The following is a 60,625-nucleotide window of genomic DNA, read 5'->3' as shown; positions in this document are numbered from 1 at the left end:
ATGTTTCCAAGCAGAATTAAGCAATCCTTCTGATTATTAATTAATGTAAATCGACATAAGATCTGGGTACGTTACACCCATAGTAATATGTAGATTTACTTGCCCGGGCGTTATCTGATATACGTCCTGGTTGTGCGAGGTTACCCGCATACGTACAGTTGTTTATATTATATAGAGAGTGGGGTAGGGTAATGTGGGTCATGTTTATAAATCTTGATATTTAAATACCAGCAGTTCACCTGGGATGCATCGTCTGCTAGGTATGTGTATTGGGTAATAAGACAACAGGGATTTTCCTACAAGTTTTCATCTGGGTCTACAGGGTCCATTGAATTGGGAATTTCCACGCGACAAAATGTGACATTGGAAAAAACTAAATTAAGTGAAATCTATACAAATTTATTTTCTTCTTTCAAGAATATTGCCTTTATATTATTTTTGATTTCATTTTGTTATCTGTAGCTGTTTTTTATTTTTCAAAATTGCCTTAATATATAGGTCTTTGTATATATACATATCTAATCAGTCAAAAGTGTCTTCAGATTTGGGATTTTTTTCTGTGGCAAATTAGAAATGTTCATAAGATTTGTTTAGTGGAATGAGTCCTTTTAAAGGACCATGTTTTTATTGCACGAAAACCCTTGCAGATATACCTGTACTCTGCCATTATCCATTATTCAAGGTTATGATTCTTCATTGACATATAACACTTGATGGTAATCTGAATACATACCTGCATATGTTTCATGAAGTAGTTGCTGATATAATCCTCCGTCAAAGGGTAATAACGGTCGATTGAGTTAGTTAGTTAAAATGCTTTACGGCCCATCAACACTATAAAGGTCATTAGGGCCAAAATAAGTTATTAAAGATACGAGAAAAAACGGCAAGAGACATAAATCAACGAAATATTTAAAAATGTATATATATATATTGGTACACCCACGATAGATTTAAAATTAAAAAAAGTGGCTATGGTTAGTCTAATCTTGTGATAAAGACCAATAACTTTCAGATAGTTCAAAATTTTGTATATGCTAACAGACTCGGACAGAGTCTTCAGACTTGCCATGCTGTTGTAAAAACTCCCTCTTGCAAGTTGTAGATCAATGCCATCCAATAGAAAGTGTTTGACGGTAAATGGTTCATTGCACACGATGCACCTCACGCTTCAATAAGTAGGAATGCGTTATATATGAAAAACCTCGTCTCGTCGATTGTCTCTGTAGCGAGAAGACCATTCGCCGATATTTCCTTTGATTGTGTATAGGTTATTGTCTACATATTGGTTCCATTCATTTTGCCACTGTGATAATAAAAATTAAGTAACTAACGGCTTAAAATCGGTAAAATGAAGTTTAAAATCAGTTCGTGGAAGTGATAATGCCGCTTTTGCGGCGCGATCTGCTTTTTCATTGCCAGGTATTCTGGTATGTCCAGAAACCCAGCAAAATATTATATGACAATTTAAGGTGAGACTATGCAGTAGAATCAGTATTTTTCGAATGGACATGTCATCTAGATTTCTGTTACTTAGACTCTGTAAGACAGATAGAGAGTCAGAATAGATAATTGCTCTCGTAAATTGTAAGTTTAAGGTGTTAAGGCAGATAGCATGGGCCTCTGCAGAGAATATCGAAGCGTCATTAGGAAGTCGACATCCCAAGGCTGCATTTGTAGTAACCATGGCTGCCGCTACCTTATGATCGTTCTTAGAACCATTAGTGATTGGAAGCCACTGTATCTTGACTGTTGGTCTAAGAATGACGAACGAAAGACATGAGGGTTAGTATCAGATTTAATTGTGTCATGAAGGGAGAGGTCAATTTTTGGTAATTTTAAAGTCCATGGAAGGATTTCGATTGTTCCGCAGGATGCGATTGAGTCGACATTAATTTGGGCAGTTTCTAAAAGACAGGACATCCGTATTCCAAACGGTCAATTGAAAACAAGACTTGGCCGTCATATTATTATTATAAAATAATAAAAGCTGCTTACTTCACACTATCGTCAATCTCAGAAAATTCTTCCAAATTATCTTTTAAATATAATGTGGATAGAATTTGCGTTACTGGAGACCCATATATAAGTTTGTGTTAATACGTGTTGTTAAACTGCATGAAATTAGTTTTTGTCCGTGGTCAAATAAATAAATTACAACTCAATTAAATATTTCTTTTTGTTTATTTAAGCTTTTCCTCTGTTAATCTTCTTTATATGACCAGGTTTGAACAATTGTTTGCCGATAAAGTATGCATATCAGAAGATAAAAATCTTTGGTGAGTTTTACTACGCATCTTAAGTTGCGATTTTGTATCGTAACCTTATATAAAGTTATATCTCCATCCTACTTAACTGCGTATCTTAAAGTTTAACTACTGATGGCGTTTGCGTGGCGTCGTTACCAAGAAGAATCTTACCCCAAGCACACAAGATTTCCGAAATCGAAACTTACGAATCTTCCTAAGTTAAGTTTACGACGAAAACTTACAAACGCTTTAGTAAAACAAGTTTGTACTTAAGAAAATCGTTGGATTTTTTGCGTTACTGAAGATGCTTAGTAAAACTCAGCCCGTATTACCATTTTATTCACTTATATCTCTGAGATTATACAAAGAATTGTGTATTAATGCATATTGTGCATTGTACTATTTCGTTAGTTTGTAAACTAGAGATTTACTTGTGTTATTAAAAGTGTGCAAAAATATGAGTTATCTACAAACAGTATATATATAGTGCGTACTCGGTAATATAAATAACTGCAGAGGTACGGCACTCGATCAAAATAATGATAAATACAAAAATGTAAATAAATGCACATACAACATATACATAAATAAACATAAAATGTATACGTTTATGTCCAAGGTATACTGTTGTACATGTAACTTAAGCTGAGAGAGTAAAGCGTTACACGTATGTAGTAAATTTGTTGGTCTCTGTGGAAGGGTCGAGCAGTATTTGTATACATACAGGTACCGTATGTGGTACGACCTTGAAGTCTAGATACATGTACCACTGTCATATACAGGTAATGATAACGTGTATGTGTTATACAACGTAACACAATCAACAAAAACCAGAAGTGTAAATATATGGAAGTCTATGAGAAAAACCAAATAAGACATTGATAGAATATTAACACAGATGTCACATTGACAGACATGTATTAAAATACTGTTTGTGATAAGAAATTACAAATCCAATAATGTAGTACCAATCAAATAACATTCGCACACATTTTTGTCTATTAAATATGTACTGAAGATAACATGACCTATATAGGTGCATGTACCATTCACTACAGGACCATGTCCATCGCAAACTGAGAGATACAAATTTAATCAAGAAAGCCTATTAAGATTTAATTCAGTGATAAAAGTGGTTGAACAGTTTTATATATTTCTGGCGAGGTAATTGGTGCCGTTCATTATTTTAGAGTTCTAGACCTAGACAAGGCACGATTAAAAAAAATTTCGGCAGTTTCATAAAAAAAAACCTGTATAATTAATAATGTTCCTGGGGAATTAGATTTTTCAACATTTGCATTATTTAAGATAAATAGATAACCAGGTAAATAATCTCTGTGATTATATATTAAATGTATAACATCAATTCAGATATTTACACATGTTTACAGGAAATTTTTGAAGAGATGTTGCTTAAAATCTAATCCAGCTAACTCGGGTCGTCACCAGAAAAAAAGACCTTGAAATATAAAATCTGTGAAACTAAACATCACTACATCATATAACAACACACAGGACACACCAGTAAAGATATGTACAGGACAGACCAGTAAATATATGTACAGGACACATCAGTAAATATATGTACAGGACAGACCAGTAAATATATGTACAGGACACATCAGTAAATATATGTACAGGGCACATCAGTAAATATATGTACAGGACACACCAGTAAATATATGTACAGGGCACATCAGTAAAGATATGTACAGGACACACCAGTAAGTATATGTACAGGACACACCAGTAAATATATGTACAGGACACACCAGTAAATATATCTACAGGACACATCAGTAAATATCTGTACAGGACACACCAGTAAATATATCTACAGGACACATCAGTAAATATATGTACAGGACAGACCAGTAAATATATGTACAGGACACATCAGTTAATATATGTACAGGACACATCAGTAAATATATGTACAGGACAGACCAGTAAATATATGTACAGGACACATCAGTAAATATATGTACAGGACACATCAGTAAATATATGTACAGGACAGACCAGTAAATATATGTACAGGACACATCAGTAAATATATGTACAGGACACACCAGTAAATATATGTACAGGACAGGCCAGTAAATATATGTACAGGACACGTCAGTAAATATATGTACAGGACAGACCAGTAAATATATGTACAGGACACACCAGTAAATATATGTACAGGACAGACCAGTAAATATCTGTACAGGACACATCAGTAAAGATATGTACAGGACACATCAGTAAAGATATGTACAGGACACATCAGTAAATATATGTACATGACACATCAGTAAATATATGTACAGGACACATCAGTAAATATATGTACAGGACACACCAGTAAAGATATGTACAGGACACATCAGTAAAGATATGTACAGGACACATCAGTAAAGATATGTACAGGACAGACCAGTAAAGATATGTACAGGACACGTCAGTAAATATATGTACAGGACACACCAGTAAATATATGTACAGGACACATCAGTAAATATATGTACAGGACACGTCAGTAAATATATGTACAGGACACACCAGTAAATATATGTACAGGACACATCAGTAAATATATGTACAGGACAGACCAGTAAATATATGTACAGGACACATCAGTAAAGATATGTACAGGACACATCAGTAAATATATGTACAGGGCACATCAGTAAATATATGTACAGGACACACCAGTAAATATATGTACAGGGCACATCAGTAAAGATATGTACAGGACACACCAGTAAATATATGTACAGGACACACCAGTAAATATATGTACAGGACACACCAGTAAATATATGTACAGGACACATCAGTAAATATCTGTACAGGACACACCAGTAAATATATCTACAGGACACATCAGTAAATATATGTACAGGACAGACCAGTAAATATATGTACAGGACACATCAGTAAATATATGTACAGGACACATCAGTAAATATATGTACAGGACAGACCAGTAGATATATGTACAGGACACACCAGTAAATATATGTACAGGACACATCAGTAAATATATGTACAGGACACACCAGTAAATATATGTACAGGACACACCAGTAAATATATCTACAGGACACATCAGTAAATATCTGTACAGGACACACCAGTAAATATATCTACAGGACACATCAGTAAATATGTCTACAGGACAGACCAGTAAATATATGTACAGGACACATCAGTAAAGATATGTACAGGACACACCAGTAAATATATGTACAGGACACATCAGTAAAGATATGTACAGGACACATCAGTAAAGATATGTACAGGACACATCAGTAAAGATATGTACAGGACACATCAGTAAAGATATGTACAGGACACATCAGTAAATATATGTACAGGACAGACAAGTAAAGATATGTACAGGACAGACCAGTAACTATATGTACAGGACACATCAGTAAATATATGTACAGGACACACCAGTAAATATATGTACAGGACACACCAGTAAATATATGTACAGGACACACCAGTAAATATATGTACAGGACACATCAGTAAATATATGTACAGGACACACCAGTAAATATATGTACAGGACACACCAGTAAATATATGTACAGGACAGACCAGTAAATATATGTACAGGACACACCAGTAAATATATGTACAGGACACATCAGTAAAGATATGTACAGGACACATCAGTAAATATATGTACAGGACACATCAGTAAATATATGTACAGGACAGATCAGTAAATATATAAATGTACAGGGCACACCAGTAAATATATGTACAGTAAGGGCAAACACGGATATGAAGGATTCCGTACATTAGGTATCTGTTCTTGTCAACCGATACAGAAATATATTAAATAAAAATGATTAAAACTGAAAATAAGAACTGGTTATGTTAAAGAAATTTTAGTATAAGGATAGCTAACTCACTGTTGTACTGTAGTAGTTTTATCAAAGCTATCACATACTGCTGAACTGTAGTAGTTTATAGCTATCACATACTGCTGTACCGTAGTAGTTAATAGCTATCACATACTGCTGTACTGTAGTAGTTTATAGCTATCACATACTGCTGTACCGTAGTAGTTAATAGCTATCACATACTGCTGTACTGTAGTAGTTTATAGCTATCACATACTGCTGTACTGTAGTAGTTTATAGCTATCACATACTGCTGTACTGTAGTAGTTTATAGCTATCACATACTGCTGTACTGTAGTAGTTTATAGCTATCACATACTACTGGACTATAGTAGTTTAGCTATCACATACTGCTGTACTGTAGTAGTAGGTTTATCATTACTATCGCATTTTGCTGTAACGTAGTAGTTTTACATTATCTGCAGATGAGTCTCCAAACACTGCCCACAGGACATCCTCCCTGTCCACACCTACAGCCAACATCCCGAGTGTGTCTCTGTGTAAGATCTTAAAAGACCCGCTCACTCCACTGAGGAGTAGGACCCTATGGTTGTTAAAGTCCCCTATAATAAGGTTTCCCAAACTATCATACACCACACCTGAGGGATTAAATGATTCATCCATGCTTCCCATGATAAGGTTCCTCACACCATCATATAATAGTTCACCAGTATTAGGAATGTCACCTATACATATAAAGATTTTCTGGAAATCCTTATTCATGATAACAACATGCTTGTCTCCATCACCACCAACCATTTCACTGAAACAAATTACTGCGACATTGTGAGTGACAGGACACGCTGTGATCCTGTATGGTGAACACACGAATGGTGTCTCAGACCCTGTATCCTTTGTTGTGATCAACAACTTACCATGTATAGTAAATTTGGAGATGTGTTTCGGCATGCCCACAATAACATCGTTACTAGCTGTAACACATAAACACCTAGGTACCTCCTCGGTACTGAATCTGCGGATGAATTGGTAACCTGATACCTGCTCATGGATGTTGTTTTCTCTGTCACATATCCACAGTGTGTTTGTTTTGGAAGACACACTGATGTTGTTGATTGTTGTTCTGTGTGTGGCCTTCCGTTTTACAGTTCCCTTCCTGTCCAGGAGAGTTAACGTATTACTGTAGTAATCACTGGTCCACACCCCGTCATCAGTATGACATATAGAACCAATGACACAAGGAGACTTCCACTCCTCCACCACCTTGGTCTCTGACAGTAGTTTATACCTAATTACTGCTTTATCCCCTTTATCTCCTGACTGTTGTTGTTGCTGTGTAGAGGATTGTAGTTGGCTATTGTTATCCGATGTCGAGACTGACGGATCCTTCTCAGTAGATGTATCACCTTGAACTGAAGTGATTACATTCCCTAAGGCAAGTTTTAGGTTACCGTCAGGAGTTTTGTTTGGGGTGAAGCTGGCAGTACCAAGGACAGGTTTTACTGGGAAATGTATTTCGTATCCTGTGTCATAGATTTCTATGTCAGAGCCACGCTGAAGTGCTGTCTTACATTCTTGTATTTGTTGTTTGAGTTGCTTGTCGTACATCTCCAAGTCCTGTTTGTATTTCTCTATCAGCTTGGTATTGTCCTCTTTCATTTTCTGATAAAGAGAGAGTGTCGTAGCAGTAAGTTTGTCGAGGCCCTCTTTTATTTTGTCTGTTTGCATCTTCAGCTGATGTGACAGTTTCTCAAATTTGCTGTCATTGTCTTTGAGGAGTGTTTGAGTAGAATCGATATATTTCCCGACTTGTACTAGGTCATGTTGTGATGCCCTGTCAATGAAGTTTTTAATGTCTTGTTTCTTCTTAGGTGTGATGTCACTGAGCTCACACACAATATGGCCTTTATGGCCAGAGAAAAGGCATTTAAGACAAACCAAATCCTGACATGTTTCACAATACAATTCCAGTTGTTTCCCCTTATGATGGACACAGGCTGTCTGACCTTTTGTACGGATAGGTATATTGACTGCCGCCATTTTGCTGAATTAAAGGGTAAAATGTTGTTATGACAACACTGTATTATTTTGTCCCGTTGTGTATGATGATATCAAATCAAGTAGATAAAAGTTTCGTTGCTGCAACACTATTGTAATCAGATTGACAAGACTTTTATCGGAGAATACAATCTCTGTAGTCTTCTCCTTAACAGTTGTATAAGTTCATAATAAACAGTTTGTAATGTAAAAACACTAGAAAATAACTACCTTTTGATGTCACAGGGTTACTTTGGTGATCCAAATTGTTCGTCCCCAGAATTGTAATTTACATTGTCCTTATTTCTCAACCTTCAGATATCAGAGCCACACTGATGAACTTCCTTCTTGTCATGTTGATACATCTGTTACTCTCAGACTGACAATATCCTGATTTTATCTGACAATGTTTTGATCAGAATTTAAACTCAGTCATATCTGTTAAATGCTGTTGCAGGTTTCCTTCTAGAATGAAATAATCCTTCTCATCCTTAATTGGTGTAAACAAAAGTTGGATCCGGATACAACAACAGTAATACTTCCCTGTCCAGAAGTTTTCTATTATATCCGCCTTGGTTGTGTGAGGCAACCGTCAGACATGCAGTTGTATAGAAATATATATATAGAAAGTATAGATGCCAATGTGGGTCATGTTCACAAACCGTGATATTAAAACGCAAACAGTTGACCTGGGAAGTATCTTTTATTCAGTATGTGTAACTGATAGAAAGGCATACCTGTACTGTGGGTACGTACACCTGTGTAATGGGTAATAAAACATACCAGTCCTGTGGGTAGATATACATGTGTATTGGGTAATAAAACATACCAGTCCTGTGGGTAGATACACATGTGTATTTTTATATAAGTCATACCAGTACTGTTAGTAGGTACACCTGTGTATTGAGAAATACATGTACTATGCGTATATATACCTGTGACTTGGGTAATAAGTCATACCTGTACTGTGAGTATAAACACCCGTGTATTGGGTAAAAAGACATACCTGTACTCTGAGTATATACACCTGTGTATAGGGTAATAAGTCATACCTGTGCTGTGAGTATAAACACCTGTGTATTGGGTAATAAGACATACCTGTACCCTGAGTATATACACCTGTGTATTGGGTAATAAGACATACCTGTACTCTGAGTATATACACCTGTGTATAGGGTAATAAGTCATACCTGTGCTGTGAGTATAAACACCTTTGTATTGGGTAATAAGACATACCTGTACTCTGAGTATATACACCTGTGTATTGGGTAATAAGTCATACCTGTACTGTTGGTAGATACATCTGTGTATTGGGTTACAATTTCGGTTGCTGAGTTTATTACCCTGTGAACATGCATAGCATTTTGAAGCAGAATCGCCTTGTTGTAGTTGCTGACTACCGCACTGAACAACAGAGTATAGTAATTAAGCTTAGATGTCTTTTCTATGTACACAACCATGAAAGTACAAACTGCCACGGGGATCGATATATGCAAACAATTATCTATAATAGCAAATTGCAAGAAATGATAGATTTTACATGATGATAGCACGGCTTATTCGTAACTAGATTGAAATAATTGAAATGTTGTAATTATAGACTGAATTTGAAATTGTTTATTTTAATAAAATGGAATTGAACGAATCCATGCTAGGAAAAGTAATATTTTGATGAACTCAAGCGATGTCAACTTTAATAGGAAATTTGATAATGATTTTTCCTATAAAGCAATATTTAAAATGTTAAAATATATCATAAACTTAACCTGCTTAAATGGCTTATTATGAAAGTTGTTGTTGTGTTAGTGAAGTTTTTCTTCTTTTACGACATGCCATTTGTCGGCGCAATCTAAACATTGCGGTGTTGTCAAATTTTGTTGATTGATCTTCACATGAACGATTTCTTCTACGGCAATCTATCATGTATCATACTAGATTTTATATGAATGCTTTGTTATTGATAGATCATAAAGCAGAGAAAAGAGCATTTATAGAACAAATAAAGGTAAGCTAATGGTTGGTACCAAGATCTTTCTTCATTCATATATTTTGGTATTGCCTCCCTTTGATTAACTCTGTTGATGGCGAAATGCATGCGTGTGGTGAGTACGTATGTGTGTTTTGGGAGGCTGCGGTATGTTCGTGTTAAGTCTCCTTTCGATAGGCCAGAACTTTTGCCGAGCAGCACACCGCACCCGGTCACATTATACTGACAACGGGCGAACCAGTCGCCCGACTCCTGATATGCTTAGCGCTAGGCAGGATCAGCAACTACCATTTTTACCACATTTAGTCGCCCCTTACGTTCATGCAAGGGGGGCAGCAGGTATAATTCTTACGCCCTACCTGCAGGACAGATAGTTATTAGACTTATTTCTGTGTTCACATTTGAGTTGCTATACATAGAAACGCATATGTGACAAACGTTTTCCGGCTTTGCCTTTACAAACAGTAAAAGTTAATTTATCGTTGAGACTGGATATCCGTGTAGTAGTTAGTGACTACTTCACTGAAGAACATACGGAAAGCTCGTCGCATCGCTTCAAGGGCAAATAGGGTAAAGTGAAGTGACATCAGCTGACGCTTTGTTTTATGTATTTAAATACATATCGTTATGTATATATCGCTCAACAGAAAACAAGCTTTAAACTGCTTGCTGTAAACTCTGCTGCAAGAACCACAGGGGCACGACACGTTCTCTAAGAATGAAAAAAGAAACAGGGTCCGACCCCTAGATCAATTGCAGTTTAAAAATGTAATATTCACAACGTTCAGACTAGTCTGCTATAACTGATGAAAATGACCAAACTTTGACAGAGGTCAGTTTCAAAATGCTAAGTTGGTCACTTTCTGTTTTGTACATATAGGGACCACGGAACCAAGTGATTCCCCATAGACGATAGTGTTAACATTTACCACTGTCCTGCTTAAATGGAGTGTTCAACTCTGGAAATTTATCTCACCTGGATATCCAATCAGTAGGCTCCGACACATTCATTGATTTGGTTCTGTGGTCCCTATATACATATAAGGGAAATGAACAAAACCTCTGGAGGGTTCATTTTCAAGACGTAAAACGCTATAGGTACAATCCGATAAAGAAGGCTAGACTTCATTGGGTTTTTTTTTTAAATATTTTTATTCAAAATCAGCATATTAATAGTTAACACTGCTTGCCCTCACACAGGAGTGGACTCATTCACAATTTTGTTCCACAACTTTACATAATTTGGTCATAAAATTTGGTATAGCATGCATTTTTCTCAAACTTTAATTATCTTAACCATGTGTTCACATCATATCCGCATCATCCCATCTTACATTTATATATACTTTCTCATTCGCACACTACAGTGTAATATTTCAAACACACTATTTTATGAAATACCACATTACAACATGTATATACATATTTTCGTAATGATTATTTGTCAAAAATGTTCGTCAATGAATCCCAGACATAAGAAAACTTATTTGAGTGCTTTAGTATTGAAATATTAATTTTTAAAGACTGTATGATACTATTTAATATCTGTTGCTTGCTTTCAGCTTTGTTTTCAAATTTTATTTTATTTCCAGATGTCCAAATATGCCATTTTGTAGATGGATTATTAGATTAATAACTAAATAAGAGTTGCAATTTAAATGATGACATCCAAGCATAACGTCCCTTTCAGAAATCTTATACATTTGGTGTTGTTGGGAAATACCATTTATTGCTTTATTAATTACTGGTTCTATATAATTCCATATTTCTTTGGAGAGAATGCATCTATAAAATAAATGTTGTTGAGTTTCTAAATGCATGTTACAGAGGTTACGTTTTCCATCCGAGAGTCCCATTTTCATTAATTTATAGTTTGTTGATACTATATTATGTAGACATTTCCAATGAAATTCTTTGCTTTTTCTATCTGCAATAGATGTTTGCATTATTTTCCATATTCTTTTGCAATTTAAGAGTTCATTTTCGTATATTGATTCCCATTTTTGTTGTGCTTTAGGTTGATCGTCATCATCTAATATGATATCTGTCAATAGCTTATTTTTTTTAGATATGTTGGTTCTATAACTTTATTGATATATTTTAGAGCTAAGTTATCTGTTCTTGTAAAATTATTGTCATCAGTCGAAGAAGGGTCATCTGTCTTTAGTTCTGTTACCCAGTTCTTAGGTATGGGATGTTTTATTCTAGAGAACTCCGATATCCAGTCATATAATAAAGTCAATGTTTGATTCATCCCATATATCCTCAATTCTAATTATACATGATTTAGTCCAATTTTTAAAAAAATATGGGATTCCTTTTGAAAACTATTTTATCATTTCCAAGGAGCATTTGTTTTTTTAATATTTTCTTTCATCAAAGTCTTTGGTAAGGTTTTCAGTAAATACTGCCACTCCAGTATCTGTGATCTATAGAGTTCTGGTATGTTACTCATGTCTAAAGATTTTGTACTACTGCATTTGCATATGAAAAATTTAATACCAAATTTGTTATCGTATTTTTGAAGCCAATATTTGCCCAAGGCATTCCAGGTTTGTAGCTCTGAATTTACAATTATATATATATTTTTTATACTTCTTTGTCTACAGATCATATCAACGTCTGTCATATTAAGCCCATCCCTTGATTTATCTCTGTAGCAAGTTTCTTTGGATATCTTATTTACCTTGCTTTTCCAAAGGAAGGAGTAGATGAGTTTATTACTGTCTGTTTGTACTTACTCGGTATTAGTGTCTGAGCTACCTCATATGTAATTGTCGACAATAGGAGTGATTTAATTATTATCATTTTTCCTTGCACAGTAAGAGTTCGTTTTTCCCATCTACCAATCAATGTTTTAATTTTTTGTATTTTTGCTTCCCAAAGTATTTCTTTGTCAATGTAATACCAATGAGTTATTCCAAAGGCTTTAATATTTTGAACCCATTTTATTTGAGTATATCTTGGTGGTCTTTGTTTCCAAATACCTATGTACATTCCTTTTGTTTTCTGATAATTAACCTTTGCTCCAGAAGCTTTTTCATATTTGTTAAGTGATTTAAAACTTTCTGTTATGCTATTTTCTAATCCTACAAACAATTGGGAGTAATCTGCAAACATACTTATTTTTGCTTCAATGTTTACATTGTTTAAACTTGGAATAGATATACCTGTTATATTTTTGTTTTTACGTATAGTACAAGCTAAGGGCTCAGCCTGTATAATGTAGATTAGAGCCGCGAACGGGCAACCTTGTTTTACAGAACGACTAATTGTGAAGAATTTAGAGAGAAAACTATTTGTTAATATTTGACTGTAAGAGTTAATGTATGTCATTTGAATCCATCGAGAAAGTTTATCACCAAAGCCAAATTTATTAAGCATTTTTGAATCCATCTCCATTCTACTCGATCGAAAGCCTTTTCCTGATTTAGAAAAATAATCCCACCCTCAACATTTTCTATGTTCGTGTACTCAACTACACCCTGAATTAAGCGTATATTTTATTCAATATTTCTGCCTTTCACAATTCCTTTTTGGTCTGGGTGTACTATGAATGATAGAAACGTTTTTATTCTTTCTGCTAATATTTTTGTAATAATTTTAAAGGCAAGGGTTTCTTGAAGATGAATAATGGGCTTGTTAACGATTTCCAATGTGTTAATAAAGTTAAACAAATTATACAAGATCTTAAAGTGAAATATAAGTTGCTTATATATAACCCAGAGAAAGTGGAAGATCTGTCCAATAATGAAATTCAATTCTGTATAGATTATCAGCTTTATTAACAAGTTATGCTAGAAATTCGTGCTATGGCCATTTCTTACTCTGCTAAAATCAAAACAGATACAATATCAAGGGACAATTCATTGCAAAATTCATGTGACTCACCTAGCTCTTCGTTTATACTAGAGTTACCAGATGAGGAGAGGAAAGAGCTAGAGTATCTGCCTTGAGGAAAACTTAAAGGTGGATATATTCGTTCTTAAGCATAATCGATAGAAGGTGAGAAGACAACAAAAAATATTTTCCTTGTCTAGAGAAAGAGAAACTATGTCAACTAAACAGTCTCTCATGTAAAACTGAATACAGGGGAATTAGTAGACAAACATAAAGATATCTTGAAACAAACAATTGTTTTACTAAAATCTGTATAGTAGTAAACATCAAAGCAGTAAAGCAATTGAAGAATAATATATCCGCAGGTTCTGTTGTTTCCTGGCGAATTTTATATCAAAAAGACTAGTTAAATATATGTTTTTTTTTTTTACTAAGATCTTTGAACATTTTATGCTCTATCGATCACTCAAAATGTCGGAATAATCATAATGTTCCCAAAGGGAAATACACCCAGGGAATTCCTTAATAATTGTAGACTAATTTCTCACTTGAATATTTCTTTCAAAGTACTGTCGACTTGTCTTGCAAATAGAATGGGAAAAATCTTGATAACTTAAACTCAAGGAAATCAGAATGGATTCCTTTCTAGTAGAAATATAGGTGACAATACTCGATTATTGTATGACAGTATGAACTATACAGAGCAACAAATATACCAAGAATATTAATTTTAATATATTTCAGAAAGGCATTAAATTCTATGTCCTCACATTTTATATACAAACATTTAACTTTTTTTTTTCAAATTTGTCCCGAATTTATCAATTGGATAAAAAAATTATATGACGATGCAAACCTATGTATTCTGGAAAATGATATGTTTTCCATGTTCCTCAATATACAAAGATGTAGGAAGAGGTTGCCGACAAGGCGATCCTATCCCACCGTATATTTGTGTCTAGTGTGCAGAAATTACGGGTATCCTAATTCGATTTATTAGAGATGTGAAAGGCATCGAGATAGTTAATAGGATAGTACAAATTATTTCAATATGCTGATGACACAAAAAAATAAATGGTAGTGAAAAGGCACTTAAGAAAACGTTGGGTCTTCTTGAATAATTCTCTAAATACTCTGGTTAAAATTCTAACTTTGATAATATTAAGGCAGTTTGGATAGGATCAACAAAAAACTCTTTAAATACATTCTGTGAGGAATGGAATCATGATTAGACAAACCAGCCTTTCCCTGTACTAGGAATTATTTTAAGTATCAACCTAGCGGAAATGCCTCAGCTAACTACAGAGTCAAACTTAATGAAATTAACCATTCTCTTAAAAATTGGCATTAAAGAAGAATAAGTATATTAAGTAAATCACTGTGATTAGTCACTTATCATTCCCAAACGAACATTTTATTTACTAGCATTCCAAAACCTGAAGATAATGCTTTAAACTAATTGAGAAAGATTTGTTTTAAATTAATATGGAACTCTAGAGATAGAGTTGCCAGGAGTCAAATCATACAGAACTACAAAGATGGGATATTTAAAATGACGCATATTTCTCTATTTATAAATTCCTTAAAAAACCTGGATGAGTAGAACTATTAACTTTTTATGCCAGTTGTAAAACATTGCTGTTAGATGTATGTGGCACAGATATCAAAAGGTTGTTAGTGTTAGGATACAAATATTATATAAACCTCTCACGGAAATATGAAATTCCATTTTGGAAAGAATTATGTTTAACCTATTTGGAGTATATTGGAAACATTAAGATTAAGTCATATGACCAATTGAAAATGCTAATCTGGTATAACACTAATATAAAAGTGAATAACACACCAGGTTTTATCAAAACTGGTTTGATAAAGGTGTTAAAAAGGACAACTGTATTCCTATGAAGATTTTTGCAGAATATATGATTTTTTTCAACCTCATACACTTTTTACTGGTTGAAACGAGCTATTAGAAACATGATTTCTGAGTTTCGTCAAAACCACACCATCGTCGACTCTGTACATCCTTTTATTCCGAATTATTTGGAAGCTATTAAAAAAATAAGAAAGGCTGTAGAGATATGTACGATATTTTTATTTCTAGACTAAGGTTTAATACAAAGTATATTAAAAAAGGGTTCCAATATATTAGAAACCAGTGTTTAAAGTAACTAATGATGTCTCGTCAATACGACTCCGTAGGCTTATACATAGAATATAGACAACACATTAGTATCTTACTAAATGAATATATTTGATGATCCTACTTGTACCTTTTGTAAAGAAGAAACAACAGTTTTATCACAATGAACACGTTTAGAGGCTGTGGATATTACTTAAAAAATGGATATTAAAAACCTGTATATATTTAAATCTGTCAAAAAACCAAATACTGTTTGGAAAATCGGTAAACAATATGATATCCACAACTTTATTATACTCATTGTTACACAATATATCTATCAACAACGTCTTTAAGGAGAACAGCTCATGTTTGAAAGTAAAAAGATACAATTTGTGGTCTATTACAATATCAGAAAATATAAACAAATAGTAAGTACACTCTATTTAATCATAAATGGAGGCTTTTTCAAAATCTTTTGATCAATAGACAGAAAAGAATTGTTTCATGCATTTTTGTCATCAGTTCTGAAATATAAGTTTATACTAATAATGCTGCCTTCCTATGTTCACCTACTTAGTATAGCTAAGCTTCCTATTTTGTATTCGAGATTTTACGTTTTTACGTGTGTGTGAAACATGTCTTTGTTTCTTTCTTTATCATGCATACTTTATGTGGAAAATCTGAATAAAAATGTCGAAAGAGAAAAACGGTAAGCTCAATAGATATCATAATGGTTATCCAAACAAAATTTAGCAACCCTTCTGATCGGCAACTCATGCAAACAAATAACAGATATGGGTACCTATACTCGCAGGAATGTGAAGATCGACCCTGTAAATGGTTATCTTGTATAAATCCCGATTTGGGACGTAATAGTCCGACCAGATTGACATGTCATGTTGAACTTTGATTAGTATATCGATTGTAGACAAGTCGATATCTATGGGGGAAAAGGTTTCATTTCAAATGTATCTCTGGAGGACCCCAACAGAAAGGGGGAAATAATCACGTAATGTATTCCTCAAATTGAGAACTAGTTATCTCCCGCTCAAATAACTTTTACAAAAGGTACTGTTCTGACAGCACAATTTGCTGATAAACAAGATCGAATTCTTACGGAAATCCAAAAATAGTACACCAGTTAGCTTTCTTTTATCTATTACGTCAAACCAAGAATTTGTAATGTTGTTTAGTGGAAACTGATTTGAATATTTAGGTCTACAAAAAAACTGGTTATCTGTAATCAAATTGATTACAATCAAAAATTTATCATAAAAATGAACATACATGTATTTTTCTAAACACTTGGATAAATAGAAAAAAAAATCAAAATTGGTGTCTTTAATTAGACAGCAATTACATGTTTTAACCTGCTTTAAAAAAGTATGTTTTTGTTTTATTTGTTTAACGTCCTATTAAAAGCTAAGGTCATTTAAGGACGGCCTCCCGTGCGTGCGATATGCATGCATATGTTGAGTGCGTATGTGTATTTTGGGGAACTGCAGTAATGATTGTGCTAAGTCTTCTTGTGATAGACCGGAACTTTTGCCGATTTATAGTACTACCTCACTTAAGCATACTATTGCGTATTTCCAATTTTCAGAGAAACAACTTATATCAATACACACATTAAGGACATTTGTAGTTCAAAGACGACTAGAGCGATAGCCTTAGCAAAGTATTTCAGAATTTTTTCGCTGATCTTCAGGCAATGCGGCTTAGTTGACGTCAAAGCTTAATAAGGAATTTCAACTTTTTGGATGTCAAACACTTAACCTTCCAATTAGCTTGCTGTGAATATTTTAAGCTTTATTAACAAATATGAAGAATTTTCATCATAAGGTTCTCTTACATCTTGGACTGACATATTGGTAAAATACTTGAAACATTTTTTGTATAAGTACTGTAATACAATTGTCATCAAGGTCTTCTATAAAACAGTAGAAGACTTATTTGGGAATAAATTGTTATTATTCAAATAGATTTTGGAATATTTGCACTGGCCTAAACTGGAAGTTCAGATTTTATCATGGCTATCACCTTATTTCTCCTCTTCCGATAATGATAAAGATAACCCTCACATTTATGTTTGTTCCGAATTTGAATATATAAAGTATTATCATCCGATAACGTCCTATTTTTCTTTAAAAGATGCATGTTTATCTACAACTTCTTTTAAAAAAAACGATTGGAACATTTGTAGCATGCCAATGACATCATCAAAATCATCTAAACATGACCATGGTACATTTTGAACATTAGAGATAAAACATCAGTATTGATTTTGTGGTGTTTTTCCACTTTTTCTATATTACATCTTACATCACAAAATGGGAAATGGTCATCTTCTGATATTGGTGGATGCAATATTCTCTCTGTATATATGTATGATTTTCAATATCACTAAGAACGTTTGTATGAACTGTTATCATATTCTTCATGTTGAAGATTTTACACACAAGATGGTGTACGTGATTACTGTAAGCACTTTCTTATGGAGTATACATGTGAAAATCTCCAATAAGCAAACTTTACAGAAAATATTACTGTCAAGCACTGATTCGAAAGTCTCCGTCCGACTGCTGTCAGTGTTCGGGGGTTTGTACATATTTCACTAATGGTCTCAAATGCGGGAGATCTACTCATTCCTTAAACCTTCAGTATTTTCAGTGTACAAGTTTTCTCTTCTGACGAGGTGACAATCATGTTTAGCATAAAAATCTACGCCACCTGCAACTTTTGACTTCTTGTCAAGGCAAAGAAGATTTGAAAGTCTTTGTGAATCTCATGGAACCAAATTTCAGTTAAACCAACAATATCCACGTCTGAGTTTATTATTATTGATTTGATTTCATCAAATTTGTTGTTTAAACACATGTATCACATGCTGCTGTACCTAAGTAGTTTTACTTTACCTTCAGACACTGACCACATCTCATCTTTCCTGTCAACGCCTACAGCATGTATCCTGCTTTGTGTCTGTGTGTATGATTCTGAGAAACTCACCACTTCCACTCAAGAGTAGAACCAAAGCGTTAACCCCGTCCCCTATGATGAGGTTTCCAACGCTGTCATACAGCACACTCCAAGGGTTAAATGGTTTTAACCTTGTTTGTAGTGTTTGTTTATATGTACTTCGGATTGTACTTCTGTACACAAACAGTCGCTGGAAGTCAGTATCCATGACAGCAACATGTCTGATACCATCCCCACCATCACGTTCATCACACAAATCAATCACTGCTACATTGTGAGTGACAGGACACTCTGTGATCCTGTCCGGTGTACAAACGAATAGTTTCCCAGTCCCTGCATCCATTATAGTAAGCACCACCTTACCTTGTGTGGTAAATTTGGAAATGTGCTTGGACATGTCCACAATGACATGGTTACTTGCTGTAACGCATATACATCTGGGTTGCTCCTTAATTGTGAATCTGTGTGTTAGTTGTCCTGATACCAATTCCAGGATGTTGTTTTCTCTGTCACAGATCCACAGTCTGTTTGTTGTCGGTGACAGGCCGATGTCATTGATAACATCATTGTGTGTGACCTCCTGCATTACTGTACCCTTCCTATCCAAAAGTGTTAATGTGTTTCGATAGTAATCACTGGTCCAGGCCTGGTCATCAATTGGTGGGACATATCGAATCAATGTAATATGAAGACCTCCACTCTTCCACCACCTTGGTCTCTGACAGTAGTTTATACCTTGTCACTGCTTTCTTCCCGTTATCACATGACTGTTGTTGCTGTGTATAGGATTGTCCCTGGTCAACAGGGGTTGAGACTGGCCGATCCTGGTCAGTTGAGGTATGCCCTTGACCTGAGGTGATCACCTTTCCTAATGCTAGTTCCAGGTTACCTTGAGGATTTTCATTTGGAATAAAGCTGGCAGTAGCCAGGACAGGATTTACAGGCAAATGTATTTGGTAATCTATTTCACATTCTGTGTCGAAGATTTCTATGTGAGAGCCACGCTCGAGTACACACCTACATTCCTGTATCTGTTGTTTGAGTTGCATATCATACATCTCCAGGTCCTGCTTGTATTTTTGTATGCGCTTGGTATTTTCCTCTTTCATTTCCCGATAAAGGTTGAGTGTCTTTTCTGTGAGCATGTCAAGGTTTTGCTTTAATTTGTCTGTTTGCATCTTCAACTGATTAGACAGTTTTTCAAATGTACTGTCGTTATCGTTGAGGTGTATTACAGTAGAGGTGATGTATTTCCGGATTTGTACCATTTCTCCTTGCTCTGTTCTGTCGATGAAGTTTTTAATGTCCTGTTTCTTCTGAGGAGTGATTTCACTGAGCTCACACATAATATGGCCTCTATGAACAGACGAAAGGCATTTTGGACAAACCATTTCTTGACATTTTTCACAAAAGAATTTCAGTTGTCTCCTCTTGTGATAAACACAGTTTGTCTCACCTTTTGTTCGAACAGGTATTTTGGCTGTTGCCATTTTGATGTTTAGGATTTCTGACGTTGTCTGTTGTTTAAGTAACACTGTATTGTTAAACATCAATTATATTAGGGGTTTGTTTAATGTCAGATAATGAATTATTGTCTAATTTATCATCCAGTTTGAACAAAACAATAATGTAACAATGCAGGAAAATAGCTACCTGATGATATCATAGAGTAACTGTGATGATCCAGGTTGTCCATCCCCTGCATCAGAATGTTAATTTCCCTTGTCCATATATATCTACTTTCAGAATTCACAGTCACTAATTGACTTCCTTCTTGACACATTTAATGATAACTCTGTTGTCTTGCTGACACAATCCAGTTTTGTTTACCTGACGGAATTAAGTGTCTTGAAACTCAGTAAACCCTTCGTTATAGATGTCCAAACAGAATAAATAAACCCTTCTGATCAGTAACTAATATAAACAAACATCGTATCTAGGGACATATGCCTACAGGAATGTGTAGATATATCTGGTCAGGCATTACCTAATTCACTTCCTGTTTTTTTGACCTAGATTACCGACAATTGAACAGGTGTATTGAAAATATAGTATTGTCTGTTTTACGACGTCTTATATAACCAACGTACCTGCAATTAAAGACTACTCAGAGACCGAAATTCAGTGCAATTTGTGTATGATGGTGTTATCTGGAACATTGACAGTATCAATTAATTTTGTATGGGCAGGGCTACAACCGCTAGCTCCCTAAGGTATAGTTTACGCTGTTGGGGAAACACACAAGAGTGCCTGTGGTCTATAGTGTAGTATAGGGAAAAGTCCTGACTGTGTTTGTGGACAAATACCTCTGTCTAGGTATATACAAACGCATTTCTTTATATCATCAAATGATAAGATTTAGTTGAAGAACTGATGAAAATTAAATACATAAAGTAATATATATAGCATTTATAATGTATGTTATATAAAGTTATATATAGCTAAAGCATAATGAATGTGGTCTCATATGATTAATATCACACATTACGTTATCTTATTCCATACTATAAATATTCCATATAATTTACATCAGAATAATTGTATCGCACTAAGAACGTATAAACTAAAAGGTATATAAAATAAGTATGTTTTTGGAGAATAACGTATGTCAATATATAAATATGGAGATTTGCATCCAAATATACACATCGAAAATGAGATGATGTATATAGAGTTTTTTTGGGGTTTTTTTGCAACTTAAAAAAAAACAAACTTCTACCACAATAATATCGGCTTGAATCACAGCGAAACGTGGTAAAGTATAATTTCGCGTGTGCAAATAAAGTGTACCGGTGACGTCCGGGAACCGGTGATGTCACTAGATTATTGATGACGTCAATAACAATTGCAGCTTGGGTCAACGTTCGAATTTTTGACCAATCAAAAGACCGGAAGGTCATATACCACTATATATCCAACAGTCGGCACATTTATACAATGGCTTTAGAGTGGAATAACACAACGTATTGTGGTAGAAATATATATATATATAACAATTATTTACCACAATGAACTAAAAAGACAATTATGAGCAGTTCGTAAGGTGGATATATTTCTTTCATATTTCCGAAATTATCAAAAGAAAGGGAATCATACATTTGAAATACCAATCACTGGAATATTGTTTCCCAATATGTCTCTGCTTGGTTTTCACTGAGTAGTTGGAACCTGTTCTCAAACCTGTTCCCAATGATAGGTTCCGCAGACTATTATGCACCACATCCGGAGAGATAAATAGTTTACATTGTGTTTGTGGGGTTTGTTTATATTTCATGAGTATTTCACCACTATATACAAACAGTTCATGAAAGTCAGTATCCATAACAATAAAATGTTGGTTTCCGTTATCATCATCCCTTTCAGTACTGAATGTTATCACTGCAACATTGTGAGATACAGGACATATTACCCTTGTTCTTCACCAATGTAGTGAGCATCATCTGATCTTGGTGGTAAAATGAGAAATGTGCTGTGACATACCCACAATGACATGTTTACTGGCTGTAACACATACACATGGTACCACCTTTAGTTTTCCTGATACCAGCTTCAGAACATTGTTTTCTGTGTGACAGACCAACAGTCTGTGTGTTTTGGGTGACAAATCAATGCCATCTATCATATTCTTTTAACTCCGACAATGACCGAATCACTATAAATTGTAGTATATAGTTTTTTACCCTTACATCTACGAGGGTGTTACAGTCAATGTTTACAATTCAAATGTCCCGCCTTTTTTTGGTGCTTACGTCATAGTTTCAATTTCATTTTAATATTCGAGAACGAGGCTTCAGCACAGGTTTTCCCAGTCGTTTACTTGTTTGCGGCGTGCCTGTGTTCGCTACATCTGTGCCAATAATATCAGGACTCCTAGAAGAAACTATTAATTTGGTTAGTTAATTAACCAACTATAACCTGTATATTGTTTTGGACCTGTTATGTACTCATAGTAATAGCTTGCAACATGTATTTTTGAGTGTTTACGAACCACGGCCCTGTGTGTGTAATAGACCGTGCAGGTGTCATGGCCGCCCAGTTGTAAAACCGCATTTGTTTGATTTTCGTTCCTAATTTGATTTATCATATGCTAGTACTAGGTTATTACGTATACTGTAATTATGAAGAATACTTGATTATTGTAGTATATTTACTAAGTCATCGGTGTAATTCGACATTTAATGATGTCAGATTTATTGCGTCGATAAATTTAGGTGATTCTCGCAAGTAACGCTGATTCATGTATGTGCATACTATTTGATCATAAGTTTACTGTATTAATATTATCTGGCTAGAAATTATTATGTCATAGTAATCATAGACTGTTATTGTTGTTAGTTGTCAAGTATATTGATAAGTGAAAATTATGTCAGTAATAAAAACAAGTCATGGTAGATTTTTCATGGATTCAAGGGAGATAATTTGTTCGTTAGCTTCGTCTGTAAGAGTTACTTCCCTTTTATTATTATTAATTGGTGGTTTAATAGGATTTGTGTACAATTTGCAAAGGTATGTAGAGCACTAGTACTACTGACCTGTGTATTAATTCTGTTGATAATTATTATTGTTTTTCTAGAATGTTCAGCTATAAAGTGCAGCTTTTCCTAGGTAACACTTATAATGCTTATTTACTAGATATAATGGTCTTAATGATTTATGTTGGTCATTTGCATTATATATTGTTACGTATAATATGTACTTATTATTTTTTGTTTCATGTTTCAGTTAATCGTATTGTATGAGTATGACTCTTGGATATAAAACGTTCACTGAAGTATACAAACGAATTAGAAATTATTCTTTGATATTTGACGCCACAGAGGGTTTTATGCCAACCGATGGAACTGATGGAGAGGATTTTGTAATGTCTGTTTTTCTGTTTTACACATTACATGTATATCGGAGGAACATATGTTCCACTTTCTTCTTCCTAATGTCTCCCTTAACAGTGCCTCACTTTTGGCCTTTAGTTGAGCGTTCGCCCCTGTGAGGAAGGCTTTAGGTTCTGTCCCCTAGCCATGACATACCAGAGTCTTTAAAGATGGTAGTTGCTACTCCTGCTTAGCGCTCAGCAAATAAGGGGTGGGACGACTGCTTGGCCCGTTGTGAGTATAATGTGACCGGGTGGGGTGTGCTGCTGGGTGTCTTCGGCAGTATGCTTCAGTGAGGTAGCACTCTAAATCGGCAAAAGATCCGGCCTATCACAAGGAGACTTAACACGAACATACCGCAGCCTCCCAAAACATACATACGCACTCGCTACACGCATACATGCCGCACGCACGGGAGGCCGTCCTTAAATGACCTTAGCTGTTAATAGGACGTTACAAAATAAACCAAACCAAACTGTCAGTCTGTTCGTCTGTTTTCCCGTCTGTCTATCCCTTCGGGCTGATAACTTAGTCTTTGTTGAGTGATTTACATGCAATTTCGTCCGAATGTTTAGTTTATAAAAACACATACTGATATTACCGGTGGAGGTCAAAGGTGAAGGACATCAGGCACTTCATTTTGTTTTGATATGATGAAGCATAATAAGTTAGGATTGAAACAAGTAGTTTACTAATCAAATGTCATGGTCACCGGTTCAAGGCTGAAGATCAATTTTCATTTTTTAACATAAATGAACGTTTTACATTATACCGAAGAGTCCAAAGTCTATATTTAACAATTGCTATCCATGTCTGTTAGTGGGGGAGGGGGGGGGGATAAACAATTAAGGAAACCAATGAGTTTTATACTAGTAAGTTTCAAATTAGATTAAAAAGTAAAACAATTTGCTAGAAGTGCATAACAAATGTGAAACTGACGAGACGAGGAACGATCTACAAATGTGTTATTACTACTGGAAGTTTTCCGTCAAATTTCTTACTACTACTGGGCATTCTCCGTCAAATTACTTATTACTACATGAGATCTTTCATCATATGTATTATTACTTCTGGAAGTTCTCTTTCAAATTTCTTACTACTGGAAGTTCGTCATCAAATTTCGTATTTGTACTTGAGTTCTTCATCATTGTTTTTATCAATACTGGAAGTTCTCCATTAACTTTATAATTACTACTTTTTTTCGTCAAAGTTCTTATTACTACTGGATGTTCTTTGTAACATTTCCTATTACTACATGAAGTTCCCCTTTAAATTTGTTACTACACGAAAATTTTTTTTCAAATGTGTTATTATTTCTGGAAGTTCTCCACCACATTTCTTATAACTACTCAGAGTTCCCGATCAAGTTTCTTATTACTAACGGATGTTCTTCATCAAATTTTGTATAAATACTGGAAGTTCTTCATCCAATTTCATATGTTTTTGTCCCTAGTGGTAAATTATTAATTTTGGGTCTGGCTTGTGTTGCAAACAATTTAATGACGATATGTGGATATCTACAGGGATTGTGATCATAAAAGATTATCTAGTTATTTCTCATGCAATACTGAATGGATTTTATTTCATACATAGGTTTTCCTTGGTCTCCAATATTTATTTTCAGACTGATCAGTACGAACACATCGACTGTCAATTGACAAGGTTTGATTTGTTAAGTTTAAGCCTAACATTGCTATTCTTCGAAACAAATCTTCTGTGGAACTTTCTAAAATTTCAGTTTTGGAATCCTTTTTGTCTCTAGGTATCAATTACAAATAACAGCATTATATAGTATGTAACCATTTAATTAGGAATCGTAATGAACAAACGTTAGAAATAAGAAAATTTACAATTCTCACAATAATAACGTACTTCCATCTCACAAATTTGACATTATCAAGAATCTCTTATCGTCAATGATACGTATTACGTTAACCGTACTATAAGAACAATAACAATGATAATAGCCGAAATTAAAGACTTGTATAATAAGGGACTGATTAAGTCAATGCTGTAAAATACTGTAGTAGTTTTATCACAGTTATCACATACTGTTGTACTATAGTAGTTTATAGCTATCGCATACTGCTGTACTGTAGTAGTTTATAGTTATCATATACTGTTGTACTATAGTAATTTATAGCTATCACACACTGCTGTACTATAGTAGTTTATAGCTATCACATACTGTTGTATTGTAGTAGTTTATAGCTATCACACACTGCTGAGATGTAGTAATTTTATTATAGCTATCACATACTGCTGTACTGTAACTTTATTATAGCTATCACATGCCGTTGTATTGTATTTTTATTATAGCTATCACATGCTGTTGTATTGTAATTTTATTATAGCTATCACATGCTGTTGTATTGTAGTTTTATTATAGGTATCATATACTGTTGTATTGTAGTTTTATAATAGCTATCAAATGCTGTTGTATTGTAGTTTTATTACAGCTATCATATACTGTTGTACTGTAGTAGTTTATAGTTATCACTTACTGTTGTACTGTATTAGTTTATAGTTATCGCATGCTGTTGTGCTATAGTAGTTTTATTATAACTATCACATACTGCTGTACTGTAGTAGTTTATAGCTATCACAATCTGTTGTGATATTGTAGTTTTATTATAGCTATCACACACTGTTGTACTGAAGTAGCTTTACATTATCTGCTGATGAGTCTCCAAACACTGCCCACATGACATCCTTCCTGTCTACTCCTACAGCCCATGTCAAATGTGTGTCTGTGTGTATAATCCTGAGGAAATTGCCACCTCCACTGAGGAGTAGGACTCTGTTGTTGTTATAGTCCCCTATGATGAGGTTTCCAACACTATCATACACCACACCTGAGAGTTTAAATGAGTTATCTCCTTTTTGTTTATATGTCGTGTACATGTCCCTGACAGTTATGATAAGGTTTCTCATAATATCATATACTGAACCTAATGATGAAAATAGTTCACTCGTACTTGGGATGTCACCTCTGTATACAAACAGTTCCTGGAAGTCAGTATTCATAACAACAACACATTTGTTTCCATCACCACTATCACTTTCATCACAGAAATCAATCACTGCGACATTGTGAGTGACAGGACACTCTGTGATCCTGTATGGTGTGCATACAAGTTGTTTCTCAGTCCCTACAGCCATTGTAGTGAGCACAACCTGACCTTGTGTGGTAAATTTACAGATGTGTTTGGACCAATCCCACAATGACATGGTTACTGGCTGTAACACATATACACCTGGGTTCCTCCTGAGTTCTGAATCTGTGTGTTAGTTTTCCCGATACCAGCTCCAGGATGTTATTTTTTGCATCACAGACCCACAGTCTGTGTGTTATGTGTGACAGACTGATGTTATTGATCACAGCCTCGTTGGTGACTTTCTGTATAGCTGCTCCTTTCCTGTCTAGGAGAGTTAACGTGTCACTGTAGTAATAACTGGTCCATGCCTGGTCATCAGTGTTAGGACATATCGAACCTACGTAACATGGAGACTCCCATTCCTCCATCACCTTGGTGTCTGTCTTCCGTCCATGTTGTGTAGAAGAAAGTTTTTCCTGACGATCTGACGTTGAGACTGACCCATCCAGGTCAATCGATGTTTGACCTTGACATGAGGTGGTAATTCTCCCTATGGCTAGTTCTAGGTGACCTTCAGGGTTTGTGTTTGGAGTAAAGCTAGCAGTACCCAGGATAAGTTTTATAGGGAGGCTGGTAGGAGAATTGATTACACATGGTGTATCATAAACTTGTAAGTAAGAGCCCTGCTGAAGTACTGTCTTGCAATCCTGCATTTGTTGTTTGAGTTTCTCTTCGAATAATTCCATATTCTGTTTGTATTTCTGTATGAGCTTGTCATTATCCTCTTTCATTTTCTGATAAAAAGAGAGTTTCTCAGCTAGAAGGTTGTCAAGGTCTTGCTTTAACTTTTCTGTTTGCATCTTCAACTGATGTGAGAGTTTCTCAATTGTACTGTCGTTGTCTTTGAAGTGTGTATCAGTAGAGGTGATGTATTTCCTGATTTGTACCAGGTCATTTTTTTCTGTTCTCTCGATAAAGTTTTTGATGTTCTGTTTCTTTTGAGGAATGATTTCACTCAGCTCACATATGATATGACCTTTATGTACAGAGGAAAGGCATTTTGTACAAATTAGTTCTTGACACTTTTCACAGTATAATTCCAGCTGTCTTCCCTTGTGATGAATACAGGTTGTGTCGCCTTTCATTCGGATAGGTGTTTTGGCTGCCGCCATTTTGATGAATATAGAATATTTATTTGTTTTTTGAAGATGTCTGTTACTAAAGCACCGCTGTGTTGTTATAAAATCAATAAAAGATGTGTTTGATATTAGATCTATACTGTTCCATCCATGGACAGTTGCATCCAGATAAATATGTTTATGTTCAACAGTAAGTGACGTAAAAACACAAAAGCTACCTACTGATCTTTGATGTTACTGTGATGATTCCAGTTTTCCATCTCCGCCATCAGAATAATAATTTACATTGTCAATAATTTGCTCTCGCCTCAGACTTCACAGCCACATTAATTAACTTCCTTCATGTCATGTTGATAAATATGTTACTCCCTGGCTGACGATATCCAATTTTACCTGACAATCAAGACTTTAAACTCTGTAATGTCTGTTCAATGTCAAGATAAGTTTCCAAGCAGAATGAGGAAATCCTTCTGATAATTGATAAATGTAAACCGACATCTGGGTACGTTACATCAACAGGAACATGTAGACCTACCTGTGTTCAGACGTTATCTAATATGTGTCCTGGTTGTGTGCGGTATAGACAGACATAGATTGTACAGAAACTAGACGAGGTCAATATGGATCATGTTTACAAACTGTGATATTTAAATACCAACAGTTCACCTGGGATACATCGTCTGTTAGTTGTGTGAATAAGGTTAATCAGACATATTGTTGGGTAATGAGACACACCGTTACAGTAATTAGATACACCTGTGTATTTGGTAATAAGACATACCTGTACTGTGGGTACATAGTATGTGCATTGGGAAAAAAAGACGTACCTGTACTGTGGGTAGATATACCTGTATGTTGGGTAATAAGACATACCTGTACTGTGGTCAGATACACCTGTGTATTGGGTAATAAGACAAACCTGTACTGTCGGTAGGTACACCTGTGTATTTCGGTCATAATACAGACATGTACTGTGGACAGATACACCTGTGTATTAGGTAATAAGACGTACCTGTACTGTTGGTAGCTGCAACTGTGTATTATGAAATAAGGTTAACATGTACATTGGGTAGATAAACCTGGTTATTGAGTAATAAGACAAAAGCCGGAGTACCTGGAGAAAAACGAGCTCGCGACCCAGAGATGGAGTGCTAGTGATAAAGTGTCGGGACACCTTAATCACTAGGCTACTGCGGCAAACAAATCACGTGACGTGATACACTGCACCAGGGTTTAAACAGATACTAGGGGAGCTGTAACGATCATAGAAAAATGTAAATGATAAATGCTCTAATGAGACCAGTCTTGGTTAGTCTGTAATAATAATTTTGTTAATATGGATACTCTTCGACAGAGATCAGTTCATTAATTGAAATAAAAAAAGAGGTTCTGGATTGGACTGTTATAATTGGTATTGAATATGGATATTTTCCGATAGAGATCAATAGAATTAACGTGCAAAATGGTTAGTCTGTTATAATAATATTTAATATGGATAATAATGTAATAAATATGTTGACAAGTATTGTTGTCCAAAATAAATTGCTTAGCATAATGTCATATTGATCTTGTATTAATAATGGCATGTTGATAATATATTGTTGACCATGTCATGTTAATAAAGTCATGTTTATAATGTCATGTTGATAAAGTCATGTTTATAATGTCGTGTTAATAAAGTCATGTTTATAATGTCATGTTGATCATGTCGTGTTGATAATGTCATGTTGATCTTGTCATGTTGATCACATTGTGTTGATCACGTCATACAGATCATGTCATGTTGATTATGTCGTGTTGATTATGTTTTGTTTCTTGTATCATGTTGTAGTTTTTGATAATTAGAAACACTTCCCAGTAAAGATATGACTTGATGTGCCAATAGAGACCACAATAATGTTAGAATGTTGAAGAAACAGAAATAAGCCATTTGATTGGTCAATATGTTTTTCAATTTGAAATAATCGATCCTTTATCAGTTTCCACATACAAGTACTACATAGCTATTGTTCAATAAATACATTTTTATTCATGTTGTTAATTCTAATATAACCAATCGGACGAAGCCTGCTAGTTTTTTTCATCCACATGTGTTTCATATTAGGTTAATCATCAGTTGGTGGACTGTTGAAATCCCCCTTCGTTTGTGATCGGTCCGCAGTTGGCTTGTTAACAGTCCTGCTTATTTCTGTTTCTTGAAAAAAAAATTGGAGACATTTGTCAAACTTGATCATGTACGTTCCCTGTGTTCGTCTTTAACACTTGTCTGTTTCGAATCTGATAAATAAACCCTAAATCGTAGGTGTAGGTTGCCGTCTAAGATTTGACAGTTTAAGTTTGTTATTGTTGTTTATCATAAAATACTCGACTGATATTTCCGAAAAAATAATGTACATTCTTTTTTGTCACTTAAAACATCAATGGCAAAAATTAGCCCACTAATAAGTAATGTAATGAACAAACATAAGAAAATATGGACAGTTAGCATAATAATATTCATGCTACATACAGGATTTGTCCCTATAATCGTGACAAAGTATCCGGCTAACACCACGATATCTATTTCTGGCGAAGTGAAATGGTGCCGTAGACTTTTTGAGAGTTCAAGAACCAGACAAGGCGCGAGTCCAAACCAATTGTCTTCTTGTCGGGAATTATTTTTCTTCAATTTTTGCATTGATCAAACTTAATACCCAATTATAATATCACATTGAATTTTAATCTTTGTGATCATATATTAAACGTATAGACAAAACATCACAAATCTGTTCACTTGTTTATTGCTGATTTTGAGGGGATGTTGCTTGAGACATTCAGCAAATAAAGGTTGTCACCAGAAAAGAAAACGCAATGAAATATTAGATCTATGCAACTAAACATTCATACAATATATGTCACATATATGACACATCTGTGAGATTACAGTAGAACACACTCGGATATTGAACAATTTCATGTATCAGGGATCTCAAGGGATCTAACGATATCGATACATATATATTCAGTTAAACATACAATAAAAAATATCATAACTAAAATTAAGGACAGGATATGTCAATGGCTGTAAAGTAATACTAGTTTTGATATAGTTGTAAAGCACTGCTGCACTTTAGTAATTTTACTTTATTAAACAAAAACACTGACCATAAGATATCCTTCCAGTATACACCTACATCCTGTGTCCACTCTGACCATAGGATATCCTTCCTGTCTACACCTACATCCTTTGTCCACTCTGTGAGGAGGATCCTGAGGAACTCGCCACCTCCACTGAGGAGTAGGACCCTGTTGTTGTTATAGCCCCTATGATGAGGTTCCCCACACTATCACACACCACACTCCGGGGGTTAAATATGTCCCCTCCTGTTTGTGGAGTTTGTTCATATGTATTACGGATGTCACCTCGGTATACAAACAGTCCCTGGAAGTCAGTATCCATGACAACAACTTGTGGTTTTTATCACCACCATCACTTTTATTCCTGAAATCATTCACTGCCACATTGTGAGTGACAGGACACTCTCTGACTCTGTATGGTGTATACACTAGTGGTTTTCCAGTACCAGCAGCCTTTGTAGTGAGCACCACCTGACCCTGTGTGGTAAATTTGGAGATGTGTTTAGTCATGCCTACAATGACATGGTTACTAGCTGTAACTAATATACTCTCGGGCTCCTCCATGGTTCTGAATCTGTTTGTTAGTTGTCCTGATTCCAGCTCAAGAACGCCATTTTCTGTGTCACAGACCCAAAGTCTGTGTGTTATTGGTGAAAGGCTAATGTCATTGATCATTGCCTTGTGTTGGACTTCTTGTATTACCCTTCCTGTCCAGGAGAGTAAATGTGTTACTGTAATTACTGGTCCTGGTCATCGGTGGTGGGACATAAAGAATATATGATCAATGGAGACCTCCTCCACTCTGCCATCACCTTGGTCTCTGGCAGTAGTTTATAATGTACCAGTGGTGTCTTCTCTTTATATCCTGATTGTTGTTGTAGTTTAGAGGATTGTCCCTGATCATTAGGTGTTAAGGCTGACCGGTCCTGGTCAGTTAATATGTGACCTTGACATGAGGTGATTACTTTCCCAAAGGTTAGTGCCAGGTGACTTTGAGGATATTTGTTTGGAGTAAAGCTGGCAGTGCCCAGGAAAGGTTTTACAGGGAAATGCATTTGGGAATCTGTTTTGCATGCTGTGTCATAGACTTTGTATGTGTGAGCCACATTGGAGTGTTGTCTTGCATTCCTGTATTTGTTGTTTGAGTTGTTTGTCATACATTTCCAGGTCCTGTTTGTATTTCTGTATGAATTTGGTATTGTCCTCTTTCATTTTCTGATAAAGAGAAAGTGTCTCTGCAGTAAGCATGTCAAGGTCTTGTTTTAATTTGTCTGTTTGAATCCTCAAGTGATGTGACAGTTTCTCAAATGTGTTGTCATTGTCCTTGAGGAGTGTATCAGTAGAGGTGATGTATTTCCTAATTTGTATCAGGTCATTTTGTTCTGTTTTGTCAATAAAGTTTCTGATGTCTTGTTTCTTCTGAGGAGTAATTTCACTGGGTTCACAAACTGTATGACTTTTGTGAATAGAATACAGGCATTTTGGACAAGCTAGTTCCTGACATTTTTCACAATAGAATTCTAGTGGTCTCCCCTTGTGATGAACACAGATTATCTTACCTTTTGAACGGACAGGTATTTTGGCTGTTCCCATTTTCATTGAATTATCTGTTGGATATCTGAAGAGTTTTGTGGTTATAGCAACATTTTGATGCCTTCAAATCGAGTTTTGTGCGAAGTCCGAGAATGAAATCTTGTCTTCTTATATTGTTCCGTCCAGTTGTTTATATTAAACACTTAGTAATGTTAAAATACAGGCGAATAGCTACCTCATAATCACTGATGTTACAGGGTTACTTTGATGATCCAAGTTGTCCATCCCCAGCATCAGAATGTAAACTTAACTTGTCCTTATTTCTCTACCTTCGGAATTCACACTTTCATATTAATAAACGTCTTTTTATGTTGATCAGTTGAATGCAGACAATATCCAGACATAACTAAATAGTTTCGCGTAATAAAGTCTGGTTGATGTAAACTTTAGGTTTCTATAGAATTTAGCAGTCCCTTTGATTGGTTATCAGTATAAAAATATAAGATTTGGGTATGTTCTTCCACAGTAAATATATCAATCTATCTGTTCGTGTGTTACTTAATTTACGCCCTGGTTGTCTGAGATTACCGACAGACATACAGTTGTATAGACTATATAGATTGTGTATTAGACCAATGTCTGTCATGTTCATAAACCGTGATATTTAAATACCTAAAGTTAACCTTGTATGCATTGTCCTTTAGGTGCATTTTTGGTAATATTATATCCGTCATATCTTGATACCACTCCAAAACAATTTGATTTGCAATAAAGCCGTGAGGACGTATATACGGGGTCTTTATGAAGAAGGAAAATACAAAGTAAATAATTTATTACATTTTACATGATTGAATGAATACCTTTGTCATCATGAGATACAATGGAACCCACATACATGTTTAGTTATCGCCCTTAACTATACGTCCAGAATTGAAAACAAAACACAAAAGAGACAAAACAATCAATAACATAAAAAAATCTTGAAAACTTCGAAGTCCAGGGCTAGAAAAGAAGTGTTATTTGTCGAATAGCCTCTGTTCTTATACACATTCATGACCTCAGATACTGTTGACGTATGTAAGATAGCGGTAGTTTATTCTCAGCGATTTTCTTACTGTTTGTGTATAGTGCTAAAATGTTTAATTCAAAACTTTACTTATATATGCGGGCATTATTTTTTGTTATTTTACTCTTTGTGTTTTTTCAGTAATACAACTATCCAGCTATATCGTATCACGACCGATTCTGACAGTCCTAAAGACCACAAATTAACGTTAATTGAGCCCAGGATAGGACATGTCACCTGTGCTCAAACTTACCCGATGTGTAGTAGCTGTGAACAGCTTGGCGCATGTCAGATATTCGATCTTTTGTTGATCTAAACATACCACCCTTTCTTCTAGGTGACAAATAAAAAATCATAGGAAAAATCTACCTTTTATTTACATATAAGGGTATTGATATGTCAGAAGTCTGCCTCTTCGATTACCTGTTTGCTTTTTTTTTTGTTTGTTTCCTTTTTAACGTCCTATTTACAACCAGGGTCATTTAAAGACGTGCCAGATTTTGGTGGTGGCGAAAACCCGGAGTATCCGGGGAAAACCATCAGCCTACGGTCAGTACCTGGCAAATGCCACACGTAGGTTTAGAACTCGCAACACTGAGGTGGAGGGCTAGTGATAAAGTGCCGGGGACACATTTAGCCCCAATGACCACAAATTAACGTTTATTGAGCCCGTGATTGGACCTGGGCAATCACTTCGATAACCTGCAAATTTTATTTTCTTCGCCAGCCCGACTCCGAAACCGATTCATTCCTTTACCGTTATATAAGTTATTTGAAACTTTTCCACAAATGCCTTATGTTTAGCTGAATCGTTTTGCGTCAATCTAAAAGAGCTTAATATTGTTCTCTTGATGTAACGATGAATGAATTCATCATTCGGTCCGTGTTTAGTCAGTGGTTAATGACAAGCTGTGATACAATAAAGCATAGTCTTTCAAACACGTTACTGACTAAGATTGTAAGGAGTGTCCTTTGAGCATTAATTGCTGAAGGCGGGATATTAGCAATTAGAAACGGAACAACTACAACTCACAAATAATTTTAATGACAACAATTAAATAGTCACCTGTAAAATATGTATAGTGTATACATGAATTCGTTAGTGGCTGCATGTTGAGCTGGTGTCTAATTTTAGAGACGAAAGATTTTCCGGATTTGAATCCTTCGACTGCTTTAATACATGTCTACGCTAATGAATCATGTTTCACCTTTTTCTATGTTTGCGCTAAAATACAGTAAATGCATATCATAACTGTACATTTTTAACGTAGACAAATTAAAAGTATACCTTTTCGAATCTTATCACTCAACAACACACAAAACACACAAAACGTGTTTTGATTTGCAATAAAGCGTATTGATGTTTAAATAAAACAGAGAGAGGATCCCTTGATCTCTGATTTCAATATGAGAAAACAAAATCACATACTTTTCCGCATCATTATATGTTTATATATTATGTCAAATATATATTAGTATTCTCTGATTTCCATCGAAGGTGTCTCTTCCAATATCTGTCTTTGACAGTTGAACTGACTATTATGAAAGCACATCTTGCCCTCATAGCATGCAGACTGAGGTTTAAACCCGCACAAACCGTTTTCAGCCTATTAACCACATTATTTCTTTTACCTGTACATGTGCATCTTTCCCTCACCCTATCAGAACAACTTTTCCATTAGAATATACTGCTTTGAATAGAAAGTCTGTGGCCATGCCCAATAATGTAATATATCATTTTCACTGGACATGTGTCGGTGTGGTCTTTGTCAGTCAGAAGTTTGCTTCCTTGACTGTATTACTTTTAGCTAGACAAAATGTGTTGATCAAACAATTTCACCTGGTTACATTTTATGTTACTGACGTCTAAAACATGAAGAAAGAATAAGAACAACAATAGTAGCTCTATTGGTTACAGCACTTGCCAAGTACATAACCTCATGTGAAGGTTTGATGAGTGACGTTCAACGCTCCTTGCGCTTGGAAGTTTGTATTTCCAGTAAGCTGAGAAATGGAATGGTCTGTGCTATCATGATTGTGTCCTTGGGCTAAACATGGACAAGTGATTAGCCTGCCGTTTTTCGTTCGTTGAGGTAGTCACCAACTACTACATGGAGACCCCGTCTCAAAATGACCCTGGCTATTCATTGAACAACAAAAGCAGATCCAATGATAACTTGTAAAAAAATGTATCATACTTATTAAAGAAATTATCCTTTAGGTACCAAATACCCAAATTCAATATTTTAGGTTATAGCCATAATGCATCGTCCGTCGTCGTCCGCCGCACTCCTTCCGAAGTTAGAACTTTTACTTTCAAGACGCTACTCCTCCTTCACCCCAAAGCAGATTATGTGAAACATGATTAGGGAGGACAATCATATATTATATAAATAAGCTGGTCCGAATCCTAGGGCCAGAAAGGCAGGGCCACAAACAAGGAAAATTTGGTGATGACAGTTAAAGGCCATTGCCCTCTTGTTTGCTTAGTACATTAGCAATCATTAATTTTGAATCAACAATAAATATTGCCACTGTGCATCCGAGGTCAAAAGGGTTACCTTTCTGATAGGGAAATAATAATGCTCCACATGGTCGTTTATGCACTTCTTGATGGAAGACACGGGTATATAAAGGAGTATTCATTCAATTATTTAAGGGTATAGTTTACTTATACTAGGGTATTGTAACTTATACTAGGTTATGTTTAACGTATACTAGGGTATGGTTAACTTATACTAGGGTATGATTAACTTATACTAGGGTATGGTTAACTTATACAAGGGTATGGTTAACTTATACTAAGGTATGGTTAACTTATACTAGGGTATGATTAACTTATACTAGGGTATGGTTAACTTATACTAAGGTATGATAACTTATACTAGGGTATGGTTAACTTATACTACCATTGACTCTCTCTCACTACCGAAATCTCCATCACCCTATCTCACTTTACCAATATCTCATTAATACTATTACCATCACCGCCACACTTCCAATATCTCCTGACCACTACCAACAAGTCCCTCACCCTAACATTGTCTCTCTCACACTACCGAAGTCTCCGTCGTCATATCAACATCTGCCTCACCCTATTAACATCTCTCTCACTCTACCAATATCTCCTTAACACTACCAATATCTCCCTTCCTCACCCTACCATTGACTCTCTCACACTACTGAAATCTCCGTGACCCTATCAACACCCCGCTCACCCTACCATTGACTCTATCACACTACTGAAATCTCCGTGACCCTATCAACACCCCGCTCACCCTACCATTGACTCTCTCACACTACTGAAATCTCCGTGACCCTATCAACACCCCGCTCACCCTACCATTGACTCTCTCACACTACTGAAATCTCCGTGACCCTATCAACGCCCCGCTCACCCTACCATTGACTCCCTCAAACTACTACAATCTCCGTCACCCTATTTACATCTCCATCACTCCACTATTGACTCCCTCACACTACCGAAATCTCCGTCGTCATATCAACACCTCCCTCACCCTATCATTGACTCTCACAAACTACTACAATCTTCGTCACCCAATCAACATCTCCCTCACCCGATCAACACCGCCCTCACGTTACCAGTGGCTCTCCCGCCCTACCACTGCCTCAATTATTTTATGATCACTCTCAATATCCTACTATGGTTTCTCTTTCCCAGCCAGGTTCTTCCCACCTAGCCAGTGTCTCTCCCTCCTAGCCAGTGTCTCTCCCTCCTAACCAGTGTCTCTCCCTCCTAACCAGTGTCTCTCCCTCCTAACCAGTGTCTCTCCCTCCTAACCAGTGTCTCTCCCTCCTAGCCAGTGTCTCTCCCTCCTAACCAGTGTCTCTCCCTCCTAACCAGTGTCTCTCCCTCCTAACCAGTGTCTCTCCCTCCTAACCAGTGTCTCTCCCTCCTAACCAGTGTCTCTCCCTCCTAACCAGTGTCTCTCCCACATAACCAGTGTCTCTCCCTCCTAGCCAGTGTCCCCCTTATCCGACCAAGGATTGCCTCACTATATTTATCTGCGAGTAAGCCCCACTTTCCCACTATGCATCATCATTAATTTCAAAATAATAAACTAAATTGGTTCACGGTTCAGCCCTTCTGAATCTTAAACATAACATTGTTAACATCATGGGTCGAGGTTTATGTAAGGATACATACGATATCCTATGTCGTCTTCCTCGTTTTTAATGTCCGATTCCTAATACGTGTTCTCTGTCTGTAGTTTTCCAATAAATAATTCATGAATTCAAGAATATATCGGTAACATGTACGCAAATGGAAACGGGATTAAAACATTCTGATCAAAGGGACACAACTCTGGATTATTTGGCTAGAGCTTCGTTCATGTACCCAACACATATGTCGTTTGTTTACACACTGTTCGTGAATAAAATGCTTTGTTGATGAGTTTTGACCTCACTCCGGAGGTCCGTTTCTACTGTTATCAATATTTGTTGATCGTACAAATCGGTGGACTCTGACCGGAGTCTCTTCTTACACTATTTCGGTCATAGCAACTAAATGTAAATTTGTCATGACTGGTTACCTTGACTACTATTGGTAGCTTAACGTTGCTATTCAGTGAAGTCTTTGTTTAGATTGTTGTTAATGTCTGATGTTTATCTGTACAGAAGACGAATGGCCTACAGGTGAGCAGTTTATACTGCTGGAAGTTCGTCATTAAATTTCTTATTACTACTTGGCCTTCTTCGTCAAATTTCTTATTTCTGCACCAAACTTATTACAAGGAATCCTACATCAAGGTTCCTAGTCGTACATCATTAATTTTGAATCTGGTTTGTCATGAAAACAATTAACTGACGATATTTGGATGTCTGCGAGGATTTTTATCATTAAAATAGTTCTTTAGAAGTGCTGGATTGATATTTCTATCACAATATGATGCGTTATTCCACTCACAAGCCACTGCATACATGTGCCGACTGTTGGATATATATATATATATTATCGGTATTTCCACTAGTGGAATATGACCTTCCGGTCTTTTGATTGGTTAAGAATTCGAACTTTGACCCGATCTGCAATTGACGTCACATCACCGAGTTCTGGCCGTCTCCTGTACACCTAATTTGCATACGCGAAATAAAACTTGGCCACGTTTCCCTTTGATTCAAGCCGATAGTAAAGTGGTAGAAACAGATCACACGACACTCGTAAGTTATTTTTTAAAAGTTACAAAAGACATTCGCTAAAGCTCGTGTCTTTTGTAACTTTTAAAAAATAACTTACTCGTGTGAAACAAATTCCATATCCAACAACCTCTATATCTGTTAGTCCGTAATAGGTTCTACTTGGTCTCCAATGTTTGTTTTCAGACTCATCAGTGCAACAAGATTGAGTGACAGGTGAAAAGCATTTCTTTCAAAGTTTAAGAATGTTATTTCTTTTCCACGAAATAAAATACTCCATGGATCTTTCCCAAATTTCATTTGTTGTGTGTCTTTTTTGTCTTTAGATATCAACAACAAATAACAGCAATATAGATTATATACACCATTTAATTAGTAATTGTAATTAACAAACAGAAGAAATAAAAACATCTACAATTCTCATAATAATAAGGTACCTTATAATTTTTCAATATTTGCATAAATAAAGAGAGCTAAATATCCAGGTAATATTAACACCTTGAATTTTAATTTCTGATTGTATATTAGATGTATTGACATAAATTTATAAATGTGTTCCCTGGTTTACTGGGGAATTTTGAAGGGATATTGCTTGAATTGTAGTTCGGCAAACTCAGGTTGTCACCAAAAACACAATGAAATATATGAGCCCTATGTAACTTAACATCCATACAGTAAATAACAAAACATAAGGCACAATAGTAAAACTACTGTCATGCACAGTAGGGCACACTCGAATAGTCAACAATTTCATATCAAACGTTGATATTTTTCACACGGTTGGTAATTATGTTTTGTTAGATTCATAGTCTCCTTAATAATTAACATCCTTCCAAAAAGTTAAGTCAATGACTGTTAATTAATGGGTACTTCATAGCTATCACATACTGCTGTACTGTAGTAGTTCATAGCTACCACATACTGCTGTACTGTAGTAGTTTATAGCTATCACACACTGCTGTACTGTAGTAGTTTACAGCTACCACATACTCCTGTACTGTAGTAGTTTATAGCTATCACATACTGTTGTACTGTAGTAGTGTATAGCTATCACACACTGCTGTACTGTAGTAGTTTATGGCTACCACATACTCCTGTACTGTAGTAGTTTATAGCTATCACATACTGCTGTACTGTAGTAGTTTATAGCTATCACACACTGCTGTACTGTAGTAGTTTATGGCTATTACATACTGCTGTACTGTAGTAGTTTATAGCTATCACATACTGCTGTACTGTAGTAGTGTATAGCCATCACATACTGCTGTACTGTAGTAGTTTATAGCTATCACATACTGCTGTACTGTAGTAGTTTATAGCTATCACACATTGCTGTACTGTAGTAGCTTATAGTTATCACACACTGCTGTACTGTAGTAGTTTATTATAGCTATCACATACTGCTGTACTGCAGTAGTTTATAGCTATCACATACTGCTGTACTGTATTAGTTTATAGCTATCACACGCTGCTGTACTTAAGTAGTTTATAGCTATCACATACTGCTGTACTGTAGTAGTTTATAGTTATCACACATTGCTGTACTGTAGTAGCTTATAGTTATCACACACTGCTGTACTGTAGTAGTTTATTATAGCTATCACATACTGCTGTACTGCAGTAGTTTATAGCTATCACATACTGCTGTACTGTAGTAGTTTATAGCTACACATACTGCTGTACTGTAGTAGTTTATAGCTATCACATACTGTTGTACTGTAGAAGTTTTATTATAACTATCACATACTGCTGTACTGCAGTAGTTTATAGCTATCACATACTGTTGTACTGTGGTAGTTTATAGCTATCAGATACTGCTGTACTGTAGTAGTTTATAGCTATCACATACTGCTGTACTGTAATGATTGTATTATAGCTATCACATACTGCTGTACTGTAGTAACTTTATTATAGCTATCACATACTGATGCACTGTAGTAGTTTATAGCTACCACACACTGCTGTACTGTAGTTGTTTATAGCTATCACATACTGCTGTACTGTAGTAGTTTATAGCTATCACATACTGCTGTACTGTAATAGTTTATAGCTATCACATACTGTTGTACTGTAGTAGTTTCACGTTATTTGCTAGGTCTCCTAACACTGCCCATACCACATCCTTCATGTCTGCACCTAGAACCCATGTCCTGTAAGTGTCTGTGTGTATGATCCTGAGGAACCTTCCATCACCACTGAGGAGTAGGATCCTGTTGTTGTCTCTGTCTCCTACGACGATGTTTCCCACACTATCATACGTCACACCCCATGGGTTAAATGGTTTACCTCCCGTTTGTTTATATGTTGTGTACATGTCCCTGTTTCCTATGATCAGTTTCCTCACACAATTATATACCAAACCTAAAAGGAAAAATAGTTCACTTGTACTGGGGATGTCACCTGTGTATACAAACAAATGTTGGAAGTCAGTATCCATGACAACAACACGCTTGCTTCCATCACCACCATCACTTTCATTACTGAAATCAATCACTGCGACATTGTGAGTGACAGGACACTCTGTAATCCTGTGCGGTGTACACACTAATGACTTCCCAGTCCCAGCAGCCATTGTAGTGAGCACCACCTGACCATGTGTGGTAAATTTGGAGATGTGTTTGGGCATGCCCACAATGACATGGTTACTGGCTGTAACACATATACACCGTGGTACCTCATTGGTTGTGAATCTGTGTGTAAGTTGTCCTAATACCAGCTCCAGGATGTTGTTTTTGCTATCACAGACCCACAGTCTGTGTGTTGTAGGTGACAGACTGATGTCTGTGATCACAGCCTTGTGTTTGACCTTCTGTATTACTGTACCCTTCCTGTCCAGGAGAGTTAATGTTTTATAGTACTTGGTCCAGGCCTGGTCATCAGTTGTGGGACATATAGAAGTTATGTTACGTGAAGACTGCCACTCCTCCGCAATCTTGGTCTCTGCCAGAAGTATATTCCTTGACGCTGCTTTCTTCCATTTATCTCCTGGCCATTGTTGTTGTCTAGAGGTTTGTCTCAGATCATCTGATGTTGAGACAGAGTGATCCTGGTCAGTTGGTGTATGATCTTGATATGAAGTGATAACTTTCCCTATGGCTAATTCCAGGTGACCATGTGGATTTTTGTTTCGAATGATGCTGGCAGTAACCAGGGTTGGTTTTACAGGAAAATTCATATGGGAATCAGCTTCACATTCTGTGTCGTAGATTTCTATGTCAGAGCCACGCTGAAGTGCTGTCTTACATTCCAGTATTTGTTGTTTGAGTTGTTTGTCGTACATCTCCAGGTCCTGTTTGTATTTCTGTATGAGCTTGGCATTGTCCTCTTTCATTTTCTGATAATGTGAGAGTGTCTCTGCTGTAAGCTTGTCAAGGTCTTGTTTTAATTTGGCTTTTTGTACCTTCACCTCATGTGATAGTTTCGCAAATGTACTGTTATTGTCTTTAAGAAGTGTATCAGTACAGGTGATGTATTTCCTGATTTGTACCAGGTCGTTTTGTTCTGTTCTGTCAATTAAGTTGGTAATGTCTTGTTTCTTCTGAGTAGTGATTTCGCTAAGCTCACACATGATATGACCTTTGTGAACAGAGGAAATGCATTTTAGACAAACCAGTTCATGACACTTTTCACAATACAATTCCAGTTGTCTCCCCTTGTGCTGAATACAGGTTGTTTCACCTTTTAAACGGACAGGTATATTAGCTGTTGCCATTTTGATGAAAATTAATTATTTGTTCGAATTTCGAAAACGTTTGTTGTTACAGCAACACTGTGCTATATAAAATCAATAATAGATTTGTTTCATATCAGATAATGAGATATTGACTATCCTGTCCCATCCAGTTGAATACGTATATATCACACATTTATCAAAAACACATATGGGACGACTTCCTCATGGTCACTGATGTCACGGTGTTACTGTCATGCACCAGTTGTCCATCCCCAGCACCAGAATATGAATTTACATTGTCCATAGTTCTGTACCCTCAGAATTCACAGCCACACTAATTTACATTGTCCATAGTTCTGTACCTTCAGAATTCACAGCCACACTAATTTACATTGTCCATAGTTCTGTACCTTCAGAATTCACAGCCACACTAATTTACATTGTCCATAGTTCTGTACCTTCAGAATTCACAGCCACACTAATCAATTTTGTAAAGCCATGCTGATCAATATATTACTATTTGGATGGCCGTATCCAGATTTGTTACCTGATGATATTAAGTTTTGACAGCTATCCAGATTTGTAGTCATTAAACTCAGTAAACTGTTTAATATCGTTATCGGTGTCCAAACTGAATAAGTCAATCCTTCCTGTCGGTATCTGATATAGCAAAGTTCAGATCTGGGTACGATACATCCACAGTAATGCGTACATCTACCTGCTATGGCGTTATCTAATACACGTCGAGGTAGTGAGAGATTAACGACTAATATACACAGGTCGAGTCGATCGCTATACAATGACACACACATAGATTTACGTCACCGCTTTTTTTTGCTCTGGGTAATTCATTAATGTAATATATTGGTCAATATTTTGTATCAGTAAAGTTCACAAGATTATAAACAACTTCACCTTTGGGATTTCACGTTTTTATAAAAGACTGAGAAAATAAGCACCGAAATCGTTATCAATAATGTATTCAGATACATGTAGTTTTGTACTAGGACACGTGTCAATCAATGCGTGTATCGTGCAAACACGCGTAACACACATATCACGAGAATTAAGCAGTTTTACAATTGATACCGGAGTTCCAACTAGAAATTGGCCGTATATGAATTAAAGTGACATAACATTTTGAAGTTAGGGAATCCTATCCGAGAAGCCCTCAATTACAATAGATAACCTAGTATGTACATGTATTATATATAGAGAGAATGTTACATGAGTGGCTATGTCATATGGAATTTATTAAACTCGTTCAATAATTTGATATGCAATGGGCCTTTATGTGTTTCTAATAGAAAAATTAAGTCGATTGATAGTAAAATTGAAATGTGTCAACAACTCACAACGTTTAAAAGCGTTAAACAATTGGTCTTTTGAACTAATAAAAAAATATTCCTTAAATAAAGTAAGAAAATTCCACGTAACTGAGAATGATACAGAAATTGATTGCGATGATTGATGAGAATGTGAGAGTGATGCCTGAAAGTGTAAAAGATGAATGGGTGACAAGAATGAAAGTTGAGAAAGTTAAAACAGCTAGCATCCTGAAGTTTGATTCAGATGATAAAATTTATCAACTAGATAGCAGCGGTCTGTTATCAAACAGGGCGCCGGTCCGTGACCTTAATCATTATTGTCCCTCGACATCGAGAGGTGAAGCGTCGGGTGTCACATCGGCCTACTCCGAGCTTCTACTATAAAGACTATAATCTTACTATTGTAAAATCGAACTCGATTTGGTTACATGTAATGCGCATGTGTATAGAAACAAGAAGTTACAATGCTCAATCACCTGGTTCGACTATAGCAAACAGACTTCGTTTGTGCATACGTCACGGTTTTGAAGCATGGCATTGATTGGTTGTTGTTTGTATGCATATGTTATCACATTAGACGGGATAGCCTAACTATAGTAAATAGTTGACGCCGGAAGAGAGAAGCCACACCGAATATCTCATTCAATATACACGCTCCAAGTTCTAACATTATCAACATAAAAATACAATAATTGATATATTTCATGTTTGTTGATACATATAATAAAACATTGAAATCGTTGTCCCCGGGTAGTTCCCTGACCCGCGATAGGCTATAAAGAAACAGGGTGCTATGTTGGATTATACACTACTTCAAATGGATTTACCTGTATGGTTACCTTTTGTACCTTTGGTAAGTAGGACACTGACTGTAATTACTTCGTTCTGCAAAACGTGGGAAATCACACCATCGCGGCTACGGTATAAACAGTGCAATATATAAGACCTACCGACATTGAATATGTGCAAAGAAACAAAGATTTATACAAATATGTACATGTCATTATTCATGTATAGGTATATGCAATTGTTCGCATATTTTTTTTTGCGATTTGCGTTCACAAAACTGAGGTAGGGTGGGTAAATTTAATGCGATAATTGGACATTCCTCCATGGATGCAGCTGCTAGAAAAAAACACTGATTATTATTCCAATCACATAGTTATTTAACTATGAGATTCACTACCGGATGAGTAATATCGACTATGTGCATCAAATGCTTCAAAGATACTTTATCAACACTCGAGAGACCGCCCATACAAAGTCTGCCCTTCTGAATACCTATTAAAGCCTTACACCAAGAGATGGAGACCAGATTTTTACCTTGTTGAACATTGTAATGCGATTTTAAGTACCATGTTCCTGATAATGAGAAACATACAGAACTTAATGGCATGTGTTTATAACTTGAGCAGATATGGGGGAAATCAAGATTAATAGAATCTATCATGGGTGTGTTCCGTGGACAGGGATATCTCAACCCGAGTGTAAGAGTTTGGCCAGTCAGCACAAGGCTTGCCGAGTGCTGGCCAACCAAACTCTTACACGAGGGTTCGCGGAACAGACCCATGATTGATTATTTTTCTCACATACTTGCAACCAAACGTAAGTTTTTATGAAAGTTTTTCATCGCGCCGTCTTCAATGCTCCTTGGAATGTGCGTCAAAATTGATGACGTCATCATTTACGACTTGGTTACTCAACGTAAATGATGACGTTACGTTATTGTAAGCAGCGTCATATAGCGCGTGCCGGCTGTCTTTACCCACCCTGTGTAAGATCGAGTTATCTTTTCCCTAGCAACTGCCGAATAACCTTGTGAAGTATGGGAGAATAATATAATCTACCATGGGTCTGTTCCATGGACAGGGATATCTCAACCCTCGTGTAAGAGTTTGGTCAGTCAGCACAAGGCTTGCCGAGTGCTGGCCAACCAAACTCTTACACGAGGGTTCGCGGAACAGACCCGTGATTGATTATTTTTCTCACATACTTGCAACCAAACGTAAGTATTTATGAAAGTTTTTCATCGCGCCGTCTTCAATGCTCCTTGGAATGTGCGTCAAAATTGATGACGTCATCATTTACGACTTGGTTACTCAACGTAAATGATGACGTTACGTTATTGTAAGCAGCGTCATATAGCGCGTGCCGGCTGTCTTTACCCACCCTGTGTAAGATCGAGTTATCTTTTCCCTAGCAACTGCCGAATACCTTGTGAAGTATGGGAGAATAATATAATCTACCATGGGTCTGTTCCGTGGACAGGGATATCTCAACCCGAGTGTAAGAGTTTGGCCAGTCAGCACGAGGCTTGCCGAGTGCTGGCGAACCAAACTCTCGGAACAGACCCATGTTTGATTATTTTCCTCACATACTTGCAACCAAACGTAAGTTTTTATGAAAGTTTTTCGTCGCGCCATCTTCAATGCTCCTTGGAATGTTCGTCAAAATGTATGACGTCATCATTTACGACTTGGTTACTCAACGTAAAATGATGACGTTACGTTATTGTCAGCAGCGTCATATTGCGCGTGCTGGCTGTCTTTACCCACACTGTGTAAGATCGATTGATCTTTTCCCTAGCATTCGCCGGATAACCCTGTGAAGTATGGGAGAAATGATAGACCTGAACTGGCCTTCAATGATGCTACCTCAGTAATATCAGATATAATTATCATTTGCATGTTATGATTATGACATCACTAGCTCCCATTTATCCTGGTCCATGACAGCTTAAGACACCAGGGTTAGGGTTCCTTCTACTCAGCAATACTTTCCAACATGACCTCAGGATACATTCACATGTAAAAGGATTCGTGTTCGTTATTCACTATACATATTGCGTTGTGTAGCCGATACCTAGTGATATAGTAGTATCGCTTATCCACCCTGGTTGATCTGTCTGTCCCTGAACGCTATTGATTTACCTATCTTGCTTGATCTGTCTGTCCGTCAACACTAATGTTTGCAACGAAATTTCTAAGAATTCAAAAAAGCAAAAGTTCTGAAATTTAACATGGAAATAATGTGAAATATCAGACTGAAATTGCCGCGGTCAAGGTCGCTTTTGATGGCGAAAAATAAACATATCATTATATTATTATTTGTTATATTGTATAGAGATCAAGTAATGCCCATGCAGGAGACCTTATTCCCCTCACCACACCAGTGTCTCCCTCACAGTACAAACCTTTATTTTGATGGAATGACAGGATTTCAACTTAATGGTCTCCGTATGGGAGATACCAATGTCAGTGCAAACAATCTCTCTGTCCGTCCAGCTGTCTGTTTGACCATTTCACAAATTTAATTACTGTTGTTAACATTAATAAATAAAGTTTTACCAATGTGTTGATCAAGATGTTCAATTCACAAAAATGCAGACAGGTCAAGGTCAAAATTTGTATCTTTTCACTAATGAATATTTTGTTAGCCGAAAGGAAACCAGAAGTCAACTGGTTGAGTTCAAGTTCACTAGGTAAAATGCTTAGGTCATTACGGTCCTATGGGAAGCATTTGTCATAATCACTCAAATATGTAGGTGAGCGAAACTGTTGAAATTTCCCTTCGTCGGTGATCGGTCCGTGAATGGCCTTTAAACAATGCTTCTTATTTTCTATTTCTTGAGAAGAAATTTATCATACTTGATATGTAGATTTCGTTTCTTGCTTGTCCTGCTTGTCAATTTCCGACTCCGTTGAAAAAAATCTGATATCACTCGATCATACCTGTTTAGGTGGACGGCTCAGATTTTGACAGTTGAAGTTATTGTTGTTGCTTGTCATTTGTAAATTCCCTTTGTCTCTAGATATAAAAAACTGATAACAGAAAGATATATTAACACAATTTAATAAGAAATTGTAATTAAAAAAATATATAAAATTCTTACAAAAATTATATACCTCATTTAAGAAAATATTTTAGCTTAATACCAAGGCAATTTTAACATCTTAGTTTTGAATCTCGGTCATTATACATTAGATGTATAGACTAAAATTCACAAATGCTATCACATACTACAGTACTGTAGTAGTTTTATTACAGCTATAACATACAGCTGTACTGTAGTAGTTTATAACTACCGCATCCTGCTGTACAATAGTAGTTTTATTATAGCTATCACATACTGCAGTACTGTAGTAGTTTGATTATAGCTATCACATACTGCTGTACTGTAGTAGTTTTACTTTAACACCGGAAAACACTGCCCATATGACACCCTCCTTGTCTACACTTACGGCCCATGTCCCCTCTCTGGCTGTGTGTATGATTCTGAGGAACTCACCACCACCACTGAGGAGTAGGACCCTGTTGTTGTCACTGTCTCCTATGATGAGGTTCCCCACACTATCATACACCACACTCTGGGGGTAAAATGGTTTACCTCCTGTTTTTGGTGTTTGTTTATATGTAGTGAGGATGTCACCTCTGTATACAAACAGTTCCTTGAAGTCTTTATCCATGACAACAACGTGTTTATTTCCATCACCACCATCATCTCTATCATTGAAATCAATCACTGCGACATTGTGAGTGACGGGACATTCTGTGATCCTGTGTGGTGTGCACACTAATGGTTTCCCAGTTCCAGCCGTCATTGTAGAGAGCATCATCTGACCTCTTGTGGTAAATTTAGAGATGTGTTTTACCATGCCCACGATGACATCACTACAGGCTGCAACACATATACATTTTGGGAGCTTCTTGGTTCTGAATCTGTGTGTTAGTTGTCCTGTTGATGCCAGCTTCATGATGTTGTTTCTACTATCACAAACCCAAAGTCTGTGTGATGTTGGTGACAGACTGATGTCATTGATCACAGCCTTGTGTGTGACCATCTGTATTACTGTACCCTTCCTGTCCAGGAGAGTTAATGTTTCACTGTAATCACTGGTCCAGGCCTCACCATCTGATGTAGGACATATAGAACTAATGTAATATGGAGACTTCCACTTCTTCATCACCTTGGTCTTTGACAGTAGTTTATACCTGGTCACTGGTTTCCTCCCTTTATCTCCTGAGTGTTGTGTAGAGGATTGTTCCTGATAACCTGGTGTTGAATGTGCGTCAAAATTGATGACGTCATCATTTACGACTTGGTTACTCAACGTAAATGATGACGTTACGTTATTGTAAGCAGCGTCATATAGCGCGTGCCGGCTGTCTTTACCCACCCTGTGTAAGATCGAGTTATCTTTTCCCTAGCAACTGCCGAATACCTTGTGAAGTATGGGAGAATAATATAATCTACCATGGGTCTGTTCCGTGGACAGGGATATCTCAACCCGAGTGTAAGAGTTTGGCCAGTCAGCACGAGGCTTGCCGAGTGCTGGCCAGCCAAACTCTTACACGAGGGTTGATATATCCTTGTTCGCGGAACAGACCCGTGATTGATTATTTCATCACACATACTTGCAACCAAACGTAAGTTTTTATGAAAGTTTTTCGTCGCGCCATCTTCAATGCTCCTTGGAATGTTCGTCAAAATGTATGACGTCATCATTTACGACTTGGTTACTCAACGTAAAATGATGACGTTACGTTATTGTGAGCAGCGTCATATTGCGCGTGCTGGCTGTTTTTACCCACACTGTGTAAGATCGATTGATCTTTTCCCTAGTATTCGCCGGATAACCCTGTGAAGTATGGGAGAAATGATAGACCTGAACTGGCCTTCAATGATGCTACCTCAGTAATATCAGATATAATTATCATTTGCATGTTATGATTATGACATCACTAGCTCCCATTTATCCTGGTCCATGACAGCTTGAGACACCAGGGTTAGGGTTCCTTCTACTCAGCAATACTTTCCAACATGACCTCAGGATACATTCACATGTAAAAGGATTCGTGTTCGTTATTCACTATACATATTGCGTTGTGTAGCCGATACCTAGTGATATAGTAGTATCGTTTATCCACCCTGGTTGATCTGTCTGTCCCTGAACGCTATTACTTTACCTATCTTGCTTGATCTGTCTGTCCGTCAACACTAATGTTTGCAACGAAATTTCTAAGAATTCAAAAAAGCAAAAGTTCTGAAATTTAACATGGAAATAATGTGAAATATCAGACTGAAATTGCCGAGGTCAAGGTCGCTTTTGATGGCGAAAAATAAACATATCATTATATTATTATTTGTTATTTTATATGGAGATCAAGTAATGCCCATGCAGGAGACCTTATTCCCCTCACCATACCAGTGTCTCCCTCACAGTACAAACCTTTATTTTGATGGAATGGCAGGATTTCGACTTAATGGTCTCCATATGGGAGATACCAGTGCCAGTAAAAACAATCTCTCTGTCCGTCCAGCTGTCTGTTTGACCATTTCACAAATTTAATTACGGTTGTTAACATTAAGTTTTACCAATGTTTATGAAATTTGATCAAGATGTTCAATTCACAAAAATGCAGACAGGTCAAGGTCAAATTTTGTATCTTTTCACCAATGAATATTTTGTTAGCCGAAAGGAAACAAGAAGTCAACTGGCTGAGTTCAAGTTCACTGGGTAAAATGCTTAGGTCATTACGGTCCAATGGGAAGCATTTGTCATAATCACTCAAATATGTAGGTGAGCGAAACTGTTGAAATTTCCCTTCGTCGGTGATCGGTCCGTGAATGGCCTTTAAACAATGCTTCTTATTTTCTATTTCTTGAGAAGAAATTTATCATACTTGATATGTAGATTTCGTTTCTTGCTTGTCCTGCTTGTCAATTTCCGACTCCGTTGAAAAAAACCTGATATCACTCGATCATACCTGTTTAGGTGGACGGCTCAGATTTTGACAGTTGAAGTTATTGTTGTTGCTTGTCATTTGTAAATTCCTTTTGTCTCTAGATATAAAAAACTGATAACAGAAAGATATATTAACACAATTTAATAAGAAATTGTAATTAAAAAAATATATAAAATTCTTACAAAAATTATATACCTCATTTAAAAAAAAAATATTTTAGCTTAACACCAAGGCAATTTTAACATCTTAGTTTTGAATCTCGGTCATTATACCTTAGATGTATATACTAAAATTCACAAATGCTATCACAGACTACAGTCCTCTAGTGGTTTTTATTATAGCTATAACATACAGCTGTACTTTAGTAGTTTATAACTACCACATCCTGCTGTCTGTAGTAGGTTTATTATAGCTATCACATGCTGATGTACTGTAGTAATTTATAGCTACATGTATCACATACTGTTGTAGTGTAGTAGTTTATAGTTATCACATACTGCTGTAATGTAGTAGTTTAGAGCTATCACATACTGCTGTAATGTAGTAGTTTATAGCTATCACATACTGCTGTAATGTAGTAGATTATAGCTATCACAAACTGCTGTACTGTAGTAGTTTATAGCTATCACATACTGCTGTACTGTAGTAGTTTATAGCTATCACATACTGCTGTACTGTAGTAGTTTATAGCTATCACATACTGCTGTACTGTAGTAGTTTATAGCTATCACATACTGCTGTACTGTAGTAGTTTATAGCTATCACATACTGCTGTACTGTAGTAGTTTATAGCTAGCACATACTGTTGTACTGTAGAAGTTTATAGCTATCACATACTGCTGTACTGTAGTAGTTTATAGCTATCACATACTGCTGTAATGTAGTAGTTTATAGCTATCACATGCTGATGTACTGTAGTAGTTTATAGCTATCACATACTGATGTACTGTAGTAGTTTATAGCTATCACATACTGATGTACTGTAGTAGTTTATAGCTATCACATATACTGTACTGTAGTAGTTTTACTTTAACACCGGAAAACACTGCCCATATGACACCCTCCTTGTGTACACTTACGGCCCATGTCCCCTCTCTGGCTGTGTGTATGATCCTGAGGAACTCACCACCACCACTGAGGAGTAGGACCCTGTTGTTGTCACTGTCTCCTATGATGAGGTTCCCCACACTATCATACACCACACTCTGGGGGTAAAATGGTTTACCTCCTGTTTTTGGTGTTTTATATGTAGTGAGGATGTCACCTCTGTATACAAACAGTTCCTTGAAGTCTTTATTCATGACAACAACGTGTTTATTTCCATCACCACCATCATCTCTATCATTGAAATCAATCACTGCGACATTATGAGTGACGGGACATTCTGTGATCCTGTGTGGTGTGCACACTAATGGTTTCCCAGTTCCAGCAGTCATTGTAGAGAGCATCATCTGACCTCTTGTGGTAAATTTGGAGATGTGTTTTACCATGCCCACAATGTAATTGTGGAAATTTACGCGAGAGAAAAAAATAAGCTTATTACTCAAAGTCCTTACGATCGCGAAAACTTCACCCACGCGTATATTATTGTGATATTTATTTGCGTAATCTCGAATTAAAATGGAAATATAAGGTGGATCGCCCACGAAAATTACCCCCGCGCGTATAGTTTACATATAAAAATTGCGAAATTAACCACTCGCAAAAATAACAACGTTTACAGTATGCTCTTGTGTTCGGTGTCAATAGTGATGATACCAGGGTTTGGCAACATGAAAAAAGGAGGAAGGCGACTGGGCAACAACAGATAAATCACACCAGAGGCATTAATTTATAAATGAAGACAGCTCATACCTGCACTAATTCCACAGGGTCACGATACTCACTGGCGAGCATCATAGCATAAAAGTGGCAGGAACATAGCGTACCCATACAATATAGACATGTAGCTATTCTCAATAAAGTAATGTCAGAGACATATCTGGTAATGTGTTTCTTTTTACAAAAGATATAAAATTTCACCTCTACAAAAGACACTACTTGAGAGAACTCTGACCCCTATAGTAGGATGTATGATAGCCTAAATATAAGGATTCTGTTATATAATTGGGATTATCAAGGGGTACATTTAAACCCGATAGTTGTTCTCAATGGAGTCAAACGATTCTCTTTTACAAAATGATACAGTTTTAATATGCTACAACGCCGACAACCTATATATATGCACTGCCCGTCACAAAAAAAAAACCAAAAACATAAAATTGCACTCGCGGTATAAAAACTGTCCACGCATAATTAACACCAAGAACGATAACCAAAATCTGGCGATAGATCGGTTATAAGACCTATAGTCATAATCCCATTGGAGTGACCTTTCGTGTTGACCTTTGATTTGCAGAAGAGTCGATATCAGGAAGGAAAGGCAACAGGTTAAAATGGTGTCCGAGTACAGGTATAAAAGTAATGAATTTGAATCCCCGAAGTCTTTGTTTTTTTCTTTTATAATTAGAGTAGATATTTTTGCGGGTGTGTTGTTTATGTGTGAAGATTATTTGTGGGCATTTGTTGTATCCGTTTTTTTATATTCTAAAATTTTCCCTGATCTCTTTTTCTCTCTCTCTCTCTCTCTTATTTTACATTCCATAATTGCCGTCATCCTTTCTGTCAAGTTGATGTCAAGTTGAATGGTCTTCTTAAATCACTTGTACAATACCAGAGCCAGGTACCCGACAGAATGTAAATATAATACATATATACATTACGTATAAACATACTCTACGTACCACGAAAAAGTCAAGATTGTTAGAGGCGGGGCACGATATAGTTTCTTCGTGATGCAACTAGCTTTTTACTTTATTTTATCCCCAATTATAGAAGCTCAAACTTCTGGGGTAGGTAGGCATTATAGCTAACATAAAGTATCTAACTCTGGGTAAACATATAGACTCCAATCAAGACTATATCTGTTTTAAATCGATCACTGTTTATAGACGTTTTAACACCGTCTGTCTATGTTGATACTGACCAGCTTCAACAATTTGTAGGGAAAATGCCAGAGAGGAGTGAAAAGGAAGAAGATTTTCCATGTATTTAAGGATACAAATTTGATAAAATATTTGGCTCTACTCTGTGTTGGTATAGTGACGGTAGATCTCCGATTTAAATGAGTCTGTGGTGGGACATGAGACGATGTCTGGTGGTAGTTTGTTACACCCATGTGTAGTTTTTGGGAAACAAAATTAAGTTTTCTAGTCAGGGTTTTTGAATGGTGTAGTATCTGATAGGAGAGCTAATGACTATTAGCCTATCAGATCTCATTATGGCGACTTTGTTGTTGACGGTATTATACAACATGTAATTTGTAGTTGTAGACTAGTATTTTTGGTTTTAGTAGCAGATAACACATTGTATTTACTCGTTAACCTATACAATACACTACGAGAGAGCGGAAAAAACCCAGTCGACCTCATACCCCATATACATTCTAGTTTACAATTTGTAAGCTTATTCTGTCAGTTGAGGTGTTCTCTGAACGCCAACATTCTTTTTAAACAATAGATAGGTGTTTTTTTCTTCAGGAAACAATGAGAAGGCAATTACAATAGGTATGCTGTTTCGTTCAAGATGGTGTGTTCTCCTTTCTCCTTTTTTACCTGTGTATAGTGACCTGAGATTAACCTGTGTTTCACACAGCATGCAGCAGAATTGTATTCATTTATTTAGATATAACTTTTTTCCAGTACAAATATGCATTAAAAGAGCTATGTAGTTATACAGAGTATAGTGATAAAATAGCAACAAATATATATTGTAATGTGAAGTAACATACGTTTGTCATAATTGTACCGTTTTAGTCAGATCACATACAGATGTAGATGTAGATGTACATGTGATATGTGTTTCTGTTTAAGTTTATTTCAGCAATATCAGCACTAACATATCTATCTCTATTGATTGATATTATACTCACGACATATTCTTAGCACTAATTACACAAATTATATACAGATTAATATGATCAATGGACAATACATTTTCATATCTAAATGAAAATGATTAAATGTCTGAAATAAAAACGTAGATCTACTAAGAGTCAATCTCTTTCTTATTTTTATGACAAAATTTGAAATGCCTTGTACTATATCTCAGAGTTTTTGTCTATTTGTTGTTGTCTCGTCGGGGGGAAATGAACGGATCAGCAGCAGTGAATGTTATTTTGTTATTCATTTGGCTGTGACATGAAGACGAATAGTTATCTATCATTTTTCATTACTATGACTAAGTTTATATCAATAGTTATCAGTTAACTTGTATACTTGTATCTGCAACCCTACTAAACCCAATTTGTGTGATGTCAATATTAATCTGACGATTTACTTTATACAATGTACTGATTGATCAGTGACTAGTATATTAATTATTCGAAAATTGAACATTCTGTTGGTTTTCAACAAAAAAATATTAATACCGGTCGGAATGTTATAAATCACGGATCTGGATTTTTGTAAATATTTTTTTTAACAAATTAAACCTCCCGGCGGGAAATGGAGATGACAGAGTTATCTTCTCATAATTTTGACTTTTGTTTACTTCCGGTTGGCTGCTGAAGAGAGAAAGATCTGAAATTCGATCTTTTAGCAGTGTCTTAAGCAAACGTTCAGGTAATATTACTTAAATTTACCACGAAGGGTTGTTTTGAAAACAAATATTAACGACATTATTCACATATGAGACGCAATATGTAGTTTATGTAAAATTGTAGACCGGGAATATGAAGACCGCTGTTTGACCCGTTGGGGTCGAAGAATTTGTTGCAGTTTACGTGTATTTAGACTTTCCTTTGTGTAAATAGCATATTTTCAGACAGTTTGTGGGGAACCAGATTAAAACTCGGTACAAAGGACACCAATGTTTATGTACTCTGCTCTGAATATGCATGTCTCGCATATTTGTCTCAGTTGTTGTCGGCATTTCAGTTTAATTTTATTTAGTTGAAAAAAAACCCACTACTGTACAGTAGCTGTACTAGGAAGGTTATAATGGATAAAACTCGTATAATGTAACACATTTTCAGGTCATTGTGGTCACATGTGCACAGGTTCTAATAAAATATAGAATACAAAAAATATATAACACCCTCTATATATGGTAATATACTCTTTGATTAACTTGAAATGTACAGGCTAGGGTGTGCTTTAATCATTTAACATACATTTTATTAGAACCAATTTCAAGGTACCTGAGATTATATGGTTACCCCTAGCTGGTATCTGTATCTGACTTGTCAGGTACAGGTACACGTGTGGACGTCAGGGTTGTGATTTTTTGTTAGATTTGGTGAGAGGAGTATTAATTATTTTATATCAATCAGATACTTACTTATTAAATTTTGTAATATGAAAAAGAGGAAATGTAGAAGCCATACTGTTGTTCAAACCCAGGACCCTCCAAACTATAGACGGACACCAAGTCTAGTTATGCTATATTCTTCTCTCCTTTTTTCTTAGTCTTCACCCAAAGTTTGGGTATATCCTTGTTAAACGTATATACTCCAAATGTTTTAAAAAATGGTTCCGAAGCTCGCCAATTACGTAATTAACAGGAGAAAGAAAAATTGTAGCAGTCATGCAGAACTGGGTTTGAACCATGGACCTTTCTAACAGCAGTTCTAAATAGACACTCTACCAAACTAACTGAGCTACCTGGTTGCTGATGATTGGCCATGCAGTCCAGTTCTGCTACAAAAAATTTAAAATCTACATAATAAATGCTGTTATGTTGATTGTTATAAATTTTAATAAACAAAGGATTTGTTTTCACTGTTGTTGTGGTATACTGAATATCTTTCCCCTTGTCACGCATAAACATTTTTTTTTGGTAGTTGAATTCACCCTTTTCCTTTCTTTGTCTCTTTATAGGATTGGGTGTGTCATGACAGTGAGGATGTAGCTGCGAAGAGATGCAGATGTCAGAGAGATGTGGACAAGTGAGGTTATGGTGATGGCAGGAAGTAGAGACATCTAGAACAATGGCCGAGTCTGAACATGGATATCTACGTATGGAAGACCAAGAAACCCGCCCGATCTTTGTTGTTGGAGATGACACTGCCTTCAGTCAGCTGTATATGGTAAAACTTTAGCTTTATATTGTAATACATACTATATTTATCCACAGATAAGCCCGGGCCCCCACCCCACAAACACACACATACATAAAGGTTACACAACGAGTGGTTGTTGGATATTGAATTTATTTCACACAAGTAAGTTATTTTTTAAAAGTTACAAAAGAGTTAGACACGAGCTTTAGCGAGTGTTTTTTGCAACTTTTAAAAAATAACTTACGAGTGTGAAATATATTCAATATCCAACAATTTTGAGTCATGTGACCTGTTTCTACCACAATAATATTTGCTTGAATCAAAGGAAAATGAGTCCAAGTATAATTTTGCGTATGCAAATAAAGTGTCCCGGTGACGTCCGGGACCCGGTGATGTGACGTCATTAGATTATTGATGACGTCAATAACAATTGCAGCTTGGGTCAAAGTTCACCATGTTATCCAATCAAAATGCATACAGAGTTTATACTACGTGTGGTATAAACAGATTGTTAATCAACAGCTGTAATGATTAACTGATTGTTTGAGAGTTGAATAACACAGGGTATTGTGGTACTGGTAGAAACACTCATACACACTCAGTGCAAAATGTTTTATATAACATTTGGGGGAGAGCTTATTTGTGAACCACTTTAAGCTGACTATTTCAAGTACATGTACCTGGTAAATAATTCTGCAAAAATGAGAGGAACTTGAATCTGTTTCCTGCTACTTGCAATAATCTGGTCTTGATATATTAAATTATCCGACACTTTAACACAAATACAACATGTACTGCACACTTAGCTTCATTTGTTGAAGTTTTCAAGCCTAAAAAAACACACAATTTGATACTTTCTTTAGAAAAGTATGTTATGGACAGGTGTCCACTAGCTATGTAAGGGTCTCTAATATGACTGGGTTTGACTGTTATGGACAGGTGTCCAGTATATAAGGGTCTCTAATATGACAAGGTTTGGCTGTAATAAGCTTTTCAACTACATACTTGAAGCTAAAATTATCAACTAATTTGATTTTTAAAATTATAACAAAAATAAGATCTTTTCATTGGTTCATATCTAAATTACCAGTACAAAATCTTAAGTCTCCCTCCTAGTCCTTAATGCGTACATATATATAGGTAATAATAATTGAAATCTATTTCGTTTTGACAGGAGAGCCATGAAGATATTGCCGCCATCACAGTGGGCGTGTGTGCCATGGCTAAAAAATGTAACTCAAAACCCATGCGCGAGATTCTACAGCGTCTTGAGTTATTCGAACACATCAAAACATTGGTGTTTGAGGAAGATGTCATCCTAAATCAGCCCATCGAGGAGTGGCCGGTGGTAGATGTCCTCATATCTTTCTTCTCCCAGGGATTTCCTCTTGATAAAGCCATAGAGTATAAAAACCTACGAAAGCCGTACATAGTTAATGATTTGGAGGCTCAGAAAGTTTTGTTGGACAGGTAAAGTATCTACGCAAGTCGTACATAGTGATTTAGAGACCCCAGTAAATCATATTAGTTAACTAAATAAGTCATACAAAGTCAGTGATTTAAAATAATCTCCATGTTGACCTGTGGTTTTACTGATTCTGGAAGTCAAACAACCATTCTTAACAATATGAAAAGTCAATTTTCGATTATTGTGTGTTGTCCATCGTCAGTTGTTTGTTAACATCTTCACATTTTCGACTTCTCAAAAACTTCAGTACCAATTACGGTCAATCAAAATTAAACATCAAATAGATATTTCTCTTCAAAACCAAAGGTCAAATTTTATTTGTGGGTGTCAAAAAGACACTTGGAGGTGTAGTGGATATTATCTCGAGATTCTATACTACATTGCCTATATCAGACTATTATTGAATTCATGACATATTTATTGTTCAACAGGAGATTGGTTTATGAAAAGCTGGAAGCAGAAGGCATCATCCATCCCAGATATGCTATATTAAACAGGGAGGGAAATGGAACGGCTAAATGTAAGTCTAATACTGAAATATATAGCATTGATTGATGACGGAAAATGAAACTGTAAAATGTTCAGTCACATATTTACAAAGATTTGAATAATGAACATCTTCACTTCAGTGATTTTCAATAGATTCTGGATACTCAAACAATTGGTTACAACTACATAATTTATCTTCAGAATGAATGCATTATATATTGATCAACAACAACAGGGTGAGTTGATAACACTGGGTATGAATGTGGGAAAGAGTCATTATGTTTGGAAAACTGTACAGTAGTACTTGGGGGAAATCCGACGTTTGGCTATAGGTAAACACATACTTATTCATTGCCATTTGGGGAGCTGAACTCTGGTGAGAAAAGGTGAGTACAATATCCTCTCTACTACCAAACCAATCAGAGACAGGTTTACAACCACCCAACCAATCAAAGACAGGTTTACAACCACCCAACCACTCAGAGACAGGTTTATAATTACCCAACCATTCAAAGACAAGTTTACATTTAAGACAGTGTGGTACGCTAAGGTATCTAAATCTCCTCTATATTGTGACTTAATGCAACTAGATAAGATTATTACATGGTACCTTACTGATGGACCTTTTCAGTACAACTGTGTGAGTAGCTTTAATTTATATACCATGAGATTATATACTCATAATCAATATTAATACTCGTATAAAGTATGTGTACTGTAGACCAATTACCCCAAAACAGACTTTACTGATTAACTGAGAATGTTTTATAGATTCTTGAGAATGTTATCCTGTTTTCTGAAATAAGAATAATTCTAGTTGTTGACTTTTATCTGTGCAGGTCAGTACACTGATGCGGAGGACTGTATCGAGGTAAATGGCGTGGTGTTTCACAAACCCTTTGTAGAGAAGCCTGTGTCAGCCGAGGATCACAATGTTTACATCTATTTCCCTGTGGCGGCCGGTGGAGGTAGTCAACGACTCTTCAGGAAGGTAAGGCGAAGTCATCAAGGAAACAATATCAGTTTGAGTTGATGTTTGTGGTAAGATAAAATCATGAATAAGTTAATTCTAGACTGGAGTTAGAGGGAGGTAACTCTACACTTGAGTTGATTTGAGATAAATAAAAGAGATTTGATGTATCATAACAGAATGTGATGTTATTCTCCTAATTCTTTTTTAATAGACTCCATGGCGATCAAAATATTGTTAAAATTTTGCCCTCTTTTAATTGATTTTGAGTTAAAATAACAGTTTTTGCCTCACCTGTGTCCAAAAAGCAAAGTGGTACATGTTTAGTTGTAATGGCCTCAACATTTCACTTTAAAAAAAAACTCTATTAGATCTGCCTGTCAAAAAGTATAAGTGCAGCTTTTACCAAATTACATATATACGTATATAATTAAACCACAAAGTTGATCAATACACCCTTCAAATATGGAATATCATCCAGACATGATTCTCTATGGTGACTGGAAATCAGGGATGCTGGGAATCTGGTCTAAAATCTTAAATGTTTAACTCAGATTTCATTCAAACCTAGAAATAAGAATATGCATGTAGATACCTTGTACATACATAGATTACATGAATTTCAATGTTTTGGTGTACTCTGTGGATGTGAAAACCCTACATTTATTCAAATCTTAAGTTTTTTACTTTCTGGATCTTTATTGCTTTTTAGCTCACCGGTTACTAAGTTTTTGGAAAGCTTATAAGTCCAACAGTTTACACTTCACGCCCTTCAAAGTTGGTTTATAC

General features: G+C 36.0%; 6 protein-coding genes across 6 annotated transcripts in view; 1 reads left to right on the top strand and 5 right to left on the bottom strand.

The window, feature by feature from the left end:
- Positions 1-6,426: 6,426 nt before the first annotated feature.
- LOC117314930 lies at positions 6,427-8,690 on the bottom strand. The gene has a single exon (XM_033869028.1). It carries the CDS (start codon positions 8,153-8,155, stop codon positions 6,539-6,541), a length of 1,617 nt encoding a protein of 538 aa, XP_033724919.1. The 5' UTR covers positions 8,156-8,690; the 3' UTR covers positions 6,427-6,538.
- Positions 8,691-19,733: 11,043 nt separating this feature from the next.
- LOC117315153 (transcription intermediary factor 1-alpha-like) lies at positions 19,734-20,570 on the bottom strand. Its single transcript, XM_033869297.1, has one exon. The coding sequence runs from the start codon at positions 20,568-20,570 to the stop codon at positions 19,734-19,736; it is 837 nt and encodes a 278-aa protein (XP_033725188.1).
- A 5,167-nt stretch (positions 20,571-25,737) lies between these two features.
- LOC117315900 lies at positions 25,738-28,726 on the bottom strand. The gene has a single exon (XM_033870317.1). The coding sequence runs from the start codon at positions 28,216-28,218 to the stop codon at positions 27,145-27,147; it is 1,074 nt and encodes a 357-aa protein (XP_033726208.1). The 5' UTR covers positions 28,219-28,726; the 3' UTR covers positions 25,738-27,144.
- A 12,315-nt stretch (positions 28,727-41,041) lies between these two features.
- LOC117315573 lies at positions 41,042-43,447 on the bottom strand. Its single transcript, XM_033869817.1, has one exon. The coding sequence runs from the start codon at positions 42,771-42,773 to the stop codon at positions 41,115-41,117; it is 1,659 nt and encodes a 552-aa protein (XP_033725708.1). The 5' UTR covers positions 42,774-43,447; the 3' UTR covers positions 41,042-41,114.
- A 4,525-nt stretch (positions 43,448-47,972) lies between these two features.
- On the bottom strand, positions 47,973-49,119 carry LOC117315569 (tripartite motif-containing protein 2-like). Its single transcript, XM_033869812.1, has one exon. The coding sequence runs from the start codon at positions 49,024-49,026 to the stop codon at positions 48,223-48,225; it is 804 nt and encodes a 267-aa protein (XP_033725703.1). The 5' UTR covers positions 49,027-49,119; the 3' UTR covers positions 47,973-48,222.
- Positions 49,120-55,393: 6,274 nt separating this feature from the next.
- LOC117315568 (inositol hexakisphosphate and diphosphoinositol-pentakisphosphate kinase 2-like) overlaps positions 55,394-60,625 on the top strand; it is a gene marked incomplete at its 3' end in the record, with an annotated part of 49,982 nt that continues 44,750 nt past the window's right edge. The window contains 5 exon segments of the mRNA XM_033869811.1: positions 55,394-55,470; positions 56,728-56,936; positions 58,084-58,379; positions 58,809-58,897; positions 59,706-59,857. Coding sequence (XP_033725702.1) covers positions 56,838-56,936; positions 58,084-58,379; positions 58,809-58,897; positions 59,706-59,857 — 636 coding nt within the window.

The sequence above is a fragment of the Pecten maximus genome, chromosome 17, assembly GCF_902652985.1.
Source record: "Pecten maximus chromosome 17, xPecMax1.1, whole genome shotgun sequence".
Classification (NCBI taxonomy): domain Eukaryota; kingdom Metazoa; phylum Mollusca; class Bivalvia; order Pectinida; family Pectinidae; genus Pecten; species Pecten maximus.
This window is presented reverse-complemented; position numbering and strand designations above follow the sequence as displayed.

Excerpts from the sequence above, each read along its gene's own strand:
- LOC117315569 (XM_033869812.1), bottom strand. The coding sequence starts at position 49,026 with ATGAAGAAGTGGAAGTCTCCATATTACATTAGTTCTATATGTCCTACA.
- LOC117315900 (XM_033870317.1), bottom strand. The coding sequence starts at position 28,218 with ATGGCGGCAGCCAAAACACCTATCCGAATGAAAGGCGACACAACCTGT.
- LOC117315153 (XM_033869297.1), bottom strand. The coding sequence starts at position 20,570 with ATGGCAACAGCCAAAATACCTGTTCGAACAAAAGGTGAGACAAACTGT.
- LOC117315573 (XM_033869817.1), bottom strand. The coding sequence starts at position 42,773 with ATGGCAACAGCTAATATACCTGTCCGTTTAAAAGGTGAAACAACCTGT.
- LOC117314930 (XM_033869028.1), bottom strand. The coding sequence starts at position 8,155 with ATGGCGGCAGTCAATATACCTATCCGTACAAAAGGTCAGACAGCCTGT.